At 42.8% G+C, this 71,064-nt stretch overlaps 3 protein-coding genes across 7 annotated transcripts; 1 reads left to right on the top strand and 2 right to left on the bottom strand.

Annotated features, from left to right (window-relative positions):
* Window positions 1-9,408: 9,408 nt before the first annotated feature.
* On the bottom strand, window positions 9,409-14,334 carry CD24 (CD24 molecule). Its single transcript, XM_074581015.1, has 2 exons — window positions 14,111-14,334; window positions 9,409-11,454 (listed from the first exon to the last, which is right to left on the bottom strand). The coding sequence occupies exons 1-2, from the start codon at window positions 14,177-14,179 to the stop codon at window positions 11,269-11,271; spliced, it is 255 nt and encodes an 84-aa protein (XP_074437116.1). The 5' UTR covers window positions 14,180-14,334; the 3' UTR covers window positions 9,409-11,268.
* An 11,973-nt stretch (window positions 14,335-26,307) lies between these two features.
* MTRES1 (mitochondrial transcription rescue factor 1) lies at window positions 26,308-30,970 on the top strand. Of its 2 annotated transcripts, XM_074581012.1 has the most exons (5): window positions 26,331-26,428; window positions 26,980-27,017; window positions 28,073-28,511; window positions 29,321-29,393; window positions 30,512-30,970. In XM_074581012.1, the coding sequence occupies exons 3-5, from the start codon at window positions 28,081-28,083 to the stop codon at window positions 30,686-30,688; spliced, it is 681 nt and encodes a 226-aa protein (XP_074437113.1). In that variant the 5' UTR covers window positions 26,331-26,428; window positions 26,980-27,017; window positions 28,073-28,080; the 3' UTR covers window positions 30,689-30,970. The 2 variants fall into 2 exon arrangements, with proteins under 2 accessions (XP_074437115.1, XP_074437113.1); XM_074581014.1 differs by lacking the exon at window positions 26,980-27,017 and having other exon boundaries at window positions 26,308-26,428.
* A 3,300-nt stretch (window positions 30,971-34,270) lies between these two features.
* On the bottom strand, window positions 34,271-58,869 carry BEND3 (BEN domain containing 3). 4 transcript variants are annotated; one of them, XR_012586268.1, is made up of 7 exons: window positions 58,638-58,869; window positions 52,677-52,786; window positions 47,828-47,872; window positions 47,136-47,359; window positions 40,115-42,055; window positions 36,904-37,028; window positions 34,271-35,639 (listed from the first exon to the last, which is right to left on the bottom strand). XR_012586268.1 is itself a non-coding variant. In XM_074581009.1 (5 exons), the coding sequence occupies exons 3-5, from the start codon at window positions 47,859-47,861 to the stop codon at window positions 39,800-39,802; spliced, it is 2,514 nt and encodes an 837-aa protein (XP_074437110.1). In that variant the 5' UTR covers window positions 47,862-47,872; window positions 52,677-52,786; window positions 58,638-58,869; the 3' UTR covers window positions 37,205-39,799. The 4 variants fall into 4 exon arrangements, 3 of the variants coding, with proteins under 3 accessions (XP_074437110.1, XP_074437111.1, XP_074437112.1); XM_074581009.1 differs by lacking the exons at window positions 34,271-35,639; window positions 36,904-37,028 and having other exon boundaries at window positions 37,205-42,055; XM_074581010.1 differs by lacking the exons at window positions 34,271-35,639; window positions 36,904-37,028; window positions 52,677-52,786 and having other exon boundaries at window positions 37,205-42,055; window positions 58,638-58,863.
* Window positions 58,870-71,064: the final 12,195 nt, after the last annotated feature.

The raw sequence follows: 71,064 nt of genomic DNA, 5'->3' as shown, positions 1-71,064 counted from the left end.
TTTACAAAAAGTCGTGATCTGTTGCTTGCATTCGACACAAGTATTCACTAGAGAAACATAAGTTGATATGCTCGCTTGATGTTCACAACGCATTTTGAAGATTAAAAGTATCATGTGCTAAACATTAAGCTAGTCTGACCATCTTCTCATTACACTGCAGATAGACAATCTGTCAGGACAAGAAAAACGAGACACAAAGCTGGTCTGGTGAGGATCCTGTTTTGCCTTTGAGAAAATGTTAAAATAATTGATAGTTTCAATAATAGATAGTTTCAAAGTATTAAGCATTCCTTTGCTCACTGCTTCAAAGGGGTCCCCAAATACCTAGAAACATAACTATTTTCCTTTTCATGTTTGATAGGAAAAAAGTACTAAAAAGATTCTTAAAAATACAAATAAAGAGACCTATCCACTTTTTGACCCTTTATCTAAAATTAAAAACAAATTTGAGTGCTTTACATCTCCCCCTGTAATGAAAAGCCTCACAAAAAGACTCTGATGTAGAACTAATTTGCATTCTGAATATGCTGAATGGACTACAGAGACTATAGTAACCTTTAGAGAATCTTCGCTGTGTTAAAAAAGTAATTCATACTCTATCTCCTTCTACAGAAAATGAAAGGTTGAAAGATGTAAATTAGCCAAAACAAACAAAGCTTTCATAGTATATTATGAGCTCCAGGTCTCCTGTGCATTTACTAAAATTTCAGTAATTCCTCTTCCAATTTCAAGCACAGTAAGCTTGGACCATTTGACAAACTCCTTATCACCATTTTATTTAAGCGTTGCCACATACAGAAGCATATTTCAAGGAGAGATGCCTTGAGAAACAACTTCTTTGAACTTGTTTTTCTCTTCCTTACGCTTTCCCCCATGCCATCAAATGGATGACAGTTTTTTTGTTATTTAAATCTACCATGATTTCCAGCCTGGCTAACTGACTTTTGGGTTACATGACCTTGCGGTGCATGTACCTCTTCACATTTCTTTAATTCGTGTGTTGAAACCCACTGGCCCACCTCAACAGATTTTAGCAGCATGGTCAAAGTCCCAAACAGAATTTAGTTCCTGATCACCCCATGAAAACAGAGATCTGGGGAAAAGAGAAACACCCTCTAAAAAGCCCAATTAAGAACTTGGCAACATCATACACTTGTCTCATGTGAGAGACAGTGAGCCTTTCTAAAGGCTCAGCTCACACAGAAGGTGTCTGTTAGGTACCAGAATTCCCCCAGCTTCAGTGTTGATGGGGTTGTTCATTAGAGGGCAATAAAGTTAACATCAAAAGCAGTAAAATAATAATTTGCTAACAATTTCTTATCCCCACCCAAAAGTTATTTGGCTTTTATCCATGCAAGCTCTCTATATTTCTTTATTTCCCCTTGTCCTTGTAACGACTCTGCAAGTCCTACATAACCATGCCATATTGCTTCTCCATATCCCCCCAATCCTTGGCTGCTCTGTCCTTTTGTCTCTCGCTACACAAGTTTCTCTGCAGACCTGAGGTTAAGACAGCATCCATTATATTCAGCTATGGAGACACTAGCCTCTTTGACATATGCTTCGCAGATCTCAAGCTACAAGGAATGCTGTGCAAGGTGAAGTTCGTCCTCCTGCCTTGGAAGACAGACATCTGCTTGCACAAGAGACACATGGCTTCACATCTTCCACCTCCCCTGGTTAGAGCTGCGGTGGAGTTATGTTAGCTCTTTTTCAAATATGCGCAGTATAACACTACCCAAGCACCGGAATGGACAACCTTGTTATTAGGATTTGCTAACTGGAGCTGGAGCTGGAGATATCCACAAGTCTTGTTATCAGCAGCTGAGGAGAGATATTTCCAAACCTCCCTTGCCTGCTCACAACTGACACCAAAGGGGGCAACATGACATAATAAAATGACAAGCCTGCAGAAATCTGTGGCTGTAACTATTATGTTAACACAATGGAAGCAAAGAGCCTATCCCTACACTGGGCACACAGAAAGGTAAAGTCTCACTCAGGCACCACATTTAAGCTGGTTTGTGTTGTCCACCTGACAAGACCTTTATTAAACCTCAGAGGATCCATCTGAACTTTCCATACCCAAGCAACTGATTCAGGGGTGCAGCACTCACAAAAGTGGGAAACTAGAGCGACTCAGCATTATTCAACCAGATTATTTGGTTTAAAGGGACATTTTACACAGAAGAAAATTTTTGTGGAGAGGAAAGGGGAGACTCCTAATGTGTGCTCTTTGTGCTCTAGGATTGCATCAACTCTATTATCCTAGAATCAGAGGGAAAAAAGGGCTGTGAGAGGCCATCCAGCCCTCCCCTTGCCCAAAGGCATGATCAGCTTGATCTAAACTATTCCCAAATGATGTTTATCTAATCTGCTTTCAGAAACATCCACAAGCTCCCCCAGCCATTTAGCTTAATGCTTCAGTATGTGACTTGCTCTCTTCACAGCGCGCAGGAAGAACAGGCTATTCTTTATGTCTTAGTTCTTTATGTCTTAGTAACTATCTTTTATGTGCAGGTTTCATTACGCTTCACACTTCCCTTTTAGCAACGGAATATGCTCCACTCTTTCTACTTTTATCCGTCTACACTACTCATGATTTTCATTGCTCTACTCGGAATTTTACCAGTTCATATCTGATAATCCAAATTATCAGATATGCTCTATATCTGCAGCATCCAAAACTGGACACAGGACTTCGGCTTTGGGGCTTGTAAGACTTCTGTTGAAGGGTTTACTCTAAGGATTTTTTGGACATTTCTGTCTTTTCTAAATCCCTCCACGATGCCACCTTTTTCCCCACCAGATGACACTACCTGCCATCCCAGCCCTGCCCTCTCCTCAGCCTCCCTAACCACCGACCCTGCTGTTTAGGCTGTGCAAGACAGCAATTAAATCCCAATTTTTCCTTCCTTTCCCAGGTGGAACAAACACAGCTCCCCAAGCCTCTCCTCCTATTTTACATGCTCCAGAGCCAAGACCACCGCTGTGGCTTTCCTCTGGCCTCTCTCAGTCTACTCTTGTACTGGGGGTCCCCAAACTGCACACCATATTGCAAATGTGGTTGCATGAGAGATGAATAAAGACAGACATTGAGGTGCTGGAGCGGGTCCAGAGAAGGGCAACGAAGCTGGTGAGGGGTCTGGAGAACAAGTCTTATGAGGAGAGGCTGAGGAAGCTAGAGTTGTTTAGCCTGGAGAAAAGGAGGCTGAGGGGAGACCTTATCACTCCCTAATACAACTTGAAAGGAGGTTGTAGAGAGGTGGGGGTCAGTCTCTTCTCCCAAGTAACAAGTGATAGGACAAGGGGAAGTGGCCTCAAGTTGTGCCAGGAGGGGTTTAGGATGGATATTAGGAAAAACTTCTTCACCGAAAGGGTTATCAAGCACTGGAACCGGCTGCCCAGGGAAGTGGTTGAGTCACCACCCCTGGAGGTATTCAAAAAACCGGTAGATGTGATGCTGAGGGACATGGTTTAGTGGTGGACTTGGCAGTGTTAGGTTAACAGCTGGACTCAATGATCTTAAAGGTCCCTTCCAACCTAGACAATTCTATGATTCTATGATAGCGATCATTTACCTCAACCTGCTCTCGACCCGCTGGCTCTGGCCAGGGAGTTCAGAAGTGCGTGCCATGGCCGTGTGTCCCCACTTCCCTGCGGGCACACAGCCGGGGCGCTCCCTGCCCTCAGCTTCAGCTTCCACCCCGGGGTCACACCTGCCGCTGGGATCCCACCCTGCGTGTTTGCCCTGCTCCTTATCTGCAGCCCACAGCTCCCTCTCCCCCCAGGGTGTCTTGCATGGCAGGGCAGCCTCACCTGCTCCAGAGAGGAGGTGAGGAGGGGAGAAGGCACCCCTTGTCCCCATGTCCCCAAGGCTGGGGTCATGAGAAATCACATTTTTCCTTGCCTACACATCCGCTGTGCCTTTTTTTGAAGTAAGACTGCAGGGTTGAGGCCGTCTCAAAGCACTTAGCTATAGTGTTACAATAACGTAAGTGATAAGTAGGAGTAAATACAGTATTTCAGTGTTACTGGAAATTGAATGTGAAGGGTCCAGCTGGAAGAGAATGCCATTTTCCAGATTCCCAGTTCATTAGCCTCTCACTCGGCCCCTCCTTCTGTCTTCTCAGAAATCAGTATAAACCCATCACTCAGGTCTTCAGCGCAACGACTGTCTCAAGCCCAAACGTGGGGCTTGACTGAAGCCCCCAGACGACCCTGGGCTGAACCACCAAAGGACTGTGGGACCACTCTGGGACGGCCCTGACCCCAGCGTGTGAGAGCCTGGGCCAGGCGTTTCCCCATGGAAGGAGTGCAGGCAGGCTGCGGAGACCAGGCAGCACCAGGAAACCTTCCATCCTGCTGTGGCAGGGGTGAATGTCACCACCCTGATTGAAAGATATTTCCTTGATGGAAAGATATTTCCAAACACTCCTTCTGCCATAGCAATCATGGGTTCTATAATACAGAAAACAAGCAAGCTGGCAAGCAAAACAGAAAGAGAGGGGCTTAGTTGCTGTTCCCCTGAAAAATAAGCAGAGCTCCCAAGAGGTCTGTAAGAACTTTCAGTATTAGATACTAACTTTACACAGAAGGCAGTCAGACTGCAACCTGCAAGGACACTGATTTCAATAGGAATTAGAAGTCAGGCACCAAATTACCTTTGAAGACCTGGGCTTTAATTACTGCTGCCACAGAAAGCAGTGTAAAACCTGCTGACGACCAGCTAATGCCTTGTGGGAGCTTTGCAGACACTCAGCAATGACTGCCTCTGCTCTGAGGAACACATGACATCAGACTGGAGGGGAAAAAAAAAAGGAGTTAAGTAGAAGTTGAACAGTGTCAGCCTGCATCGCTGAGTAAGAACAGACCTGCTAAATGGAAACACATTGAAATACTAATTAAAGTCACAGAGCCCTATCAGCCATCTAGCGAGATCCACAAATCCCTGGTGTATTAGATCACACATTTGGGGATCGAATCTGACATCTTGGAATCTTGGACAGGTGACAGGAGGTTGTGTAGATGCTTTACCTGTCATCCAGGTCCTCCACCATGTTAGCAATGTGCTTTTGCTTTCCGTGAAACTGCGGCAGAGGGTTTAGATCAGTGTCAGATTAAGAGGGCTAAATTAGTGTGGGGTTCACATTGTGTCCCGAAAATGACTGAGTGTTCTTTTGGTATTTTAATTTTAGTAAAAACACAGACTGGCAGGAAAAACCCCAGTCTGTCATCCCAGTAATGCTTCACATTGGCTCATTTACTGGTAGTACTTTGCAAGAGGGAACACCTTACGGAAGCCTGGGAATTTTGGAATGGAGGCAATGACTAATTCCAAGTTGAAAAAAATCTGCTGCGTTGCATGTAGTTTTCTGTTATTTTCCTGAAACAGGAAAGATAACAAAATCAGAGTAGTGAGAACAGCGTTAAAAAGGAATTTGAAGATACTGTTGGAAACTTATAAAAAGACAGTAAAAGCCAGCAAGTTTTAGAAAACATATTAAAAAAAAAATTGTAGATAGTAGATACATGACAGCAAATGTCATCATGTCTCAGGATAATAATGCTATCACATCTTTGTATTACTCTCACAGTCCTGTCAAAGGACTTTTCTGGTTCATTATTCAAAAACTTCTTTGTAATTAAGCATTAAAACGCTGAAACTGCCATGTTCAAGCAAAGACTACACCAAGTCCATTCTCATGCTATCATCATTTCCCAGATTGGCTTCTTAAAGGAAAAATGCACTAAACAACTACCAGGTAATCTGCTTGCAGAGGAAATTCTCCCTCTCTCCTAAAACAATGAGGGTCTTAAAAACATGGTTTCTATCCATTTAAAATTGTTTTTTAATCCTTGCTATTATGGCTCCGACTGCCGTAATTAGCTGTAAGCACTCAATCAGCTTTGAATCCCAGCCGTCTAATCAATCAGACGACATGCATATGTCTGATATGTATATCCTTATGGTCTCAAACTTCACTCTTACCCTCAAAAAATATTTGCATTTTCTACAAATGAGTAGAAAAAACATACAGCTTTTGTCATGTGAAGTTTTACATATTTCAGTACAATGAACACAGACTTTAAGTCCTAATTATGCACACCACGCAATCTGAAAAAAAGTCCACGCTGTGTTTTCAGTGAGAGTTGTTGAAAAGAGGGAAACGGAACAAATGCTTTACAGAGGCGCTGCTTCCTTTAATAATTTGTGCCACATAAAGAATACTTTTCACACTAGGTCATTCAAGAGAGATTTTGGTGGAATGTGATCATTCAGTTTATGCAGCAGAACCAAGCTACCACGATTTAATTCTGCTGCGTCCTCAATTTTTATATTGTGCACCCATCAGTTGTTAAAGCATAGCTCCTGCTAAGCTGGAAGCACGAAAGAAAGAGTCTCAGGTCACTTCTGAAAAGCTTGAAAATGTTTTACTGACATATTTGTAGCAGATACATTGCAGGAAGTATCGCTGGATTCAAGAGAGAACTGAATGACCCTTCAGAGATAAGATTTTGTTAGTTCAGGATTTCGGTTGGGCCGTATAAAATTGATCATGGTTTGTTTTCTCCAGCTCCAGGTCATTCATTCCAGGCATTTTGACGAAGAATAAACCAGAGCAATTACGCATTCATGAGCGGGATGCTGAGGGCTTCACTTGGAAAACTGAAGGCTGATAACCAAAGCAAGCATCAAGTGTCTTTCCCAAGGCCACTGCATAGCGATGAAAACTCTGCATCTTAGAGCACGTACTGCAGACAGCCTAGTGCTGCTCTTTAAACCGCTGCAGGTAAAATGATGGATTTAAAATAACCAGCCTCTTCATCTGTTGGGGTGCGGTAGACCTGTACAGTGCACAAAACCTAACGTGTACTCTATAATGAAGAGCTTTGTGCTGCGAAGAGGCAGAGCTTGGCAGATCCTATTTCAAAGTTATCTTTAATGCGAAAACCAAGAAACGTTCTCCAATTGTATCCATTACAATAAAGTCGCTGGATGATAAAGCCTGCTACCTAAATCATTTCAGTCAGGTATGGGAAATCAGATCCCTATGAGGCTTGAACGCACACAAAATGCAAATCGCTCCCAACTGCCTCTAATATATGCATGTTTATATACGTCCTGGCTTTCGGATAGAAGGTGTCATTGTGAGCTCTGCTGCGGAGCCTGATGTAACCCGAGTGCAGGGAAACACTGACTCGGAAAGATGCACCACAAAGAGCCCGGCTCTGCAAGTGCTCCTTCTCATGGGTCCTTCCACAGGCCACCCGGCTGCCTAAGGACTACTCTCTGGAGAAACGACTCCATACGAAACACTGTACTAATGACATCAGGGAGAATGCTGCCGTCTCCAGCTAGCTGGAGAGTATTTGCATTGTGGAGGCAAATCCTAAGTGTTTGAGGGATTAGGCTAAAAGCTGGGAATGGCTTGTCAAAATAGTCCTGAGCTCATTTGAAAAGTCACTTATTGAGACCTTAATAAGGTCACACCTCCATGCAGAGAAAGTGCTCCTTAGCACAGCACAGCGGCAGCAGGCACGCCGCCTTTCACGTGCGGAGAAAGGCTCGGGGTACATGATTTCATCTTGCTGAAAACAAGGAAGCCACTAGCAGAAGCTCTAATAGCATTGGATCTGGCCCAAAATACTTCACCTTGTGGAGATTTGCGTTGAATGGAAGTTGTTCATTCCAAGTCCCTGCAGATTTCTAAGCCAGCTGAAAACTGCAGTTTGAAAAAAACTGAAGGGCTGTTCACAACACGAGGTTGTGAAGGAAGGAACAGTAGGCTGCACACAAACCGTAAGTGCTCATTTTAGGCTATTTCATTCAAATAATAACACTATACTTTATTCAGGACATATGTGGCTAGCGCATGTTTACGACGAAAGCAGTGCCGTGCATCAAACAGAAGCAGAATTGTTTCAGAGGCATTGCAACATACGTTATCCAGACATGCTCCAGCTGGACAGATTCGTGAGAGGAATAGGTAAGAGCTGGTTCCAGTTATTATAGATGTCATTCTAAAAAATTAAATAGCTGTTAAGTGCGTAGGCTCCCTTCTCCTCCCTCCCCTCCCGCCTGCCCCTTTCGTTAAATAAGTCCATCAAGTCCTCTTTCCCTGGGTGGATTTCTTCATCACCGATTCCATTGTTCTGGGATGGAACGGAACAGAACAAAGGTTACCAGATTGTATTTCTAAATCACTCATCTGCTCTGCAGAAAACTCAAAAACTCAAGAGAGTTTAAATATGCTTAGACGCTATTAAAAAGCAATCTGGCCATATTTTTTTTTTAAAAAAAAAAGGAGGGAGAAAAAAAAAGCATGCCACCAGCTAAGCCAATCATCCCAATTCATTTGGATATTTAACAAAAACTTAACTTCAAGCATATTCCTATACTTCATTTATTTCACTGGTACATCATTAAAGACCACTGTTGCAGGCGTCTCGTTCTCTGTCTCTCCTTGGAGAGAGCCTCTCTATTTTCAATTTTATGTTTGTAGAGAAGACACCCAGCCAGGAAATGGCTGGTGTAACATTTTATCTTCACGCTTTCTTCTGGAGCCCGCAGAGGAGCTAAACGAGGGAACAATGTGCTCTGACGCTCCCTGCGGATTCCAAGATACATTCAAATGGTGAGCTCTGACAAACCCATCCCGTTCCTCGGGTTTGTTCAGCCTACTGGAAAAGTAAAGGAACACAATCAAAGGCTCTGCCGCGCTGCATTCCCTCCAGAGCCTCAGGAGGCCTCTCCGGGGGCCTCTTTCCCAATGAAAAATGCCAACCATCATGCAGCATGACTAAGTAGCCAGGCGTTTTTAAATGTGTTTCTCCACATCTAGGGAGTAAAGATAATCAGTCAGAACATCATTGGGCCTTTTAAGGGTTATCAGGAAGGAGCATACCTGAAAAAACAAAGACACCACTTCGGAATGTCATGAACTATGTGTTTTTCAATTCTCATCCAGGTTTTTTTTTTTTTTTGCTTTTCAGCAAAATATTGCACAAATTTCTGCCTCTTCCAGTCTCTCTCCTTCACCAAGCATGGTGAAACTTGAATTATTAGAATATTCTTACTATATTAACAGAGTTCGCGGGAGTCAGAAACCTCAAGCAGTTAATTCACATATTTTATAACCAGAAGCTGAAACACAGCTTTAGCCATTGTGAGGCAAATAACTCACTGCCCACAGTAAGAAACAGAGGAAAACTCAGTTTAAGCACTGTTTGTTTAAAATGAAATCATAGTAATACTTTGAAAGGGAAGAGGCTATAATAAGAATGGAAAACCTACTACAGTTACTAGAGAAGTGAATCAAACCTCACCAACTGATTTCAGAGTGGAATCCAGACTCCCAGAGTCACTAAACCTTACAGAGAAATAAAACTAATTACACTTCAGCATTTCTAGACCTTGAGATTTTTAATCACATATACAGTCTTGCTTAACAGTTCATTCACTTTATGCAGGCAAGTTACAAGTTTTTGTGGAAGTGTCTGGAAGTGCATCTAGAATGCATTGCCTGTCCACCATTTTATTTACAGGGTTTTTTTCCCTCAAATGAAAATCAGTAGCTAATAAATCAAAGCATAGTTACACAAACACAAAAATACAATCATTAACATTTTACTGGATACAAATGATAAGCATGAGGAAATGTCCATGTACACTCACTGACATGAACTTGCGTTAGTTTGCTATTAATATATGATACTCTGGAATGATGGTCATGTAACTGAAAGACAGATGTGGATTAAAAAAAAAATAGAGAGCCACTCATGTTTGACATGATCTTATACTGAGATAAATATCTATACACAGTGATATGATCATGTATACTCACATGTGGTCATATCGGCTTTTTTTTTTTTCTGACAAGGTATTATCATCAAGGTAGTTGAACCTCCTCAACAAAGCTTGCTTGGATCAAGTACCAGATACTATTACCTAAAGCACTGGATGATACAGAAACAATCTGTGCAAGTATAGCAATTTTGAGTCAGAAAATTTTTAAAAAGTAGTATTTACAAAGGTAACTTTTAAATTCAGTGATTAAATTAAGACTCCAGTCTTCATATTCCAAACATCTGATCATTTAATTTCTTATTTTTGGCATTTTGCTCTCCTCTCTCCACTCCTTCTCCCCACCGCAAATATCAGCCGATGTTTAGAGTAAACTATCACAATTAAAACTCTTCAAAAAAAACCAAAACAGTAAGTTATTCACCTTGTGCCAAAAAAAAAAAAAAAAGCAGCACTAGAACATTACTCAAAAGATTCCATAAATCCTTCATAATTAAGGAAAGTTCCAGGAGCAAAAAGAACTTATACAACTTGTAGAACATGGGAGGAGAAATAGGGGAAAGAGGAGACGTTTATCCCTTGACTTTTTTTTTTTTTGTCTGAACTTCATTTGCAAAAAGCTCCTGGTACTTTTCCCAATGTTTCCACACCTCTGTCCTCTGGCACATATGGTTTAATATACAAACAATTTAAATAAAATGTCATATTCAAATTCCCACCATAAATAATTCCACTCTTATGAAAAGTGGTGGTTTTTAGCTATTTCAAAACTAGTCCTGCCAGGCTAGCCATTTGGTTAGGACTCAGAAGTAAGAGGATTCTTACAAAAATTTGGTATTCTATTTTTATCCTTGTAACAATTTCATACAAATGATATCTAGACAAAACCCTTTTCACTGATACTTTCTTTCTTTTGTATACACTACCCATAGGTTATAACCATATAGGCTGTGGGAGAAACAGACCCCTGGAGCTTTTCTGTGTTTTCTAGTGGTTCTACGAGCCTGTTGACTTTAATGAATTTAAACGGAAAATAAAATCTCTTCAAGTCCTTACTCTAAATGGTAGATAAACCCTCTAGCCTTTTTCTTGGTGGAGTGTTATCATCCATCCATATTATAAGATACTGCATTTCTTCTCAGCTTTAAATCAGAGGTTGCCAATACTGTCTCATTTTCCTTCCATCTTGTTTTTTCAAATTCCAGCTCATTTGGTGAAGAGAGCTCATTGTTTTACCTCCTTGCTGAAGTTGGTCTTTTCACACTGGTCAGGTTTGGAAAGTCAGAATACTGAGTGCTTCTCTAGGTCAGACTGGTACTAATTAGAGTATGGAGTGGAACCAAGCTGGTTTGATGTAGAGTTTGGACTGATTGATTTTCATGCTGGGTTGGAGATCTGGTCATCTCGGATGGTTCAGGAAACTGGGTGGGGAGTGGTAGCCATTTCCATGCCAGAGTCTCTTAACAGCAAAAATACAGAAGAGAAACTGAGAGAATGAAAAGAAGACTTGTGGTTGAATGAAGGGAACTTCCATGTCCCTGAGCGGTGGCATTGTTCACTGAATTTGTGACAGTTGACAGAGAAACGGAACTTGCTGAAAAATTGTTTGAAGGTGTTGTATTTGTTCCATTGGAATCACAGTAGATCTAGAATGCAAGGGGGAGGAAAAATAACAAAAAGGAGGTTTTGTGGATTATTTTTTCTTTTTTTTTTTTTTTAAAAAAAACAAACAACAGAAGACAAGTTAGTTGTAATGAAGAATGTGTAGCACCACTCACAGTACTCAGATACCATACACACAATTGCTCATGCCTCTCATTGTGCAGCTCAGGACAAAGACATTTTGAATTGCACGCATGGGATTTGTTAAACAAATAAATCTAACACTTTTCTAAATGTTTCTCTGTTGTTACCTAGCTATCACTTTATCAAAGCTCTCCACTAAAACAAAAGTTAGAATAGAGAAGTAGGTTTCAAAAACTTCACACAAAAAGAAAAAAATGCAGATGTAAAGCTATGCAAAAATCTTGGATAAACAAGACTTTCAGACAACTGCATGAATTCATCATCTTCGCAGACTAAGCCACAAACAAAAATATGAACAAACAGTGAAGAACCTACTGATACTGTTTCTGGGGCTGGTTTGGAAATTCCTTTCAAGCAACGGTGGGGCTTATGTGAGCGGACTAAATATTTCAGCCTCTCACATCTCCTATCTTGCCGTGGTAGTGCTGAGCTGCAGAACTTAACACAATGGAACTATACTGATTAAATCATAACCTATCTGCTTGCAAGAGTATACAAATAGGAAATGCTGTGGAAAGACCACATAATATTAGCAAATTAAAAAAACGCTAACAGAAAGGAAAAATCAAAAAACTCATTTTTTTCCCCTCCCTAACTCTGTATTATATGCATAGAACATAAAAATTTGCACCCCGTATAGCTTCAGTATCAAGCTACTTCCTACCCATCCACAGGAAAACTTTCAAAGCCAAGCTAACATGTTCTTTTTTTCCAGTGAAAAAAAGCATGTCATATACGAAGATGAAAAGCAATAGCAAGAACCGCATATTTGCTCCCCTGAAACAAGCATAGTTTAGCAAGCTTGGCTTCAGCTCTATGGCAGCAAACTTGTATTACAGCAGAGCCTTCTGGTAAGCTCTGATAGAGGTAGCTGAAGTAACAGAAAATGTCTTTTTTTTAAACCAGAGCAGTTAGTTTAATAAATAATGCTCTCCATAAAAGGCGCCCTTATTGTTTCATATCTCTAGTGCTGCTGAGAAGATTAATTTTCTTTAACAGAAAAAATAATTACAGTCCTTTAATGCTGAAGCCATGTGGTCAGTGTTAATTTTATTAAAAAATTGCATGAGCATTTTCTTTAAGTGTTTTCTACGAAAAAAAGCATATCCTAGAAAAGTATCAGGATGCCGTAAAGCTTCTGGTAGTCAGGGTTCTTGGCAGCCAGCAACATGCTAGAAGCCATTTAGGACTGCAGGATAAAAATCGCTGTGTGGAAGTTTCTGTTGAAACCAGTCCGAAAGTGATCAATAATGAATTGCCCAGTTAACAACCCACAAGCTGAATAAGAGGCAAGCCCCAACCCGCCCTGGAATTTTTTCAGTCTTCATTCAAAGTCTCCGCTGCTGTTTCACACATGGTTCTATATTTTTAGAGTTTTCTTCGCTTTAAGCTGAAAGCCTGGTTTCTGGATAGGGTTTGGGGTTTTTTTTTTTTGTTTGTTTGTTTTTTGGGTTTTGTTTTTCTTGGTGGAAGGTAAAGGGCTTAGAGCCCAGTTCCACAATATCACGATAGATGGGACCCCGGACAGATCTTTTTAACGAGCATGTGACAAATACCGGTAACCCAAAGGGTCTGATCCTGCTCTCATCACCGCCAAGGGCAAGACTCCCCTGAGCACAGCGGAGAAGGTATAATGCCCTTACTTATAAAGAACGGGGGGGGGGGGGGGGAAGAATATTTAAAACAATCTCCAGCAATCCTTTCGCCGTTTGTTTTTATGATATTGCGTTATTGACCCTTTTCAAAAGGTGGTCCCTAGGAAAAAGGCATCGATGCGATATCCGGGAGCCCCTCTCGGTTTGACCGAAAAGCAAATCACCACCGCCCTCATTTATTATCGCCTTTGCACCAAGACCAAGACTTGTCCAGCCCAGGCCCCCAAACCTCCCGCTCCTGCCGTGGGGCCGGACCCACGGCCCCGGTGAGGGGGAAGGATTCAGACCAGGATCTCGCCGCCCTCCGACTGTAACGCTGGAAGCTACGTCGGGTTTGGAGCCATGGTTCCCCTTCTTTGCAGCGGGGGGAACGAACGCCCCTTCGCCGCTCACGCCCTCCAGGAGCCCCCGAGAAGAAACGCGGCGAACTCCCAACTTCGTTATTTTTTTTTTTTTTTTGTTAATTTGAGCGGGGTAACCCGCGCCACCGCCATGCCGGGGCGCTGGCCTCGGGCGGGCGGCGGGGACGAGCCCACCCGCGGGCGGCGGGGCGCCTCCCCAGCCGGGGCTGCCTGGGCTCGTTCCCCTCGCCCCGCCGCCGCCCCGGGGCGGGGGAGCCGCCCACCACCCACGGCGGGCTCCGGGCGGCGAGATGGCGCCGGCCACCCCTCACGACCTCCCGCCCAACGGCTCCCCAGGAGAAGCCCACCCCCCATCCCCGCGCCTGAGGCTGAGCGCGCGTGGTGGTGGCGGCGGCGATGGTGGGGGCTGTGTCTCGGCGTGGCCGCTTTCCAGCCCCTCACACACGGGTGGGGAAGCGCCGAGCCACTGCGGGGCTCACCTGCGTGGGTAGGAGGAGAGCCAGGAGCAGGAGCCCCAGGCCCAGCCGCGCCGCCAGCGCCGTCCCCATGCCCGTCCGCTGCTGTCCCACCGCCGGCCCCGCTGCTGCTCCTGCCGCTGCTCCGGCCGCTGTGACTGCGGACGAGAGGGATGCGCCGGCCCCGCCGCGCCCGGCCTTTTTATGGCAGCGCCCGCTGCCGCCGCCTTCCCCCTCCTCCGCCCCGCAACTCTGCTCCCGCCCCTCCGTGTCCACCGCCGCGCAAGTGGCTGCCACCCCCTGGGCCCCTGTCGCCCCCCGCCCCTGGGCCGGGCTGGGCCAGCTCCCACAGCTCCTGCTCGGGTCCCTCTGGCCCCTCTTGGACCGGCCCCAGAGGTTTGTTTCCCACTCCCGTTCAGGTCTTACAGGGGGTGGTGGCTTTGTCGTGTTCTGGCGTGGGCCAGAACCGGCACAGGGCTGCAGAGCTTGAGTTGCAGTTACTCCAGGACAACGCTTATGTTTATAACGACATCAGTCTTTTTTACTAAAAAAACACCGCCCCACAACCAAGTCATGGGGGAGAAGAAAATGTAAGGGCAGCTGTAAGTAATTCCGAATGATGGGAACAGTGGGTGAAAGGCTGAGTTAACATCCCATCTTGTTAAGGGCTGCTGCACCACCAGCGCTCGGGCTTCAGACCACAGGTTGCAATTTCAAGCGCTCTTTGGATGTAAATATTTTATTATTACCATTATTTCTTAAAGAGCAGGAAACCGGTGTAACAAGTGGAACAGAAGGTTCTTCCAGCCTCTGCATGTGTGAGGTTCCAGCTTCTGGAACAGTAAATATTGTAGTTATATTGTATTTCCTCTCTTAATAGACTCCTCTCATCTTAATAGACTGTAGATAGATTGTGCCAGTGCCTCACCAAATGAGACAGGTATCTCAGTGTACAGACAAATTAACAAAGCCAGTCTGTGTCCACTTCATAAGCTATAAAAAGAGACACTGATGCGCTGATTTTATAGTGACAAAGCGGTTATTTCCATTTCAAAGAAGAGGAAGGTGTCCCGTTAGCTCAGACTAATCAATGGATTTTAAGATCGGATGCGTTCATGTTTATCTCAGAACAAAGCGTGAGGAGGAGATATCCACGTTTAGCACTACAAAACTCTGCCATCTCCAGGGGCAGGACTGCTTTTCAGGAGTTTCCATGGGTGTTGCTAGAATTCGGTCCCAAAGCACAGGAAACATGGAGATGCAGCGCAGAACAGGATGCTGGGACTTGTGTCAGGCAAAATATAAAATTCTAAACCAAGTTGCGCACGAATTGCTTCAGAATGCACTGTCACAAAGCCATAGTTATTTTGTTTTTCGAGGAATAAAGGCATTTTGCAGGCTGTACCACCCAAAATACCAATCTTTATTCTACACCAAGATGAAAGATCTTCTGAGAGCTACACAAAGCCTGAAGCGCTCCTGAAGTATCATTTCCCTGGTTTTTATAAATACCTGATCGTAGTCAGAGTCCAGTTCCTAACTATTAGAGGCATAGTCTATGTGTAGGGTAACTATGGGAATAGTCATCAAATTAAGGGTCTTAGGTCTCTGCATATTCACTCGTCGTCTGCTGAAAGCCGGTTACCAGACGATGAGTTTTCATGGTTACAGAGATATGAGAATAGAAAAAAGGAAACCATGATTGACCTAAAATAAAAAAGGGGTGATGAAGCTGAGAACTTTCCTATTACTATTTTTCCTCACATAACATTTTGCTTTAGTTGTCACAGTCGAAGTGAGATCACAAATGGGAAGGAAGGTCACCTTTCCACTCAGGAAACATGCCTAACTCTACAAAAAGGTGAAGTTCCCTGTGAGAGGTCACATGAATCATAGCGATAAAGTGAGGGCTCAGGTGGTTTCACCACCAGATCCCCTGGAGGAGAAGCACAAGGAAGGGAATCCAGTTAGGGCTCTATGACAGCCAAAGCGAAGAACATGCTAGTGTAGAGCTGCCAGAGATGGTTTCCATTATAAATCTCTCCCGCCTTGTTTGGGAGAAAAGGAAGTGATACAGCTGTTCCATGATCCCATAGGGACGATAACCGGCTGTTGCAAGTTAAAGCAGCAGCTGAGACACATTAAAGTAAAAGCTGGGACAGATGAGAACGAGGGAATAACTATCAGATGGCCTTTCCTATTCTGTCGACCCTGTGCACCTTACCTGAGGTCTGGAGCCATGTCTGCAAAGAATGAAGATGACGCACAGGTCTTGTAAGGTGACCTGAACCAACACAGCATTATACAGCTGCTAATTATTATTATATAGGGTGTTGCACTTTTGGCGTTTCAACAAGTTTCAGTGAAAATGGGGATATCTTTCTTTTTGCTAAGAAATATTATTAAGTCTGTTCCTTTAATAGCATTTTAAATAAAGAAAAATACAGAGGTTTTAAAACATTTGGCAAAAATGATGAATTACTGAAATAAAACTGTTATGTTTATGTTCTGAGGACAAAAAACATGGTTTTCTGAAATATTCCTGAAATACTAATGTAAATAAGGAAATGTACTGGCAGCAAGGAAGAAGCACTAAAAATATCTTAAGCCAAATATTTTCTTTGAAACTTTTGTCATTGGAAATTATAATTGTAATGCCTGTGTTACCCTATATTTCTACAACCAGCTCTCCCCATTCAGGAAAGCTGCAATATTATTGATTCCTCCTGAACACATAAATCATCTGCACAGCTAATTCTGAAATTTTTACTTTTTTTCAGCTGAAGTCTATAATGAAGTCTGCAAAAGATGTATCTGAGCAAGAGACCAGGACCCAATATATGGATTTTTCTACGAGATGAGAAACACTGTAATTGAGTTGAGAGCTGTACAAAGCGAAGCACTGCTATCTGGTGGCCAAAAGGCACTTCTGATTTTTTTCTTTCAGAAAAGACAATATACTGTCTCAATTAAACATCCTTTGATAGCAGTTTGCTCTAACAGCTTTCACGATGCTGAGATACGTTGTTAAATATTATTGTTAAATCCTCATTGTTCTGCTTCATTTATTTTTTCTAGGTCAGAACAGTACTCAGCACCTCTCCCAGTTAAATACATAATATTTGATGAAAAAGCTTAACCAAGGGAGAAAACTACTTTGATCTTTTGGGTTAAATGTAAGTTCATCTGTATATTCCACCAGTGACTTTTAAGTTGACTGAACTTTGCGATAGTCAAAACTTTCATTCTAGCAATCAGAAGCAAAACTTGTGCTGCTTTGTATAATGCATTAATTAACAAGATCAGCTAAAATGACTGGCAGAAAAAAAAAATAAAAATCAGTCATCTCTAAAAGGAAGCAGAGAAGTAGTCTCCACGATGTATAAGTAATGTATTTAAATTTGGACAAGTTTTAGCAAAATTAGTGTAGCCAGAGAATTGAGTGGAATTCATGAGGACTAAATTTAACTTAACCATTAATTTACTCTTGCCTTTTAGCTGCTAGTCTTGATCCATCTAAGCTTAAATATTTTAGGAGCATCAATTGCCAACAAGAATCACTGGATCCTGTGCTCCCAAACAGCTCTTCACTCTCCTTGGCTGTACATGGACTGGAACTTATCCCATCCCAGGGTCTTCACCCATTTTAAGCTCACGCTAGAGTGCACTGCAGCTCTCAATACTCACCTGGGTAATACCTAATTATGAGTTATTTTTGTTAACCCCCATCTGTGACCAATTTATGCGTTTGTATCTTAGCACCTGATCTTTTTTCAGAGGACAACTTTGAAGAGAGAAATCCAGCTTTCCCGTGTGTATCGACTAGCCCGTATACGCTGATCTATGCTGACATCACCTGGTGATAAGTTTCTTTGATGTCCTTTTTTGCCATGTGGATTTTGCCTTGAGAAACTCACAGTTCAATGTTTTCTAATACATAGGAACGCTAGTTTTTCATAAGCTGGGCTGGTCCTTCTCTTGCTACTTCTTTAGCAGAAAGGACCTATCTTGCAGCAGCAAGAGAGCTCCAGCCATATAACCAAACTTGCCAGCTTTTTTGAAGCACCCTTCCTGACAGTTGCACATTCACTATCGTTGCAGAACAAGACGGAAATGCTGTTGGGAGCTGCCTGGTTGAAACTGGTTTTAGACAACTGGACAAAGCTGTTTGTTATGTGTCTTGGGTAAGAACTCAGAATATATATTGAGGAGTACATTCCCTCTTTCACTGGAGGGTTTATATTTAATTCATGTTAGTAGAACTTTTAATGGAAGGTATGACTGGTGGTACTGTAAATCTCCACTTGGTAATAAATGTTGATCGCGTTCAACTATACATGTCTCCAGACATGGGCCTTGCTGCCATGATCCAGACCCTCATTACACCAGGATTCCATCAGTGCTGTGGTTTCCTTTCTGTGTCTATCCGAGGCAAAAAGCATCAGGCTACCGAATTAGAGGTGTATATAGTCATGGAAGTAAACAAAGCCATGATTTCCAACCCTGGAATCATAAGCCTGGAAGTCTGAGCCGAAGTGAAATTGTGATTCCAGAAAAAGTCTCAGGAAGAAAAGCTTAAGAGTTGCTGCTCATGGATCTTTTGACTTCTGGGTAGACTTCAAGGGATGGTGTCAGCTTACACAATTAGGTGTGGCTTCAGATCTGCTTAAAAGCACACCTTTCTCCCTAAGTCAAACAAACTCTTGGGTGACATCAATATAAACAAATTTAATGGTAGCAGAGCCTGTTCTTTGGCCTTGAGGCCAACTGACATGTCTAGCCACGTCTATTAAACTCTCGTAGCCTCCAGAAAAGGGTGGCTGATTCTAACCTGCCTATTGGTAGGTAGTTGTCCCTGGCCTGGGCCAACCCCTGAATCGTGCTCAGGAAACGCCTGGGATCATGCTACTTGGTATGGGACAAAACCAAGACAGGGCTTTGCCTCAACTCATGAGGCATCATGTCAGACAACAGGCCCATAGACACGAAGAAGTAAAAACAAAGGTAATTTTCTCCATCTTGATTTGAGGCAGATTTAAACACGATTGCCAGAAAAAAAAACAGTGAAGGGTACTCCACAGCCCGCAGGCCTCCTGTTTCTTTGACAAACTATCTTTGCAGAATATTTCTCTTAATACAAAGTCTTCTTTGCTGCAAATTTAAAGTAATGAATTATTACATTGCCATAGTGAAGGGCACAGATAATAATGATGGCCGGATTTGTAACAAAGTGTTTACCAGTTGAAAACATATCAAACACTTCACACTGAGAGGAGGAAGGACAGCAGCCGTCTATATCTAAGTGAGTCTCCCTGGAAACCCTTGATAGATGATGAAGGTAAACAAGTGCTTCTATGACGTAATTCATCTCATTTCAACATAGATATCTGAAACAGATTAATCACATCCTGGACATGCCTACATCACTGGCTATCAAAAGAGTGTAGACTATTAGCTCAGACATTTGCCACTATATTTTCCCTTATTTTGGGGAACAGGTTCAGTTCCTTCAACCTTTCTTCATAGGATTTCTACGCATTTTTGTCTCTTTCCTTTGTACTCTCTCGAATCTGTCTTCATTAGATCACATTGTCCAAAGTAGCAGGCTCTACTCAAGCTGAGAGTTCAGCATTCAACAACTCCGTTGATGCAGCTTAGAAAGAATTTTGTCTTTTTTTTGCAACTTCATAATGTTTGTGGTCTGATGCAATTCTGAGATTATCTCACTTCATTTCTTGAACAATAGTGCAATATTATCACTTTTACCATCTCCTTGAATTTTCCTTCTATGATAAGACTTATTACTAATTGCAATTAGTGCAACCAAGTTCTCACCATTAGCTTGAGCACTAGCTCTGTACGTCTGTGATTTCTCCCATTGGATATGATATTCTATATTACCTCCCTTATCAGTGGATGAAAATTTAGTTAGCTATCCTGATATTATACTAATACTTCATTCTGCTTCTTTCCAAACAAATGAAAAAATGATCATCCTTATTAGTAATTTTAACACCATAATTAGTTTATGACTGCTGGGATTTCTTCTATCCCTGAAACCTTTCAAGTCCTATGTTTTTAGCCCTGCCTACCAAGCATTTTTTCTGATAACAGTGGAAGTCTTTATCTTCTCTTGAGAAGTGTTGAAAATCTGTATCTTGCAATTTGAATATAGTATTCTTCCATTTCCCTTTTTTGTTTGTTATTGTTTTCTTATTTTTGTACTTACTTACTGCCTTCTCTTTGCCACTAGATGGGGCAGATTTTTACCCACAGTTATCAAAAAGATAGTCTATATAAAAAGAGAGCTGCCTTACGGAGTACACAGTTTCAGAATTCATTCCTAGTCATGACTGCTGCATGGCATCCTGAAAGGCTTTTTCTTTTGTAACCTTTTCTGGGTAATTTCTAGTTTGACTACAGGACAGGCAGAGAGAACAACAAAATAAGAATGAACCGTAGAGAAACATGACGAACAGGAACAGAGAAAGTTGGAGCTGTTTATTTTAGAAGATAAAATAAAAACAAATATGATTAAAAGGTGTACAAATGGACAAGTTCTAGAAGGTAGATCATCTCTTCTTCCCATTTCATCATAGGAAAAGGGACCAGTCTAGGATTTGAAAAGATCAACTGCTGAAAGGAAGCATGTATCGGGTATCACTAAGAGTGTTAAGACTTCATGTATCTTTTAGATGGTGAACTCTTTGTCACAGGGTATCATTAGGCAAGGCACACAGGAGGAGTGGTCACATAGTGATGAGAACATCCAGGGTTTAAATAGCAAGTGTTGCAAGGGCACGCTTACCTGGGGGACAGATCATCCCAGATCTTCCTACTGTGTGATTTACACATCTTTTATACCTCTGGAGCTGCACACTGTGGAAAGGACGAGCCTTTACACCAAACAATGATTATTCTGATATTCCATCCTTCCCTATTGCACCTTTATTTATATTATTTCTTTTTTTATATCAAAGGTATATTGAAACCTATGGATACATTTTTATTTCCTAATGCAGTAATGTTTATAAATGCTAATCAAGGCAACTTGTTCCCTTAGCCACAATGGAAGCTGAAGTACTTTGAACAGCCTTTTTCCTGCATTTAAGACCAAACCTGAAACAAACCATAATTTTTTAAAAAAAAGAAAACTTGAATTGTACATAGATGAAGGAACAATCTAACTTTCCTCATTGGAAATTAATTATGTTTAAGATATATGCATGCAAAGACTTGCATGCATATATCTTGAATTCATTACTACCAATTACAGAAGAGAACATTGTATCCTAAATAGTAAAGCCATTAATCTGAAGAGAATATAGAGGAAACACAGAAGTAAACAAATAATTCAAACTAATTAACATTTGCTCATGGAATGTGTAATTTTATGGCTAATAAGTAAGGTTCAAATAACAAACACTTAATTGATTGCTTTTCCTTTCTATTGCATTTGCCACCCACTGTTAGTGGTAGCTAGATAAATCCTAGAGCAGCAACCAAAACCAGCAGGACCTGAGCGTGTTCGCTACAGAATGAATGAAAGCCTGGCTTAGGAAACAGTGCATTAACTTTTCCTACAAAAAAAATATCGTGTTTTAGATAATTGGCAAACAATAAAGTGAGGGAAAAACAAACAAACAAATCTCATTGCAAACCTTTCACCAGACTGGGAAGTTGAAGAATTAGCAGTGGAACTGTGGAGCCTTTAATGTCTGAGCAGCTGGATTGAATACCAGGCTGACTGAGGGAAGTTACTCACCAATTTCCTCACATTTGCTTAACCGCTGATGTAATATCGATTTTCACTGGCAAGGAAGCTATGTATTTCTGGTTTAGGTGGGTCACCATGCTCTGACTTATTAGGGTGGCCTCTATCAGCTTCTTTAGCGCTGGTCAGAGCAGCCTGCACTGCCCACCTGCATTTTCTTGCTCATTACAGCACAATGTGGCCTCCTACTGTAAAAGAGGATAGGCAAATTAGTCACGTAGTGAAAAGGATGGGGTGAAAAAAGAAAGTTACTTTAGCAAGTGCCTATTTTTCCATCACTTAAGGAAATATAAAACAATACCTGAAACTCATCCACCTTACCTTGCTCATTTAATTATCCATCCATAACGTCAAAGATGAGTTTTCAAGGAATAAGTGGGCTGGAAGCGAAGGTGCTTTATGAGACCTCACTCACTTTTGGAAAGGCATTCTCTGTGCAGGACGCCAAGGTGGTTGCAGGAAAAAGTGGGCAGAAGTTCATAATGCAGTCGTTATTGCAAGAAATGAAATAGCAACACAAGGAGTTGGTAAGTGGAGAGAGATAAAGCCAAGTTTCAGTGTACGTGGGGACTGGAGACATTAAAGGTATTCTAAAGAGAATAAACCCAATATTTTATAGTAAAAATGGCACAGCAGATGATATAGGTAAATGTGTAAGAAAGAGAAACCAGTTTAGAGCAGCGTGCCAGAAGAAAAAGCAGCAGTGGAAGGGCCAGGAAAAGAGTTTCTGCTGCCTGAGAGATTAGGTTTCAGAGATGTGCTTTAGAGAAAGAAGTGGTAGGATTATTTGGTCACAAACTGGATGCAAGCGACAAGCTGGAGGAATTGTCTCCAGGCTACGGTCTAAGAAAAAAGAACATCTAAGCATTTGCAATAGGTGTGTAACACTGGAAGAGGTGAATTAGCAGTCAGGGAGATTTAGGTCATTATTCAAATGAATATGGGCAAACGTAAAGGTGGTGCTCACACGGGGACACTCTGTTTTCTCAGGCTGCATAAATATGCATAGAACACTGCCCAGCCACCTCCTCAGTGCACCTTGAAATAAGCAGTGTAATTTAAAAGGCGTGTGGTTCTAACAAGGTAATGGTGAAGCTAAATCTGCAGTGGCAAGTAATCTGGTGAGATGTGCATTGCAGAATGTTAGTCAGAGCTACTCACAGGGCTAGAACGGCGACATGGTGCTACTGACTTTATTTTAAGATGCAATGAGTGTCAGCAGATCTGCTGCTGTCACTTGACTGACCTTGCAGGAAAATAAAGGTAACAAAAAACCCTAGGGAGTGGGGAGGGAATTCCCAATTAGAGATTCCAACATACAGGTCAAAAGCTGTTAAGAATTTTCTCTCTGAGCTATCAAAACTAAAAGACTAATCTCCTTGGGAGTGAATGTCACAGGGAGTGTATTGAAATACACAAAATGAAAACTGTAAACAAGAGAGGAATTACCCTTCCTAGACAGGAGACGATTCCACTGAAAAAAAATGAAGGAATTCTATGAGAATAACCATGGGAAGGAGAATACGTCTTAGTCAGACTAATTTCTCATTCAGACTTCAAAAGGATACACAGACCACTACTAATCTGCCAGAGAGAAATGATCACTGTTTCTTACCAAAGCTGAAACTTTTGACTGTGTCTTGCTGAGGTGTCATATGATTTAAAAAATTTTAAAAAAAAAAGCACCAAATCACCTGAAAACAGCTTTTAAAGAACATCTTCGTCAGATATATGTGTGACCAGCCTGTATTTAAGCAAAGGCGCTTGAGAGCCGCAGCCTGAGCTTGTGGCAGCTTTGAGAGGGGGATATTCACTGCCATCTAATGGTAAACTGGAAGAAGAGAAAAATTAGACTCATCTTCACCCCGTCTGCATGTTTTGGTTATAATTACAGTTTGATATAATTAAAATGAGACTAATGAATAGTCTCACTTTAATGAAAAGTCTCACTTTAATGAAAAGTCTCACTTTTGCCTTTTTGCTCATTAAAAAAATGCACTTAATGACGTAGGTTGGGAGTTGCCAAAACCTCACGCAACTGCAGTACAAATCTTAAAGACGAGTGCTTTCATGGCCCTTCTTACCCTGTGGCATGGAGGGAATCTGGTGACAAGGAGACCCGTGTGACACTGAAGTTCCTTTACAGTCCAGGGCTGAATGAATCCTAACAAAAACCGTGGTAAGGGTCTGCTTTTGTGACCAGGACATAATAGTAACATGACGTACCTTCTAACTAGTACAACTAGAACAGTCGCCCACGTAGCGGGCCTAGGAAACGAAGCAAGCGTGGCAGAGGTGATGTCGCTGTTTGGAGTTGCACAATGATGAGATAAATCGGTTGCACGATGCCTGTTCATGACATCTGAGTTACATTTCCTCTACGGCTGGAGACGGACCTGTTTGAGTGCCACACTATTAACCTTCTGCAAACTCTAAGACCTGCAGGAAAGGTTACCGAATGATGAATTGATTACTTTCTGGTTTTGTGAGATGCCACTATAGCATCATATTTGAAGAATATAAAAGACAAAGTGACTTGCGGCACATTCTTTACCTTGCCTTTCAATAGGAAGGTGCAATGAAGATGTATAATGCCAGACTAACGTAGAAAGGCACTAATACTTATAAATTTGTTTACCAAGAGTAAGTTATCTTCACTCTCATCAAAGTTAGAGCCTTACTTTAATCCTACGTGAGGCAAATCAAGGTCTAAGAGCTCTGAAAAAAATGGGGTGTACAGCAAGCTAGGTTTGGGGGTTTTTTTTGGTTGGGTTTGGGGTTTCCCCCCCACCCCGTAAGAGTAGCATTTTTGCGCAGGGAATCCCCACTGTTCAGACATTCATTTCTGTTCTGACTCACCACGTGCCACTATGAATACAAAAAAGTTACTCTTACCAAATTTAATTGTTTTTTCCTCAAAAAGGACGTATGTATATTTTAAGATACATGGGGGGAAAGTGCTAAAAAGCCAACAGCTATGTTTCCAAATGAAATTGGTCAGAATCTCACAGAACTGGGGGCTGGGGCATTCAAAATACTTAAAGACATTAAGGAGTTTGCAGCTTCCTTCCCGGTAAGGTTTCTAGGGAGGGGAAATAGCTCTGCCAAGGAATTGCTTCATTACAAAATATCCCTGACATAAACCCCTGTAATTCAAACGTATTATGAAAAAGTTTATACAGGTGTAAAATTAAGCAATCACTTATAATGCCTGCGCTAATTGCACGGCTGCTGTGCAGCAGTAGCTCCACAGTTATATTACTTGCCGTACTTGCTGATAATTTTCCAAGGGAGGATTGGTCTGCCAGGCAAGGTGATGGCCATTCTCAAGCAAAACTTCAAAGCTGAAGAGCTCTTCCATCTGCCAAAATTACCCTGAACCTCGTACAGCCATTTACATCAGAGCAAGGGGCTGCCGGTCTGACGGAGCTGTGTTTTGTACCTGTTTTGTATGGATATAGAGAATTTCCCAAATGCTGAGCAGAGCGTTCAGAAGCACTGAGAGAGGAGTGGTTGGTGCATAACGGAGAGAAAGCCGGGAGAAGATGGCAGGAGGGATGGACCTCTCCCGGTTTCTGAGCTCCGAAGAGAAGGGATTATGGATTACCACCAATAGTGGAGATGTGGAGTGGAAGAGGGAGATGTTACGCAAAGGAATGTAACAAAGATAAAGTAAGGGGAAACCCAGGCCACAAAGGGATTTGGAGCAGATCGTCATTGTGGCCAAGCCTTTCAAATTAATCTGCGGTCAGCAAACTTCTGCGTCTGCTGGAGGCGCTTCCCCAGTGAGGGATTTCCACTGATTTCTGGTTTGGGCACGTGGGCAGAGCCTGAGGGGGCTGAAAAGGCAGGTTGGCCCTTGGCGCCGCGGTCCAGTCTCATTGAAACACTTCAACGCATTTTGCAAAGGGGACATTTGGGTCTCTTCAGTCTGGAAGAAAGATGACTGAGGGGGGATCTTATCAACGCTTATAAATACTTAAAGGGTGGGTGTCAGGAGGATGGGGTCAGGCTCTTTTCAGTGGTGCCCAGCAACAGGACAAGAGGTAACAGGCACAGACTTGAGCATAGGAAGTTCCACCTAAACATGGGGAGGAACTTCTTTCCTTTGAGGGTGGCAGAGCACTGGAACAGGCTGCCCAGAGAGGTGGTGGAGTCTCCATCTCTGGAGACATTCCAAACCCGCCTGGACGCGTTCCTGTGCAACGTGCTCTGGGTGACCCTGCTCTGGCAGGGGGGTTGGACTAGCTGATCTCCAGAGGTCCCTTCCAACCCCTACCATTCTGTGATTCTGTGACATGGGAGGTGTGTAAAATAATAACAACAAAAAAAACCAATGTGAAAACCGTTTAACGTGATTCCAAAATCAGACTTGGAGAGCGGCATCGGCGGTGGGGGAGGCAGACCCCTGCCCGGCGGGGCTTGCCCGGCTCCGCTCCACCAGGCCCCGGCCCCGGCCCCGCCAGAGGGCGCCGAGCCCGGGCCGAGGCGGCTCCGCCTCCGGCCTGCGAGCGGCGGCGCGGGGACGGCAGCGGCAGGCCCGGGCCCCAGGCGCCGGCAGGACCCAGGTAACCGCGCTCCGGCTGGCTGCCCGCTGCGCCCCGAGAGCCGGGCCGGGCCGAGCCGAGCCGAGCCTCCGGCGGGGGCGGGCGCGGGGCAGCGGCCGGCCCTGCCGCGGCCCCGAAGCGGCGGGGCCAGGGGAGCTGGCGGGGATCGGCGGGGGTGGGCCTGAGCGCCGCCGCCGCCGGGGCTCCCTGGGCCGCCGACACCGAGGGCCCTCACGGCGGGTCAGGGACCGGCCCCGGGGTGGGAAGGTGTGTGTGTGGGACACTCCGCCACCACAGGCCGCGGAAGCTGGCGTGGACATGGCCGCCTGCTTTTGAACGGGCCTCCAGCCGTGTGTCCCCTCCCGAGGGGGCGGGCTGGGGGGTGAATGCCTGTCGCCGTTCGGGTTTCGTGAGGGGATGAGGCCGCCGTCCCTGTTGGCCGCCCTGGAAGCGCGGGTGGGGGAACGGGACGGAACACACGCTGCCTTCGCGGCCGGTTGTACGGGGAACGAAGTAAAATAGAGCCTTAATAAGCAATAATAATTGTTTGCGCGTTCAAATGACTCTTCTAGGAATTTGCCCCCAAACGGAGGAGAGGCGCAAGTCTTAGGTGAGGACTGCACCATCCTATATTTTAAACTATGTGTCATATATTTTAAGTTCACTTATTTAAATAAAAAATGTAAAAAAAAAAAAAAAAAAAGCCAAGGGCAGTTGTGGTTATTTTTATATGGCCAATAATTGCCCTCTTTGATCAGGGCTTTTTCCCAACCACAAAAACCGCCTCCTTCAAATTTCGGCAGAGTTCACTTGGGTGTGGGGAAAACAAGCGTCAGTCTCATGAAGAAACGCGTGTTTCCACACATATAAGGCCATAATAAAAGCCAGCGCTCCACCTAGCTAGGAGGGACTGTAAATCAGTTTCTAAGAGCGCTGGAAGACATTCCAGGGGTTTTGAGGGTGTTTCCACCTACTCGTCCCAGGTTAAAGACAGCTCCAGAGAGACTGGGGACTGGGGGACTTCTAGTACATGAGACTGGTGTTGCTGGCGTCAGTCCTGTTGCAGTACATAGTCCAGGGTTATTTCTCCTAAATTCTATCGTAATGCTGTATGCTATTTGGAGAAACGGGGGAACGTTGTGCGGCATCCTGCCACGCAGGAGTGTTGTGGTCCGAGCAGGGACTGAAGTTAAGCAGCTCTTGACGCTTCTGGGCTTACTTGCTTGTGGTATCGAGCAAGTTGCTTTTATTGAGAATAAGTCACGATAAATGTAGGTCTCCCTATGCTTTTCACGACATAGTTAACTTCGTTTCTCTGTCTTTTGTGAATTGTATTTCAGACGTAGGGAGGAAAACACCACAAATATGTTTGGACAGTTAATATGAAAGACCAGGAAAGGAATTATGAATGGGGTATTCCGCTGCGTTTTTTTATTGTTTGCTTTTCATCTGGTGTTTTCGTTCTTTGTAATGGTAGACAGCGTATGAGAAAGGCAGATCATAAAGCCAGTATAGTCTTGTGCTTATAGATGATTAATTGCTCTATAGGGAACTAGATAATCATCTTTTTATAGTAACTATTATGACGTACCCGGTAAAATGCTTCCAATAGTCAAAGCAGTTGCTCATTTTTACTTTTACTTATGCATGTTTGTTTTATTTTAGGGTATGCTATGACTGGCTTCAGACTCCCCATCGCTACTTTTAGGAAACTAAATGTCTGGTTTGGACTGTGGGAGAAATTCCCCTCTAATAAACTGTATCTCTCTTGGAGGAGAAGCGTATTCTGTACCTGTCAAGCAAGCACAGTAAACTACAGAAGATGTTTCAGCTTTTCCCCAGTAAAACTCAGTGCACTAAGACTTTCTCCAGAATATATCTCAGTACTTTCCCTGCGTAGCAAAAGTAACAAATGCTCTAAAAGGAACAGACAAACTGTACCAGAGGAAGAGGAAGAAGAGGATGAAGACGAAGAGGAAAACGATTTGGAAGATGAATTTGAAAATGACCCCAACGTAGTAAAAGATTACAAGGATCTTGAAAAAGTAGTGCAGTCTCTTCGGTATGATGTGATTGTGAAAGCTGGTCTAGACATTGCAAGAAAGTAAGTATGGAAGAAACAACCTACTGATGAGAAAGATGTCGTGCATCTAAAATTTGAGTTTTGATACCCTTTTATTGCTGGAATAACTCAGTATTTGAGGGGTTTTTTTGGTGTAGCTGTTTTGACTGCCTAAAAATATGTTTTGGATGTATGGGTGTTCTTCTTTGTTTCACCTTACCTCCCTTAAAACAGCCTGTTTTCTGCTTTTTGCTGTGTGTGGTATTTCTAAGATTGCTGAGGATGCATTTTCTGTTGGTTACTATTTATTTAAAATGAAGAAAATGCAAAATACTGCGCTAAATGATACAAAAAGTCATTATTTGAGATGGAGGGAGAAAAATAATATGCTACTTAATGGCTGCAGAAATAGGTGATGGCAAGTATCAACCTAACATACTAGATCAGCCAGGTAAATGTGCAGTCTATATCACAACCTACAGACGCCTTACATTGCAATGTTGTTAGCGCAGAATATTAATATAACTTGATCAATTAAAAATTATTAAGCTGGATGGTGCAGGAAAGGGGACATTATTCATTGGATATTCAGGAGATGGGTCTTTAGAAACAGCTTTTTATTGCTTGCACCTGTGGCACAGAGCAACTATATTATTTAATTTAATATCTATGAAAGACTTTATTTCCAGTTCTAGTCTGTCCTAACCTTAAATAGAGGTATCCTTTTTGATCAAAATTGTTGTGGTTGTGGAAATGTGCCTTGCACGTGAGTGGTGTTCTTGTGTATCTGCAAAGAATTGCATTTGGTCTGCTGCACACTGTAAATGCAATAAAACCTTGTTTTTCTTCAGTAAAGTAGAAGATGCATTCTACAATAATGAACTCAGGCTGAATGGAGAAAAACTATGGAAGAAAAGTAGAACTGTAAGACTTTTTAAAATTTAAATCTTTTTATACAGTACAAGAAAATAACTAAGGCATGACCTCTTCTTCTCCCTCCTTTTACTTGGGTCAGAAGAGCTAACCACTAAATAGCTCTGCAAAGGTGAATGAATAGCATTGCTAACTCCACTTCCAGCTTTGTGCGTGTGACTATGATTCCCCGGGTAAGACATTATTCCCTAAGGCAGGCAGGAGACTCGTGGTATTAGAGAGTAAAATCTAAGGCTGAAAGTCAGGAGAAGGCAGAGGGGAGCAAGGACAGAGCTTTCGAAGTTGCTGAAGGAAGTGGTGATGGATGTGAGATTGATGGAGTAGGAATGATTAAATCTGAGATATTGGTGGAGCCGGCACATGATTAAAGAAGAAGAGAAAGTTTGATGATAGAAAAGGATTGAGACTGGGGTAGCTCAGGAAATGTTTATGGTATCCGTAATAGAGCACACAGGAACACGGTTAGGGGAAGAGCCAGAAGGGCTGCAGGCCGTACTCTTCCACAAGAGAGCTCACCAGAATGGTGACAAACATACTTCTACCCACCCTTTATGTGAGGGTGATTCTAGGTGGCGGTTACTGTCATCAAAGGACAGTAAGAGAAGTTTTAATTCCCGATCTCCTGAAGTTAAGGCTAGTTTTGGGAGGCCTACTGCTTTTGTGACTTTCAAAAGGAACACAAACAGTCGACCAGCACTCTGTTTTTTAAAGCGCTTTAAACTGCTTTAAAGGAAGGAGGGAGAACTTTGCATTTTGCTGTTTTGTGTCTGTGTTGATACAAAAGGATTGGCAGGAAACACCCTTCAGGAAAAAAATACACTGCATTACACCTTTTTCACAGAGTTAAGTGTCGGTTGTAGAACAGGAAGGGTAAAGCTCTCGGCAGAGAAGGTCACGAGACATTTAATTGCTTTTTGCCAGGGCTTTCCTAGAAGCTTATAGCTGGAGGATTTATAATGGGTCTAGTATTGCCTGCCTTCCTCCTCTCCTGTGAGATAAGAATATTAAATGGAAAGAAAGGAACAAAATTAAAATTGGACATAGGCTGCGGGGATTTGTTTTCCCCAGGGAATGTTTATAATTGCTCATCTTCTCTTTTCTGTTTCTAGGTGAAAACTGGTGATACGCTGGATCTCATAGTAGGTGAAGATAAAGAAACAGGAACTGCTGTAGTGATGCGGGTAGTCTTAAAAAAAGTATCTAACAAAACTGAAAGTGAAAAATACAAAGTAATTCTGAGGCGTTGGAAAAACCTAAAAGTGCCCAAACAGGATGTACTTAAGTAACAGGGGGTTGCATGTGGCAGCATAAGATTTTTGCAGAAAACTATATTTGTTGTCAAATATGAATTTTGGTTAAACAAAATTACAGTACCCTTTTTTAAGGGCTTGTGTTAGAATGTTACCTCCCTCTGCCGTGTACATCAATATTCATGCAATAAGCCTGTCACTTTTTGCTGTTAGTTTTGTTTCTGTGGGATAAAAGATCCAGCCCTTACATTTCCAGGCAGTTTCCTTACAGATGTTATATATAATGAACCAATAAAGGCTAATTTGATCACTGTTTAATTGCTGTGTAGTTTGGCTAATCAGAAAGATTACATTAAAGCTGACATCACAACAAGCAGAACTGCTTTCTTGATTTCATCTCTAGATTCATGAAAAAGGGATAATAGGGATTAAAAACCCAATTACGTAAAATTGCTTCCTTTTTCATTATTGGTTTCATCTTGGTTAACAATACCAACTCCGTGCTTGTATACGCTGCCGCTATACCAAGAATACAAAAGGATACTGATTGCAGCTGCGTATTTCTAAGCAGGAAACTTGCCGGTGACAGAGAATGAATCGTGGCAGAGAGAACTCTGCTCTCATGGAGGAGGCAGATCAGTGAGGAGCTATTTGGAGTACTGCTGATTTTTACTGTTCAAGCAGCCATGCAGAGGAAAATGAAATCTCAGTTTTCCACATACTCATTTCCGGGTGGCACTTAAGAGAATATTGAATACTTAGGTGATCTGAGCAAAGGTCAGACCATACTGTGAAGAAAAGCTCGTGACTGTATTGCTACAGGAAAATACTGTCACTTAGGACAGGCGTCTCAGGAGTCGGCAGTCCCACTTGCAATGTTGAACACACGCTTCTCCCAACACAGGCAACTTGTTGGATGAACTGTGGTGCAGGCAGAATTTTTATTCTGTTTATATACATTTAGACAGGCGCATGGAGGTGTGTGGCTACAGGAAAGCTGGACAGTAGGAGCAGGTAGGTACGGTTCATTCAGTTCATGGTCTGCAGAGGGAAGAAGATAGCCCAGAATAGATGTCCAGAGCGTACTCCAGGACCCTTTCTCTCGGGTGTTCCTGAAATCTAAATGGGCAGGCACGAATTTGCTGCTCACAAAGCAAACCTAGTGCTCTGGTGAAGCGTCAGAGTGTCAGGTACACAGATAAAAGCTCTGGTAAAGTAACGCCTGGATGTTGACTGCATACAATGTCTGTCTCGGAGGTGAGAGGAAGCAGTGGCGCTCACCTGGTTAGGGGCACGCGGGAACTGTTGGGCTCAACCACCAACAGCTACTCGATGGCTGTGTTTAAGCAGGCTGGACCTGCTGCTGTCCGTAGCCTTGGAAGTGGTGGCTGCTGAGTGCGGGATTTAAAATAATTTCTAGCTTTCTTCAGGCATAGCTACAAATCTGTGTTGTTTGGGGCTTTTTCTTTTTTTTAATGATTATGTAGATGTTTAAAGATGCAGATAAATATCTAGTTAATGTTTTAGAGGCATAGTGACCTTTTAAAAAAAACAATTCTTAAAAGGACATGATTCCAGGCTTTCCTGGGGGATTTTGGTGATCCTTACACTGCAGAAGTGAAGCAAGCGCCCGGAGGAACACGGCAGGCTGTATGTTCATTGTCCTCACTCTATTTGTTGGAACTTGCAGCAAGTGCTATGGAAATAAATAGCTGAGATGCATCTTCTGTTCCCCAATTCCACTTACCATTGCTATGCGAAGTGGCTCCCATAATCTCCAGGGATGCTGAGAGAAACAAGTAGAAAGATGCGTTATGAGTGATGTCAGTGAGCGCCAGTTGCTGGTCAGCAAACATCCATTACCTGTCAAGTGCTTGTCAGTATATACCATCACGCTGCCTGTGACCTCCAGCAGCAGCAGCTTACACACCAGAGCTTATACAGCCGGAATCGGACCCCACTCATAAACCCATGGAATGCTTTGGGGCTTGGGAGATAGCCGAGGAACAGAAGTGAAGAAATTAACATTCTGAAAGGGTCTGTTCCGCGTAGGATAGAAACGGTAACACCAAAAGAAGCCAACACCTGCCTGGCATCCAAGATGGGCAGGAAAGTTGCATCCCTGAAAGTCATTGACATAAGAAAGAGCACTGGCAGGGTTATTGTGTGAGTTGGACGAATACGCTGTTAGGCCAAAACCTTAGATTTTAACTTCTGGAAAAGCCTATTGGGAAGTACAGCAGACAAGAGCTTGGAATCAAGACCTAACCCTTTCCTAATGATGACAGAGAGAGACTTTTTACCAGAGCATGTAGTGACAGAACAAGGCACTGGTTTTAAACTGAAAAAGGGTAGATTTAGATTGCATATAAGGAAGAGATTTCTTATCGTGAAGGTGGCGAGACACTGGCACAGGTTGCCCAGGGAAGTTGTGGATGCCCCATCCCTGGAAATGTTCAAGGCCAGGCTGGATGGGGCTTTGAGCAGCCTGGTCTAGTGGGAGGTGTCCCTGCCCATGGCAGGGTCTGTGTGCATGTGTGTGTGTACCACATGATTTTTAAAGGTCCCTTCCAACCCAAACCATTCTGTGATTCTGTGACTGCCACCAAAACCAGGTCTCCACTGACAGATGAAGGTAGAAACAGGCTTTCATAGGTTTTAAGTGTTGATCCACTAGTGGTATCAGCAAAAGAAAAGAAAAGCAGACTTCCTAAGGAGACTTGTGGTGGGTGAGAGGACCCTCTGTGGCTTCAGGATTGAAATGGCTGCAGAGAGAACTGTACCCGTTGGCTTCAGAAAGGAAAGCTTCAGTCACAGGCAGCGTGATCTCAGAGGACAACTGTGACAGCAGGAAGGTGAGTAGCTGTTGGCTTGGCTGCATTGATCTGTCCTGGATAAGCTTCTCTATTGATCAGACCCTTTTAGTGGGGTCTGGCATTCTTGGGCAGGTTGTGCTCATTTCTGCAGCCTTTAAACATTTGGATGGTGAGCTAAAGAAAGGCAAGGCTTGGTTAATGACTGACACGAGTGCCAGGTGAGGAGAGCCAGCATGCGTTCCAGGAGGTGTAGGAACAGGCATGTTGCAGCCACAGTTTTTGCCGGGCCTCCAGGGGACTTCTAGACAAGGTAGGTTCACATAGACTGTGTGTATGTAAAGCGTACATTATAAATGTATCCTTTATCTAGGAATCAGCCGTGCATCTTCCCTTCATCAGCCATGAATTTAAGATGATGGAATCCATCTGGTAACATGGGCAAGTCTCCAGTCAGATGACATGGCAAAGCAGTGAGAAGTGGTCGAACAAAAGTTCTAACAAGGCGCGGGAGGATCCTGTGGAGGAATGGCAGGGAATTGCGCACACAGGAGCAGGACGCGGGTCTGGCAGAAGTGTCAGCTTGGTCAACTAAAGCAGGCACATACCCACGCTCCAAAATAGGTTCCGAGTTCTGGTGCCTACAGATCAACCGGGGTGGGGTAGGGCTGTACTCTGACCCTTCTGGACCCCCAAAATAATAGGAAATTCTTTTTTCCATGGAACAGAAAAGCACCGAAGTGTTTCTGGTTTTTATTTTGGGTTTTTTTTTTTAGTTGTTTCTTGGGGTTGTTGTTTTTTTTTTCCTGTAACGGCATATTAGAAGAGGACAGTCAACCTTCAGCACCTACCAAATCACAGTGCTCAACAGCCTGTGCAGGCTAAGCACAGTGGTCATTCTACGATGGCATGCGTAGGGAAAGGAATGCAAAAAGGGGTGTGTGGGAGCCATGCAAACCGGAGTACTACTGAAACTAAAAAATTCTCCATTTTCCAGCACTTCACTATTCAATGCACACACAGTCAAGCACTTCAAGGAGACCCTGGGTTTTTTTAATTCTTGGCACATGGAGCAGGAGAGAGAAGGGACAGCATTACATGACATAAAACCAAACTCTTAGGTTTTGTACAAGAGATCAAATCTCAAACGCAGGATGTGATCCTATTGAGTGACTCATTCCTACTGCTGACAGGTACCTCGGGATTTTCTTTTCACAGGAAAACATGTATAGAACTTGCTAACACACTACCTTACAAGCTAACCAAAGTGGTACCTTCCTCAAAGTGTAACGATTAAAGGAGCATTTTGCCTCCCAAGGAAGTGAGCACTAACACACACCACTACAAAATGCCTCTGGAAACAATGACAAACAGTTGTTTTGCCATAATGAAATTTGTGAAGGAAATAGGGAATGATTACTTGGACATTTGTGCGTGTGGGGAGATATTAATTAGCTGATCTTCCTCCAGCCTTCGGCAATCACGATTTATTTTGTTTCCATCTATTAACACAAATTTTAGTGTGATTCTATACATGGTGATTTTGCCCATTTTTTGACTGGGAAGTCATGCTAAATCTTTAAAAAGAAAATAAGGAGGAGAATGTAGTAAAACCAAAACAAAACAGGTTTGTTCTATTCATGTTTGCCTTTTGGGATGAGGCGGGGGGAAGGGAGAAAAGGGAGAAGTAGGAAAAGAATGTGTCATATTCTCCAGAAGAGCTTTATTTCCCTTCTATTGCAGCTCTTCCCTTCCTGTGAGCATCAAAGTTCTTCTTTCCAAATTGTTAATGAAAGAAAAATGCTCAGTGGGGACCACAGCCCCACCATGGGACATGTGAGGAAATGGAGTAAGCAGGCAGTTTGCCCCCGTCACAGGCTTTTCTGGCCACTCACTAGGAAAGATGGCATCTAGAAAATGACAAAAATGAAAAGGAATATGCTGGATAAAAATAACACAGTGGAGGGGCTAACCTCCTGCCAGCCAGATGAGGTACAAGGAAAATGTTGTGAACATGATGGAGTTCTGATTTTGTTAGGAGTCGCCTGCTTCCAGCACAGGGACTGGCCAACGCAGGGCAGGTCCTTCAGCCGGCGCTCTGCTGCAGGAGAGGTGACCTCTCAGAACAGGATTGGTATCAGCCGTGACAAAGACAATGATGAGTATTAAGTATTCTGTAAGAAATTTGTGTAAGAGTTTTGTGTAAGAAATTATCACTACCGGTCAGAAGTTTAGATGAACGGCTTCTATAATGGAGGGGGAGAGATGAGGATTTCGAAAGCACTGTTACTACTAGAAATTTACCTATCTTAATATTTACTAGGGCAAAAAAAAGTAGGTAGGAAAGAATGAAGACAAACAAATGGGGATTTCTTTCTTTTTCTGTCCTTAGCAAAGAGAATCATAACAGAGAATTAAGAGACGAAACTAAACCATCACTTTTCATTTTAAACAACATCAAGCACATTTAAAAATATGTTTTCAGCATATTCCTGGGAAAGAAAAACCAACTTGTAACTCTGTTGGTGCCAACTGGGTTGCAGGAAAAATGGAAAAAATAACAAAGTCAAACCAAGGAAGTGAAAAAATTTTGGCAAAGGCAGTGATGGAGTTTGATTTACTCAGACAAACCATAGGCATGAACCTACCACGCTCGTTCTCCCATAGATTTTCAGAGTCATCAACTAAAATGTGCACGGTAAGTAAGAACACCTGTCAATTTCTGCCCCATCCTCTGTACAGGCAAGACATTGAATTTTCCAGCTGTTTCACATCCCTTTAATCAGCGAAACAAAATCTGAATAAAAATAAATTATGCATAAAACCTGCATATTATTTTGTGTGCTTCTCGGGGCCGTAGAATTCATGTTAGCCTCTCCCAGCACGAATTTAGACCTGGTGTGCCTTTGCAGAGCATCGGGCACACAATTCCCTGTTTCTCACTGCTATAACACAATATAAATATCAAACAATAAGTGAAAAGAAACAAATAACAGATTAAAAAAAATGTATCTAGAAATAGATTATGTGCATTTGGAAGACAAGAAAAAAGTCACAAACATTTCCTAGAACATGAAACAGTTTGGTGGCTGTAATGCATTAGCATAACAAAGTGGCTGACTTGAAGTAAAGATTTTTCTCATTTGCAAACTTGTTGTCTGCGGAATAGAATACAGTTAATGGGCAATAAACTGATGCATACTTGATCTCCCTTTTGATGCGCCGTTCTACATCTTTTACAGAGCTTCTAAGTAAGTTTTTAATTTGTAGAAAATGGGTAAGACAAAAAAAAAAATAAAGAGCTATGATGTATTACAGTGTTTCTTTTAGACAGCTGTTGGAAGTGGGCTATTCAATGCTTATCCAAAGCTGATATATTTAAACTATAAGAAGTAGATAGAGACACTTGATATTCACCTTAACACAGGGTTTACTGACCTGGTAGGTAGAAAGTAATGTTCATCCCCAGGAAGCCAGCGTGTGCACGGCTACGCACGCTCCAAACACTTCAATATCTAGCAATCTTCCCATCATAGCCTCACTTTCAAAACAACAGGTTTATTCTTTTAAACAAAAAAAAAAAAGGGAAAAACAGAGAAGTCTTTTAAAATGGCTGCAGCAGGTATTTTCATTCATGTATTATCTGACCAGCTAAGGTTATCTCAGATCTTAGTAACAGCCTTTATAGGAAAAAAAACTCCTGCTCGTACTCAAGCAATCACCAGACAACATTCCTCTTGTATGAAAATAATATACCTTTAATTTATTTACAGGACTGACCGACTGGATGAAGTGGCTGTACTTCAGATGCACTGCAAGAGCTTTCATTAGTGAACTATGTCACTATTCATACGTCTGTATTTTCTTGATATCAGTTATAAAACATACAATCAAACGAATCATGAAAGGGTTGTGAAGAGTGAGATACAAGGAATGTACACAGCAATTAGACAGAAGAGAAAAAAAGATTAAAATCTTCCTATACCCACTTTCAAAAATGTAATTTTCAAAGGTGAAAATTGTTTTTTCATTACTTAGTAGATAATATGAATGGACTGTTTTTTTGACTTAATGTCAACATCTGCAGTAAAAGCCAGTATGCCTGAAATTTGCATGCTAGCTAGTAACATCTGTCAGTTCTACAAAAGTTTAACATATATCGAATTCTTCTGGGAGCTTTGACATCACTACGTGGTGAAACATGTATGACATTAAGATAAGAAAATATAATTATATTTCTTACCTTCTGGCCAGCCATTCGCAACAACAAATTAAGCAGCTGTTAATAATTTCTGTTGTTTTATATCTCCCATAAAAGTGCATGTGAAAAATTTCACAGAGGTGCTAGGTAGCATACAATTACAAGAGAAAGCCTTGGTTTCCAATACATTCAGTTTGCTAAATTTATGCACTAAAATGAAAGATAAGATGCAGACATTGTGGTATCAGTTCTTTATCTTTGGTAAAATGTTCTCATTTTATTATAGCCATATTTGCTCTGATATCCATTTTGTGCATGGCCTGCTATTATTTAAACCAACAGGAAACATTTAAATGGATATAAACAGTATCAGTGTATTATTTAGTACATTCATGACTTTCTTCATACATTCTTTGAGAATGTTGCTAGCGTATGGGGAAAATGAGCATATGCTACGATCTATTATGATTTACTCCCAGTTTAATATTACTAGTTCTTGCCATTAGGAAAAAACATTTTGTTTTGCTTTTAAAAGAAAGGGATCAATATGACTCTAAACTCTAAAAATCTGAAGTAAAAATATCAAGTATTTTGTACTTTCTTACAAATGCTAAAGTAGAAAATTACACTGGAGCCGACTTAAAATTTGATACTATGACCCATCTAAGTAAACAACAAAAAAGGACCACAGAAAACATCAACAATTGCTCCAAGGTTTTCCGGCAATGGTCAGTAGGTGACCACTGTCTTTACTGTCTCAAAAATCCATGGATGACTCTCTCTCACCATTTCTGTCAGTATTTAAAGGAAAAAAAGGAAAAAAAAAAGGAGGAAAACTAGTTTTAAAGCAGCACTCTCCAGTGACAAATCATACAGCAAATTCACATTGGGTTCTGGGTGGTCTTTGTTACACTTGAACATATTAATGATGCAAACTTGACCGTATGAACCAAAGTTATACATACACAGTTATGTCTCCAAATAGCTACTAATTACACTAAATCAATTTGGCAAAGTGAGAGAGTTCAATATGCCCACACCTGAAATATCCAGATGGTGCTGCATTCACACAAAGAATAAGTTACATTACCACAGCTCATACATGGGGACCCTGAAACACTTAATTCCATCACAAAACCAATCTTTGCACGTACTTTTTACATATGTAATTCAATATGAATACTGGAAACCTTTGGAATCATGATTTTGATAGACAGTAAGGTCTAAAATTTTTCTAAGTTCTTGTTTCGTGTCTTTTTGTTGTTGTTGTTTTTGTTATTTGACAAATTGAGTGGCAAGCAGGTGATGGCAAGATATTCCAGGGGTATAGGCTTGGGTCTGTTCTACTGGCTTTATTCAGACAAGCCATCCTCACTCGCGCCAGCAGTGACACTGGACAAAACAAAAAAAAGAACTCCCAGGGGCAGGATTGAGCTTGTGGCGACAATATTAAAAAAACCCATTCACATTGTGTCTACGCTCACATCTCAATTCCTCAACAATTAATTCTTGCTTTCAGAAATAAAACCTGGGTAACACTCAAAAATGCAAATAACACCATTCTGACCCATTATTTGACACAGTCTTATTATTTTCAGTATCTCAGTATCATCAAAAACAAAACACATGTGAAGCTGCAATGACTGTAGAAGCGAAGTCTAACATTCCAACGATTTCCAATGAACGTGGCACTTCCAAATTTAAATTAAGTTTAAATTTCAAACTCCAAATTAACTACCAAGACTGTTCAGAAGGGTTTAATGAAAAACTGCCCCTGAAGAGCACAATGATTTAAAAAAAAAAATCCTTTATTATTAGAAAGTGATAAAAAAGGAAGATGCAGAAATGGGGAGTGGAGTAATACAGTTTCAATACATGTATTTGCACCAGTGAAACTCATGCTCTTAGCTAGTCATTGATAGCTCTGTCACCGATGACTTAACGGTCTTTACCCATGTACAAATGTAGTAAGCCACTTCCCACTGCTGCGGTGCCCACGTAGATGCAACACACACATTAAAACGCGACAAACTCAGTGCCTGACTGTCCTAGACGCTGAGCACCCTCGGCTCCCGACAGGCCCTTCAGTCTAAACCAAAGCATAATCCTGACAATAATTTAGTGGTCAAAGTCTTAGGAATTTTTTGCTTTCTTTGCTTTTTTCAGTATATCACACTTTTTTCTGTTAGGACGCCGGCATCTTTCATCAATGCTCGGTATACATTCATAATGCCATACTTCTTCCATTTTCTCCACGGGGTAAACTGCCTCCACGTAATGACGGATCAGTCTCAGCCTGATAGGATCGAGCTGTTTTTTGTTACAAGCACCTGAATGGTTGTATTGCAGTCTGAGATTCTCTGGAGTAAAGAGTTCGGGGAAGAGTCTTACGAGAAGCCTGGCAGCAAAGTTGCCGACCGACAGGCTCTGCTGCACTATCTCTCTTACCTCCTTATCAGACAGCAAATACAGAGAAGGCACGGGGAAGTCTGGATTAGGAACAACGAGTTCATCAAGTGGTATCTTGCAAAAATCCTTGCTGCTTCTTTCTGGTGGCAGCGGCGGCCCTTCGAATTCTTCTCGAAACCTCTCAGGGTTTATTGCATAGCTGAGAAATTCCCTCCTGTCGGGCCCCGGCACGTGGATTTTCCGTTGCTGTTGGTACGTCCGCCTTTGCTCCGTGTCTCTTCGTCGACACCTCTCGTCAAGCTTCCCAACAAACTCCAACGTCCACACTCTGTCATTTTTTGCTCTGGGGTACAGTATCTGCACATAATGTCGAATTAATTTAATTCTAGTGGGGTCGAGCTGTTTCTTGCCTAAAGATCCACTACAGTTGTATTGCTTCCGTAAGTTTTCATGAGTAAACAGTTCAGGAAATAAGAGAACAAGCAATCGAGAGGCAAAGTTGCCTATGGAAAGACTGCTTTCATATATGCTTTTAATCTGTTCTTTGTTCAACAGGTAATCTGGGACAGGGACATCGAAATCGGGAGGGGGAAAGTCAAGTTTGTCAAAGTCTATGGGTACAAGCCAAATTTTTTTTGAGCGTCTGCCAGGTTTTTCATATTCAAAACTGTCTTCCACTTTTATGATTGATACATCGTCTGGTAAACTAGAAGAATCGTAACAGTCATCTCTCATCTGATCACATTCACTTCCATCCATATATGTATTTTCGAGCTCATCGTTTATTCGCTGCACACACTGCTGCAACCAGGCTTCTTCTTCTTGCACATCTGGGAAGTAAATTTCAGTGTACCTACGGATTATTTGAAGCCGATGAGGATCCAGCAGTTGTTTTCCAGAGTCTCCAAAGCAGCTGTACCTTTCCGCTAATTTTCTGTGGTCGAAGAGTTCTGGAAACAACCTGTGTAACAAAAAAACAGAAAATTCCCCTGGAGAAGAAGCTTCATCTAAAAATTCATTGAGATCCTGAGCATCCAGCATATAATCTGAGGCAATGGCACTACTCCTGTCCAAGGACAAAGCTTCCTCCTGCTCTTTATCCTCCATAAAATGAGAGGACTCGACCTGCTCAGTCTCATAAAAACTGGATGATTGCACATTCTGCTGACTGTTTTCCATTTCCCTTTGAGCCCAAAATCTATTGAAAAAATCGTTGACTTGAGGCAAACACTCCACCTGCCACACAGCTGTATTCTTCACGGAAGGATAACAAACTTCCACATAGTTGCGGATAAGCTGCAGATGAAGAGATTCAAGTTTCCTTTTGTTGAGAAAGCCGCATGCGCTGCAGCTTCTGCTGAACTCATCGTCGCTGAACAGCTCTGGGAAGAGCTGCACGAGCAACCGGCAAGCGAGGTCTCCGCCTGATGTGCTTTGATCCATGATTTGTTTGAGCTCCGCAGAAGTCAGCTGGTACTCCGGGGGAGGCCTGAAGTCTGCAACGGACTCTGCTGGACTGACTTGCTTTTTAATTCTGCTAACCTCCAGAGACAACAGGTCAACCTTACTGTGAAGCTGAGTCATATTGGTATTGAGGGTGTTAAGCGTGTAAAACATTTTCTGTATCAAAGAATAAATATTTGGGTCAGAATCTGCGGTGGCGGCTGTTACGGCAATGGCTGCAGCCGAGTCCCTTTTGCGTTGATCGTTCAAAGTCCGAAGATGCGAGGGACTGCTGGGGTTGATTTTTTCAAACAACTCGTAAGAAGCAAACTGCTCGGCTCCCGGCGGGTTCTTCTTCTCCGTGATTTTGTGTGAGATGCCATAGAGAGGTTTTTTGTAAGATGGAGTGGTTATGTCACTGAAGGATTCTTCTTCACAGAGCCACGTTACATTAGGATTCTTGTTCTTGTTTGGCTGCTCTGCATTTACCTGAGTGGGTGAGGCAGTATCTCTGTTCTTCATGTTTGAAAGGGGGCCCTTTGAATGAATAAATATTGTATTAGTAAGACTGCCTCAAAAACATTCGCTATAAATATATGCCCCTTAAGCAGGCAGTTATATAAATATGCAAAGTCAAATTTTCTCCAGAGGACTTAGTTGTGTTAAATACATCAAAATTAATAAATTCACCAGGAAAAATAAAATTACAGTAAAGTATTATTTAGGTTTTTTGTTTTGTTTTGGCTCATGGCTTTCTCCATGGAAGAGAAATGCAATAATAATCCTTAGTACTCTTTACCGACAGAGCTCTAAATACTCTCCCAAATTAAGTATCAATATGCTTCACCTTGCATATGAGGATCTCGGGCTGTAGGGAATTTGGGTGGCAACAAGTCAGCAACAGAGCCGAGAATAGAATCTAGATTTTCTGACTCCTAGTCCTGTGACCTTGCCACTGCCTCCAACAACTGCATTTGACATTCCAGCACTCTCTTTAGGTTAGCTTCTGAACATACCACAAAGGCTGTAAGACACCAAAATTATGCTTATTCTCTTCTTTCTGGCGTGAAAGGTTTTTTAAAATCTTTATAATGGTATACAACTCCTAAACAAATTCTAAGAATGACAGTAGTTTTTTAAAAAAGTATACTATTTAAATAATAAAAACTTAAAACCAAAGTGGAAAGTACATTTCAAAAGGGAAGACTAAGATTTCTCTATTTCTGAAAGGCAGGGAAGTTTAAACTCATGGGTTTCTAATTTTCTAAATTATTTATATGAAAAACAATAATGAGCTCTTAAGGAATTAATGTGCTCAGTAATGCCTAACCCTTCCTCACTGCTTGAAATTGGAAGGAAGCATTTTCATCAACTCACAGCAAATATGCAGGGCTTGGGTGGGTTGGGTTTTTTTGCAAACACATATATATTGCAAATAATTCTTAGGAAGTTAAGTAGATACAACAGACTCAAAACCCAACATACAGAATTCAAGCATGAGAAAACACTTACAGATTTTAGAGAAGACTGTGCTGAAACATTTTGCTTGGCTTGTTCCACAGAACATAATTAGATAAAAAACACAGAATTTGCATTCAATTATTAAAACAAATGGAACACAGACTTGAGGTCCAAGCTGAGAGCCACAAGCAATTTGAAATTCTAGTGAAGACCCCACTACTTCCTGCAGTGAGGAACTTGAAATAAGATTCCTTTCTGAAAAAACAGAACTGTAACACTCATGAAATTAATCTGGCCCCTATGTGTACTCACACTTGGCATCTGCTTACTGCAGTGACAAATTGAGTCTAATTACTTTTTAATTTCTTAACGCAATATATACTCAAAAAAGGCTCAGAACGAACAAGCTGGTTTCCACTCCCAGTTTAGAAACCAGCAGACTCAATTAAATTGAAGCTGTGTTTCCAAGTTCTGCTCTCGTTCACATCACACAACCCTACATATGAAACCTCGTGTTTTCACATCCAAAGCTGTGTGGATGGACAGATGATAAAAGCATAACGCAAAGGCAATATCTTTCACAGCGCGCAGAATTCCTAGCCATGGTGGTGCCTAGGACACCTGACTTCCAGGTCCCATTTAGAAGCCTGTCCCTCCAGTCCCGCTCATATTAAAGCACATTTGCTATGAGGACAGCAAGGAACCAGAACCCTGGAACAGCACCAGCTATTAAAGCGTGACTTTACCCCAGCAAATGATATGATATACCCTAACTAAATTAGCTCTTTGTGACTTGTAAAATACCAGAGCACAAGACACCGAATTGTGAGCAGACTGCAACGCACATTGCTCCCACCTAACTGTAGGCTCCCGCACTGGGACCAAAGTCATCACACACCACCTCTACCTGCCAGTGGAGAAACAGAGGTATTTCCAGATGGTTACAGAGCTCACCCAAACAGGCATCACCTGAAAGCAGGTCATTAAAATTTCCACTGACAATAAACACAGTTCTGCTCCCCAGTCAGGCACCCACACTGAATTACAAATTTCTTTTACCATTTTAGATCAAAAGAACAAAACAAAACTGCAATTCTGGAGAATACATTTCTCACATGTAAAGTGAAACCTGCTACCTAAGTAGCTAGCTCTTCCTTAACACTCCTGTTTTCAGAGAATATTCCAAATAGTCCTTCACATAGAAGGTACGATTCATCCAATTTCTTCTACACTAAATAGCTTGCCACGGGCCACCAGTTGCCTGTCAGTTCTCATCAGAACTCCTGCCGTACCTTTTCCCTAATTAATTATATAATAAAACTTGGCAATGTGCGGATAACTTCATTAATGAACACCTCGCACACAGAGCCAGGGCAAAGCAATATTAGAATGTGTATTAAGCAGCACAAATTCATTGCCTTAAGTGACAGTGAGTATTGAGAAAGTTTGTATTCTTAGTTTTGGACGCAGTGCTCTGGAGGAGGGGAAGAGCTCGCGCTAAGAACTGCGGCAGATCTCTGCGATGGCAGCAGAACTGCTGCCCTTTCACTAATGCAGCTCACAGTGTTTGGATCTGGTTGCGGGACGGATTTGGTTATCTGCATTTCAGAAACACATAGTCAGTGCACGACTAACAGATGACAACGCATTTGGGCCTATATTTAAGGATTTTCTATTTCAGATGCATTTTCATTTTCTTTCCTTTTGCTTGTAATTTTCTTGTCTTTACACAGTTTTAATTCAGGAATAGCACTATCCACAGCATAAAAACATGGCTTTTCATAAATTCTCCCATTAAACTGGTATTTCTAGTATTTAAAATTTGTAATTGGTTTTCTGTAACACTGATCTTTAAACATTGATGTATATATCAATAATACTACACCTATTTAAGCTGACCAGTTTTAATATACCATCAAAAAATAATCAAAGATATTGTTCTATGAGACTCAATGCACATAAGATAGTGCTGCTTTTTATATTACACATGCACAGCATGTTTTCTTATTATATACATTCTTTGAATCTTTGCAAAATGCAGTATTTTGGTAAACATCGACCAACATAATTGTGAAATAGTCTCTCACATTATCTCTTGGAGTTCTAAGCCAAGTTTTAAAAGTTGTTTAGTTACCGCTCTGCTCAGTGCTAAAGTCCAGCCAATTTATGACCTTTATTATGCTTAATAAATGAAGTCTAAATATCTGTAAGAATACAGAACATAATATCCTAGCATATGAGTAAAGAGGAATAAATATATGAGCGAGAAACATATAAAATGATTCTCGAGAAACATATAAAATGATTCTATCAAACACATGAGAACTTGGAAATGTCTTGCGCTTTTTTTAAAGAAAAGAAAATTAGGGAAAATTGATTTCTGGTTATGAAGTGACAATTAGAATTTAAAAAAAAAAAAAACACAACAGAAATGTCTTCTGATAGAAAGTCATTTGTAATATAATCACCAGCCCAATAGTACAGTTATATAACATAAAAAGTACAGCTCTACTTCTATCATACATAGATGCCCATGTGATGTGTAGTAAATACACTAGATGCATGATATTCTCAAAAATAATTAACATTTTGTCCTCTGTTTAAACAGAAATAGTTAATGAAGTCATCAACTAAAACAAAATATTGGTACTAGAAAAGTAATTAACTTTTAAAAGTGTTGTTAGGATTGAGGACTATTTCTGGTTGGTTATTTAACTAAATATGCTGATTCACTGGGGTCGGTCCAGAATGAATTTTCATCATGGTTACTGGGTCACTTTCTGATATTATAAGTCCAAAGTTATAATTAAGTTCAAATAATTTTAAAAATTTATTACAGGCAAACAGCAAACAGTAAAATCCAAAGCAAGCACAGTTCAGAGACCATTATGAAGCTTTTTCAGGATTCTGAATGTAAGTAAAACAATTGTAAAAAGAAAAAGAGAAAGGAAAAGAAAAGAAAAGAAAGAAACCGTGTAATAAGATTAAAACCTACCTACCACAGGCATTCAGGGAAAAAAACAGCCCCGAGAAGTCAGAGAGATGACAGTCAAGAAAAAGAAATATGAAGAGCTATGGCTAGAAAGGAGACACGAAATGCACAAATACAACACGGAATAACTGGCTAGGTAGCAGAACAGCAGAAAAGGATATGTGCATTAGAGTAGGTCATAAACTAAATATAACCCAGGGCCTGAAGTTATTCAAAAGAGGATGAATTTGAATCTAGGTTATTTTAATAAAGTGCTGAGTGTGAAAAACTGGAGGTCGTTATCCTGCTCTAGAGGGTGTTTGAAGAGATGTGACTCCAACACTGGACATTACCCTTTCAGTAATCTCAAAGAGAACAACAAAAATATAAGGTGACTCCTAAAAAAAGAGCTGAAGAAACAGAATTTTAGTCTTGGAAAGGAAGGGCTGAAGGTGGACAACATCACACCAATTTTCTCGTGTGCAGAAGACTTTTCTAGGAACAGATGATCACCGCTCTCCCTACTGAAAAGAACAAGGACAAAAAGAAACTGGCTCAGTTTCAGCAAAGATTAATGAAAATCTCCAATTGTTAGAGAGGTGAAACACTAGAACAGGATAATGGAAGAGACTGGGCATCTCCTTCACCAGCTGGACAGACATCTGGGTTGTCACAAGTGGGTTGGTGCACCAGAAGTTGTAATACATTCTGCTCTTGATATGCTGACGTCTTCTGCATCCCTGCATTTTTATCTTTCAAGTAATGCACAAATTTATACTTGTCTCACTGACATCAAAATCCGTGTCACAGAAGGAAGAATTACAGCCCTGATTCTACCACTGAGGATCCAGCGGAAGGATTGTGTGACATGAGAGGGACTGTAATCAGAGTCACGCTCAGTTAATCCAAATCACTACCTGCTCCTACGTTCTCTGACAAGCAACAAAAATATACTTCACATGAATGAATTAACCTATATGTGTATTTCATAGATACGATCACATTATTTAAAGAAATACCCAGACAAGTAACGTGCGCAAACTGGGTTAAGATTAGCCATATTTGATTCAAACTCGTTACTAATGCAAATCTAGTTAACTGACTTGCATTTTGCCTATCGCAGCAATGAATTTAGCCTATGAAATATGAACAGTAAAATCGCGCAGTCATGTATAGAGAAGTCACCTCTTGTGTAAAGCGTCTTTTCTTCACACTGGGTAAGACATCTTGCTGGCTCCCTGAACCATCACACCCAAGTGAGGTCTGTTTCCGTTTGTTGGAATCCTGTAGGCAAGTAACTGCGCCATCCAGTGTGTGTTTCTCAGCAGATCTGGATGTTACTGAGCAGTCTAGAGCTTCATCTTCGTTTTCTGTTTCTACTTTCACAATAGTTTTTTTAGGAATTTTTACTGGAAAAAGAGAAAGTTCAGAAAGATAAAGCACTCTCTCCAGAAAACCATGACACCCTTAATACAATCTTTTGTGGTTTGATTCTTTTTTATGAAAATGTGGTTTGAAGAACATCATTATTTTTTATGACTTGTACGATAACTGTATGGTGAAGTCACCCCAAAATCAAGTTTTTTATTATGCTAGGAACAATTCTGTCATCCAGTAAATGACAGTTTCTTCCCCAAAGAAGAGTCTAAAGTATAAACAAATAAAGTTACAGTAGGAAGATTTTTTTTGAGGGGGAGGAAGGACGTAGAGCAGAAAATAAAATGAGTAACAAAGGTAACGGTGTGCTTTAGATAGCTTTTTAAAAACCATTAATGTAATTTGTCTTGATCCAAGTGCATTCTTTATCAGGTTACAAAGGCTTTCATTCAACAAGTATTTTTGTCTGATCATAAATTACACAAAATATAATATTTTACCTTCATCATCAGCAGTGATTTCAGCTGAATTCATCTTCTATTTCACTAAAGAACAAAAAAAATATACAAAAATAAATACCAGCATCTTCTGGAATCAGGAAATACCTGCATCTGTTCTTATAATTACTTTTAATCTAGAACCATTGGGCATTAACAGCCCATGAATAATTTCCAATCTGTACATTTGTAGAACGTAGCTATTTTCAATAAATTTCATGGCCATCTATAGACCTGCAAACTATATGGCAAACTGCATACAGCAGCTAGGAATGTACTTAAAACTATATGTCTTTTTCTGGCATGGAGAAAATTTAAATTCCTTTTAACCTTCTCTATAAATTACCGTGTCAGTATATAAATGGAAGTTAACTGTATTAAACTCTCCATCCTGTACCAAGTCACTACTTCTTATTACAGTCTTTTTATATTGTCATTGTGGGTGATCCAAAGTCATCACACAAGGAAAACTCATCATAAACTGGAATATACATGCTGGAGTAAGTTTTCATTTAGAAGTCTTTGATCTTTTGATATGGACTGCATTAATTCAAGGAGAGCAATCTGTAAAACTACAGTAACCACTTTTTTTTTCTAACTGTCAGCCTCTAAATAATGTAAGAATGCTTTTTGAAAGGAAAACCAAGTATTTCTATTATTCTAGCATGATTTTAGCATTATTTCTCATATGAAAGACTCAGTTGTGTTTCTGTTTCCTTGAAAACTAATTTTGCAAGTTGCTTGGGGGCAAACATAAATCTGTGGACATATTCCTAAAAGATATTCTAAATCTTTTGGAGATCTACAAAGCAAACAACCTAATCAGATCTCATGGACCGTTACAGGGCACACAGCTGCAAACTGACACTCTCAACTGGTAAACTGGTGACTGGTAAACTGTCACACACCGCTCATGTTCATTTACACGCAGCATTATGTTTACTTGGCCCCAGAATATTACTGCTTTACATTTTCCACAGCTACATTCTTCTTTCGAATAATTTTCTTTCAACTGTTCCTGCCTGTCCTTTAGCCAAGGTCTGAAACCAAGTCAGGCTTCTCTCTGCTGGAGCAAGTGAATAAAGCAACCCATCAATCAAAAGTGTACGTACAGTCCAGCAGTGGGAATTATAATGAAATTTAAAAGAGAAATGAGGAGAGAAAGAGAGGGAATCTGTTTTGGAAGGAGAAAAAAGTCTCTATCTTACTTTCGAATACCGTTCAATGGAATTATTTTTTTTAATCTCAAAATAGTGTTAAAAAACTCTGCAATCACTCGAATACTGAGTAGTTATGAATTTTTCTTCGACAGTAACTGATGGCTGTTAATGGTAAGTATGAGATCCCATTGAGGGTAAGATTTTGTACGAATACACTACAATGGGTAGCACACACACCCAAACAAAAGATGCATGAGGTTATAAAAATCAGCTCATACTACTCTAGAAGCCAAAACATCCTCTGATGTGCTGATCTTCAACACGGTCCCCATATATAGCCTTATAAAGGGCATCCTCAAGAGGATAACATGAGATTGCCTTCATCATCACATCACCAGAAAAAGTCTCTCTCAGTTAGAAGTAGGGCCCTTAGATATCTCTTCCTTTTACCCACCAAAATCCCCTATTTCAAGAGTTGCGTTTATTAACTGATCCACATATAAATTATGCCAGCTTATAATCACTTCACTTAAACTTGTGCAAACTCTGTAGAGACATAACAGGACAAAGAGGTTGCCCGGAGAGGTGGTAGATGCCCCATCCCTGGAAGTACTCAAGGTCAGGTTGAACTGGGCTCTGAGCAACCTGATCGAGTTGAAGATGTCCCTGCTCATTGCAGAGGGGTTGGACTACATGACCTTTAAAGTCCCTTCCAACCCAAATTATTCTATGACAACAGCATGAAACGTAAGTTGGCCACACCAACTCCAAAACTACCTGATAAGCACTGGTGAGGGTTAATACCCAGTCTTATTAACCCAACATTATTTATGAATTTAGAAACAGCCACTACAGCTCTTTATGAAAAATCCTAAGACAGTGTACTTCGCACAGCACCATCTAAAAGCTGCACTGAACCTTAAGAAAAGCACATAGTACTACATGTTCTTATTTTGCCCTGATATCCCAGATACATTGACATTCAGTTTCCAGATCTTTCTTACACTTTTCCACACTGCACTAGGCTTAGCTCTGAGAGATGTGGTACAAGATCAACTTGTGCCAGTGTTCAAGCAGTGTGACACAGAATCTTTTTGTGAGGGCCGGAGGTGACAGTAAGCAAATCTGTCGACACCACTACAGAATATTCTGTAATGGAAATCAAAACGGTTTTCCAGATAATGCTAGACTTATCTATTAGAGCAAAATGCTGAAAAGATGGCAAACACACAGAGTCAGAAGGGAAGAATATAAAGGTGGCAGTGGGGGGGAATGACAGGAAATATTTAGGAGGGGATATAGGGAATGTGTTTTCCTTCTAACTCCTGCTACTACTGCTATTCAAACAGGAAGAATGCTTTAGGAGAATTCCTCTGAGAGAATGCAAGGAAAGTGGAAGGAAAAGATAAATGAAGATCTGAATAGCCACTGAATAGCCATCCAGTTTTAAAAACTGGAAAAAGCAAAAATTTAAGCAAAGTGCATACCTTGGTTAACTTTCTAAAGGACGCAAGAGCAGAAAGACCAAAGCTATCCTAAACTCAGGTCAAATGATATTAAGTCAAAACATTTTCACATATTCGAAGCAAAGTGTTAATACTTATGTTGATTTTACTTTTTTTTCCGAACTGCCAGAATACAATTAAAAGTGAATAGTCAAAAGAACATCAGAATCAATGAGTCCTGGAAATACTCGGTTTTGTATTTGAACTCTTTGGTGCCAAACAAAGCATGAGCTCCAACCCAGTTTTGGGAAGCCCTTGTAATCTCTCTCTCATTATCTGGTTTCCTACCTTCTTGTGAGATTTGCAAGAACTTTGGTATTATGAGAAAATGAAGCACGTATAACAGCTCCTGTCAAGACACAGGAGTCAGCTGCCCCTCTGATTTCCTGCCTCATAGTCCCACCTGCTCTCTCGGTCAAGCATGGCTGCCCACCTTAAGTGAGCTCTTCCAGCTTGATAAAGCTGCCAGAAAACAATTCACAATTCACTTCTTTCTTTGCCAGGTTACTTTTCTTCTAACTCAGAGAGGCAAAGAGTACGGCAAGTAATCGGTCCCAGCTCAGGAGCATGCACGAAGTTTGGAACAGAAAGGAAAGATTAAAAATCTCTCCGACACCAGCAAGCCACTGGCTCGGTTCAACCATTTCATGAAACTCCACTTACCATCTATTTACACAACCATCTCTCTTCAAATTTGGGTAGCAATGGACTCACAAGTAAGTAGTGAGCAGACACAGAGATATCAACAGAGCAACTGCATCATTGCTTCCATAGGAAATCAGGGCCTATGGGAAGGGGGAAAGTCTGTGTGTGTGCGTGTACATGTCCATGCATGCACGCCCATGTAAGGTTAACAACAATAATTTTGTTGGTTGTTTAAAGTTCGCTAAAGATAAAACATGTCAGATTCTTTAAAATGCTGTTTGCAGTGAATCAGTACTTATGAATAGTAATTATTGCCTCCGTAGAAGAGGCAGCAGTGTCAAAATCTGTTTTAAGGCAGCATTCTGGCTCAGATTATGAGAATAAACAAAGCTGGAGAAAAAAAGACCTAAAAGAACTTGGGACAAAACAGTACACAAAGCAATTGAGTAAGAAAACCATCCAGTAAAACAAACACCTGTCAGTCGTTCTTTGTCATGTTGAGTATACAAACATATTTCATTCTTACCTTATAAGTCTTTTTTTTTCAAAACAGAAGATAAATAGACGTATCATCCTTAGGCTAATTCTGACTCAATGCTATCCACAGGACAGGAGTTAGCTAGTTCTAGGAAGGGCTGAGCACCCTGTGCTGAAACTGGGAGCCCGGGTCTGCAGTGGTGACTGGCAGAGCAAACAGCTTTGGCAGCTTTATCTTGCTGGGATATAGATGGATGCTGCAGCACATCCTACTTTCTGGTGAAAAGAGGATCTGGAAGGAGGATTCCAAAATACACCAAACACCTACAACAGCAGCTACGTCAATAGCCAGATCCTGATCCTAATGAAGTGAATTGGCGTTGTAGCCTAAGCACTGTTTCTCTAAATTTTAGCTGAAACTTCAGGTATTTCCACCTGAAGTGGCCAAAAAATCATGCTTTACAAAATATGAACATAAACCTTAAGCTTCAAGTTTTAGGATTTTGCTTGTAAATATTTTAACTTGTGAACCAAGCTATTTTAGAAGCATTTTCTCTGGCTATCTTGTGTGTAAAGTAAAATTCCAAACAATGTGAAGAGTTCAGAAACGCCTAATGAAACAGGCATACAATAGGTAAACATACTGTTTCTCTATGCTTATGCTGAAACATGGATAAAACGCTCAGGAAGAGTAACTCTTATAACCCTGATTATGGATCCTACACCTCTGAGCACTAAAAATGAAGTGAATAGCTAATACTCTCACTTTTTCCTCAAAGGAGACTCTTCTTTTGATTAATGGCAGTCTGCTTCTAGTAGTCATTACTTAAACTTATCTCATGTAGGATAGACAGGAAGATGTGTAGCACTTGGACAAATTCAACAATCAAGGAAGAAGAAGTAAACGGACCCCATCCTCCCAATGCAAACAATAAATCATTAGATTTTACTGCCTACGTTTCATCTATTGAGAACGGCCTCCTTGAAAACAGTTTGCAGTTTAAAATTTCTATGTAATCAATGTCTCAAAATAAACACCTTGCTGATGAATCAGCATGTACTCACCTTCCCATCTAAACTGCCTTGATAGCTACTAGTGCTGGTACTGTACAGACACTTGTGCTGAGCCACTGCTAGGTGTCACGCAACGAAGCCTGTGGGATGCCAGCACTCACCTGGGAAGACACAAACATTCCTTTTGGCTCAGTCCTCCAGACTCACCCACACATCCTGACACTTCCAAAACAGTTAAAAAAGATCAACCGAAAAAGACAGTTTTCTTAAGGTTAGTAAAGCTTCATTCTTCTAAGAAAAGTGAATACAAATACCTAGATTTGCAATCATGCAAACGACGATACTATTCTTTTTAAACTAATGTACAATGAGCCTATTTGCAGAGAATGAACGTGATATACAGCACTGTGTCCTGTTTCAAGTTAAGCTACTTCAAATAAATTCAGTATGCATTACAGTCTAACTCTAGACACGAATCTAAGCGCGTTTGATTTCTGATCTTGTGATTTGCAGCAAGATCCAGAAATCCCACTAAGCAACCAGCTAAACTTGTAGGTGGCTATAAATTCTAGATACCAAGTTTCCGGTGGACCACATACACAAAACCTTTTGAGCTCTGCTGGGACTGCTGCACTAGGAACTCCTCTGCATCTGGCACACATTCAACACCCATTTTCAGAATACACTCAGTACTTTGGGACTCTCGTAGAGAACAGTCATAAATAAGTGCAGGATATTTCACTTACGAATGGCACAATGGTTAAATAGGTATTTGGGAGCCAGAAAATCTGTTTTATTTATTTATTACCTTGGCTGTCACTATTGCCCAAATCCCCTTCCCACAGATCCAGCTCTCCCTTCTTCTCATCAGGTTAGATGAGGAACGAGACAAGTCAATGAAGGGACTCAACGCTCCCTACTTCCATTGGTATCACTTAGACACATGCCTCTACTCAAAAGACTCACCAGGTTATGATACTTCATTGTATCATTGTAACATTTTGCTAATAACATTCAACATTGAAACGGTATTCATGGTGGCTAACAGGGAACCTCAGTGCACAGCCCAAAGCTGTGAGTCCCGAAGCATGTATTACCAAAAATGTGCCTACCCGAAATGTGCACTGAAACCTTAAGGATTTAAAGAGCTTAGGTACAAAAGATTTCATGTGTAAGGGAGCAAATTGCAAATCATACTCTAAAGGTATTTTAGTCTCATATCATCTAGTATAATGCAGAATGCTACTAAAGAGTAGCATAAAAGTGTACCTGCTTAGTTGTTGATATATAAACCAGAACTGAATCATAAGCCTAAGTTAAACCATGCCACCACGTGCATTCTCCTCCTCTGATCTACCACTTAACAATTACTCATGTGTTGGCCTTGGAGGATGCTTTCCCTACCTGTCTGATGCTTGTGACTGTTGTAAAAGTGCAAGGCAAAGAGAAAAGATCTGGCTGATAATGTAAGATCAAGGCAGTTCTCTGCCTTTGCAAACATTCCTAAAGACAGCCTGATTGATGACTTGCAAGTTCTGACTTAAAAAAACAAACATAAAAAGTCCACCAGAAAAAATACTGTTGTTCTGCTGTTCATAACTAAACAATGTAACTCTTTACTCTTCAAACTCACACATCTAAGTTCCGACAACTGAAAAAAAAAGGCACAAAACCCATGTAGAAAGGAATAAAAGTGCACACATGCTGTATGTGGTGGAAAGCAATTCTGATTTCATAACATTTGTTAATTATAATTACAAATGTAAATGAATCATTATCTTAACTAATATACCCTAAAATAACAAGAATGCCCGTTATCACTTTTATAGAAGTTTGCCATTATTAATCTAAATGTTTGCATAACACACTACTGTTCAGTTCGTTAACGCATGGTAAATGTGTAGATGCTGCTTCTTGAATGCACACCATCCCACTAAATATTTTTGCATCTTCATGTAGGTTGGCAGGAATTCTTCACTATTTCTTCTCTAATTCTTCACTATTGATTATAAGAATGTTATTAGAAATACAAAGGTTGAGATATTGTGTATTATAAGATGTTCATTCCTTTTAAAACCTCATGGTGGTACATTGCTTCATATATAAAACTCAGAGGCTTCAATGAAAAGTATTCTACTTGAGTGATGTTTGCTTCTGAAGAGAGGATTTGTCCTTTACATTTTGGTCAAAAGTTAAGTTATGTGTGTTTGCTAGCAACATTAAAATGTGTTTAATAACATATGTGGAATAAGCTGCCCAATTTCCTTGCTTTCAACACGCAGTGAGAGATACAACGCCCCTCTTAAAGCACAGGTAACCTAGCAAAGCTAAATAAATGATGGGAATATCAAAAAAGCCAAAAAACCAGTACCTCCTCCTAAGGAGCTAACATTGTCTAAATTTAGGAAGATCTGTACATTGACCTGGTGTTTAACAGCCAAAAGCAGCACCTCCTCTTACATATGCCTCTGGTAATAGGACTTTATCACTAAATGACAATGGTATTTATTATGCTACATAACTAGAGTGTGGTTTACCCAGAGACAACCAAAACTATTGTATATATACTGAGCCTCAGCAAGTAGTTAAGGCACTCACTGGACAGTCAAGTGTCTGAGGTCCTGCTCCCTGTCTCTGGGTCTCTCTCTGTATTTCACGTGAAACATGCACTGGATAAAACACAGAAAGCAATGGATGCTTCCCACGGGAAGCCCACAGTTTCGAAAGCAGGTGTGGGTTAGGTGGAAATAGTCCTGTCCCGTGCAGCAGGTGAGCCGAGGGCTGCTCCAACCACCCACTGACAGTGCGACATACTGTCCCTCATGAAATTTTAGAAGAACAATTCCTGCATAACACTTTGAAATAACGAGAGCAAGCACCCGTTCTTGACACGCAGCCCTGCAGCCCCAGCAGGAGACAGGAGCGAAGGCAGGCGCCTCTGCGCAGGCTGCCCAGGAGCTGCCTCCTGCTTGGGGCGCGTGTGGCTTTCCAGGCTGCCTCTTGAAAAGCTCTCCTGCTGGGCTGCAGCAGCAAACCTAGAGAGAGAACTAAGAGTTCTGGGTTCTGCTTTGGGAGCCAAGTAATCTGCATCTTTTACTTCCTGGCTGTAGCACTGGGTTCAATAATTTCAGTATTGCAATTATCCTCGGGGTACATTTGATTCCTCCAATTTGTAAAAAACAATGCTGCTCAAATTCAATTCAACAGAATTACACATAAATACCACTCCAAAATTGAGCCGTAAAATGTATTTCTTAGAGGCAATGTTTGCTTTCTGTTGAGTTCCATGAACCAGTAATTTGCAGAATTTTGACAAGGACTTCTCAAAAAATCAACACAATGGATTTTTTTTTCCTGGACTTTTTTGCATTTTCATAAATATTTTTATTTTTTATTTAATTATCCTTCTATTGCTGAAAACCTCATCACCACACTTATTGGTATGATGCTCAGAACAAGCAAATAACCAGAAAGGGTCACTGTGAGTATACTGCCTGAAACAAGGTAACTTCCTAATGTTACAAATTACACCTAAAACTATTATAACAGACAGAAACTGGGGAGGGAGGAGGAAATCTGTACTGTTTGATTTGTCCACCTGACTGTACTTTGTACATATTTAGGTAGGTTTCCTTATAACTTGTGACTTTTCTGAGGAAAAATTTTGAAAAGGCTTGGGAAGTTACTTAAAAAGGCAGCAGGTTGAAGAAGTCTGATACCTGAAACCCCTTTAATTAAAAAAAAAAAATAATCTATTTCAACTTGACTACCCATCTTGAAAAAACTATGAAACAAGAATGTTGCCTCAGTTAACTGAATGAGCAAAACACAAGTAGACAATATAAAGAATACTAAAAGCAGATGTTTTCTATCCTATCAATTTTGAGGTAGTAGGGGGCTGCTAGTGACCCAAGAGTGGAGTTCTTGAGTAAAATTTATTATTGATATCCAGTACTGATACTTGAAATATTAAATACCTTAGAAAACAGTATTCCACCATTACAATCATGTTCCGACTATAAATACATGTATAACAAGTCTAAAATTATGAAAAAATATTTTGAAAAGAACCAGCAGATGTTGTTGGAAGCATTACACTTACGGACACTAAAATCCCTATACTTAACATAGTTTGAAAACCTCCTCTGCTGCCCTGAGGAAGAGGACAGGAAGCCTCAAGTCTCCACTGAAGCCAGCCTTGCAACAAGGGCATTTTGCCAGTAGAACTTACAGGGCATGTTCTCAATTTGGGTCTCTTTTAATTTCATTTTACTTACATCTGCAGATGCAGTTTAAATTTAAAAAAAAAAAAAATTAAATAACCCTTCTCATTTTTCCCACAAGTTGCCTAAAGCTGAAGTTTTCTCAACCTGTCCCCTGTATTTTATCAAACACCAATTTAATCTTGCACTGGCCAGCAAAATACTAACCTAGTTTATTTCCAGAGTTAATACGTCAATTTTGGTTTGCTTCAATTAGGTTTCCCCCCCCCCCCATCTATTAGGAACATTTTGTTTTCCTCAATGCTTTATTCTCTTTCCCCTCATTCTTTGCTTGTATTTTAAAATACTGTTCCAGATGAACTTTGTACAGGCAATGTAAAATCTCATCCAAACTGCAATCAACTTTCCCTTTTTTTTTTTTTTTTTTTTACAAGCTGGACTTACCTAAGCTATGAAAGTACTTAGCAAAGATAAAAAGCGCAGTTGGTCCAATGCTGAGTTTGATTTAGCAGGAGAGAAGAGGAAAATCTACCAACATATCTTGGCAAACATTTGTTTTATTAGATGTAATCATTCATGTAAATTCATAATCCGGTGACTAGGTATCAAGCAGAAGCAGGGAAAAGGGTTTTTTCTCCCCCTGTTCAAACGTCTCTGCCCCAGGGGTCGGGCATAGGCTGTTTTTTTACGGGTGGCAGCGACAGGCTCTACCCCGCACTTCAGCCCCAAGAGCTCTGGGGCTGCGTCAAGGCTGTGTGGCGGCCGTCACATGGCCGCTGGCCGGCCGCCGGATCGCCTGCCGCCGCTACAGAGTTTGTTCCCTTCTGTTGACAAAGGGCTGCGCGGACGCACCGCAGGGGAAAGTAGGGTAGAGGCACCCGGCCATATGGGCAGGGGGGAACGGTTCCCCGCCGACTCCTCCGCTCCCGGCGGCGCACGAGTGACCAAAGAACCACCGGCTCGACGCCCCGGACACCGTCCACAGCAGGCAGCGGCCTGACCCCGGCCCCTTCTCGCTTTTACAGGGCTCCCGCGAAGCCACCGCGGGAGTGGCGGGGGGGGGGGGGGCGGTGGCGCAACCGCCGGGACTCCCCCGGTGGCGGCGGCCACGTGGGCGCGGCGCGGGCGGCGCGGCCCCGCCCCGGGGGCGGGGGCTGCGGTGAGGGAGACGCCCCCCGCGCACCCCGCACGCGGCGGCCGGGGACGCTTCCGCGGTCAGACCCACGAGCCCGAGGCGGCGGCGGCGGCGGTTGGTGCTTCCGGTCCGGACCCTGCCCGGGCGGATCTATGTGGCCGGCGCGCGGGGGGGGGGCGGGGGGAAAGGGACGGGGGAGAGGGGGGGCAAGGTGAGGCTGGAGGTGAGGGCGGCGTGACCGTTCCACTCTACCCCGTCTAGCACACACCGCCCCCCCCCCCTCCCCCCGCAGATGGAGGCACCCGGGCCGGGCGCGCGCGCCCCGCGCCGCAGCGCTATAGCAACGTTCCAAGCGACGAACAAAGAGCACACCACCACCCCCCCACACTCCGCCACCGGCAGCTCGCGCCCCGCCGCCGCGGGGGGGATGTGGGGAAGAGAGTGGGGGCGAGTCGCCGCCGGGGGGAGGGGCCGGCCCCGCGCCTCCCGCCGCCCCGCTCCCTCCCTCCCTCACCGGCGCGGCTCCCACCCCCCCCCTCCTCCTCCGTTCCTCCCCTACCCGCCGGGGCGGCGCTCCCCGCCGAGGGCTGCGCGGAGCGGCGTGTCCCCGTGTGTGTCCCCCCCCACCCGGCGAGCGGCGGCAGCGGGACTTACCTCGGCTGGTCGCGGGGGCCGCGGGAGCCCCGGGACGGCAGGGGGGCGGCTGGAGCGGCCGCCGCTGGTGCCCGCCTTTCCACCCCCCCCACACCCCCCCCCGCTCTTTGTGTGCGAGGGTCCGCGCGCTGCGCTCTCGCGTGACGTGACGGGACCGTGTGTCATTTCCGCACAAGGACACTGAGCCCCGAGCCGCCGCGGCCAGCGCCACCCGCCGCCCCGGGGCAGGGGCAGAGGCGGGAGGGGAGGGGAGGAGGGGGGGGGGCGGGGAGGAGCAGGCCGCTCTCCCCCCTCCCTCCCCTCCTCCCCACCCCCCGCCCTCCCCGGCGCTGCCACAGGGAACGCACGGTTCCCACTGGAGACCCCGCGCGCCCCCGCCCCCGCCGCGCGCGCCCCCGCCGCCCACTCGCCGCCGCGCGGCCAGCCCGCTCGCCCGCCCTCCCCCCGCCGCTCTCCTCCTTCCCCACCCCCACCCGCGACGCGCCCTCCCCGTCCCACGGCGCCCGCGGGGCACGGCCGCACGTGGGCCAGGGCTCAGGGACGCGGCCGGGCGTGACGGGGACCGGGACGGGGCGCGCGCCGGCCCGGCAAGGCGGCCGGCGCCGCGTGGAAGCGCGGCCCCGCCGCGGTCTCGCCTGGCCGCGGCGCCGGCACCCGCGCGACGTGCACGCGGGGTCGGGGAGCTGGGGGGGAGCGTGGGGGCGCATGCGTGTACGCCGCCCGCCGCGTCCACGGAGGACGGCGGGGGAAAGGAGGGGGGGGCCGTGCCCGCGCGCGCCCGGCGGCCCCCGCCGCGTGGCCACGGCCGGTGACGGGGAGGCGGGGAGCACGTGGCCGCGCGGCCCCGCACACCCGGCGCGCGCCGGCCGTTAACCACCCCACCACGCCGCGCGCTCCTCCCTGCGGCCTGAGGGAAACGGGCGCTGCCCACAGACCCACTCGCGCCTCGCCGCCGCTCGGGCCGCCCCACCGCCGGACTCGGGGGCAGCCGGGGCTCGCCGGGTCAGCGGCGGGCTCCAGGCGGGCGAGGGGCTGCCCGGCGGCTCCCAAGCCCCCGTCCGCGGCTGGCCTGGTGCCGGGCGCGGGCGGTGGAGCCGGTGAATAAATCCCCACGCCGTTAATGGCCGTGGGTCAGCCCGGGCGGTGCGCGGGGGAAGGCGAGGAGAAGCCTCCCGCAGCGACCGGCTGTGACGCGGGCACGCAGCCCCTGCGTGGCCACCAGCCCGGCCGGTCGGGCTGGCGGCGGGAGCTGCCGGCGCTGGCCGCACCGCCGCGGCGGGCTGGCGGCACCCGTGGAAGCGCTGCCTGCCTTCGTCTCGCAATCCTCAACGTGTATTTCTGCGCTTACTGCCAAGTAGGAAAGGTTTGGTGCCATTTTAGGCTTAAGCCTATACTTAAATTTAATTCAGTTATGTTGGTTTAGTTCGCATCCAAGCTTAAGGAGTTTATGCTCTTTTCCTGCACCATTTTAACAAGAGGCCGTTTCCATGCTTCGCGTTTTGGGGGGTGGATGGCAGCAATGATTTATAAAGCAGAGATGGCATTCTTTTTTTAATTAAGTATCCGTGTAGATTTTATCTTCCCCGAATTTGACAGGAGCACATAAGACATTACATTAGTCTGGCAAGTTGTACACGCACGCCCTTTCCACTAACAGCTTGTAGAAAAACAAATTTCCCAAAGATTAAACACACCCAATATAAACGTGGGAGAGGGAAGTCCAGTTTTGTAACCTATGGACAGTTATGGCCATTATATTTTTTTGGCTATATGTAATGACTCTGAAATTAGCAATATATCCAACTTGACAGCTTTTCATGAAATGTTTTACGTACACAATAAACTCAGCTGGTGCTGCCATTCCGATTGAATAGATTCGTTTTGCCTTTTAATAAAAGCACACAGCCAAGATCTCAAATTACATTGTAATTGTTTCACGTTTTCCAGAGTGAAAGGAGTTAAAAGTCCAAAGGTGTTTATAAAAGGTGTTTATTATAAAATAAATAGGTGAGGATGGATCCTGCCATAAGGGTGATGGATTCCAGCGCGAAGGACGTTATCAGATAGAAGTAGCAAGGCAAGTACACTCCAGGCAAGTGGCAAGGAAATATGCAGGTAGAACACATGAGCTCTGAGCACTGCTGGGAATTTAGCAGATAAATCTTTTGTTATCTCTGAAATTTCATTTCACTATAAAACCTACCTTTTTTTTTTTTTTTTAGTAAAAGCAAACGGAGTAAAAATTTTTTAGTAAAAGTCAATTGAGAAATAACGGGCAGGAAAAAAATCTCAGATAAATCTTCTGCCCCGTAAATAACTCAGCACTTTCCTAGATGCTTCCTATTTCCTTAGAACGGAACAATATGAAGAGTGGCTCTTAAAATAAAAAAATCCTCACCGTTTCAGATTTTCGGTTCTTCCTTTAGAAGCAGTTCTCTAAAATTTTGTTCTTCCACTTATGTCGCTCTTCTAAATTTAGAATTTAGGGCTTTTGGCATGTTTACAGTGTCATATTCCATGAATAATCCTAACAGATAATAGTTTGTTGATTTTAACTTTGACTGCTCTTTTTGTTATTGTTATTAATAGACAGCTGTTTAAACGAGCCCTTAAAAGCAGGAACTCCCAGCATTATAACTCCTCTGATGAATCACTTGAATGAAGGATACATTTTATTCACAAGACAAGTGTTCTGCAGTTAGCAATTCATTCACTCTTGTTAGAGAGAAGGAGCACTTCCCGATAACTTTTTTGAGTCTGTTAGCACGATGAAGACTGAAGTTTACAGTATGATTTGCCCTCTCTCTTCGTTGTAAGGCTAACTGAAGGTTTACTTAAAGGGTACTGTGTTTTAACACCTGGCCCAGCTGCTAAGTAGTGCCAGACCTCAGCAGTGGATTTTACTTGAATGCTCTACTTAGCCGGATTAAGGAAAGGCAACCATAAGGCAACAGCAAGCCGGTGGAATCCCAAACTCAATTTCAGAGCCCTTGAGAAAATACTTGCCGGTTTGAACTCCACCTCATTTCTGCTCTATAGTGCTGGCCCCAGGCATTGTAGCTACTAGGGACCCAAGCCCAGGAGGAGACCCGAAGGGCCTCAGCTAAGCATAAAGAAGCATGAGCATATTGTTGCAATAACAGCGTTCATTGAAAAGGGAGTGAGCCAAGTTGTCTGCAGGCAATGCAGGTAGCAAGCTTAGATTGGCTTCCCAGCCAGACAAGTCCCAGTTTTTTCACCATTTGAACTCGTGCTACACAAGTCATTTATTCAGATGTTCATTTTTTCCCCCACTTCATGCCTTTGGCTCAAAAGCCACTCAGTGACACTGCGGCAATCTCTGGAAAATTCCAGGTCACCGGGGAGGGGAGTTGTGGTGCTCCAGCAAGAGAACTCTTTAGGAAAAAATCACCATTGATTGCTCTTGAGCACAACGGGCCATTTCTCACTTGACCAAACTGAAACTAGACTTCAGCCGTCGCTACCGACAAAATATGTGCTCAGAGCACTGTTTGCAGCTGTATGGAGTTTTATAAGGATGGACTATGGAGCCTCCTTAGATGTTTACCCTTAGAAACTGTAAGGTGCCAGACTCGCCCTCTGGAGAGGACCCTGGCTGTGTCAGTTCAGAGTCAGCAAGGGATTCCCCTGGACATTTTTGGCTGGCAGGGAGGTGTCAGCGCTGGCAGTGCTGTTGCTGTGGCAGGCCCTGAGCTGACATGCTGGAGGTGGGTACAGAGACATGGAGCAGAAGAATGATCCTGAATTTAGAGGCCTTTTTGCTTCCTGTGAGCCACATACATTTGGCATAAGCAAGAATCCAACCCAAAAACCTTTAGCAAAGCTTCTTGTCGATTCTTGGAATAGCCTACAGCACTCAGTAGGCAGATACACGGCATGCGATGTCAAAAGCACTTTGGGCACCAACTAATTTTGGCAGTTTGATTCTGTAAAAAGTATTGCTGTGGTACCAGTACGTCGTCTATCACTTTTCTCTGCCACACGTCTTGAAACTAGGCCACCTTGCAGCCAGACGCAAGAGTCATGGAGTCCAGAAAGAAAGCAGATGAGAAACAGCCTTAGTGGTGAGTATGCTCCTGTGTGCAGAGCTAGTTCCTTGCAACTTAATATGCATTTTACATTAAGACCCTAACAGGAAAACAAGCCCCTTGCCTAAAAAGACAAGCCCCCCAAGACAGGCTTCCTTCTGCCTGCTCTCGCAATGACTTTTAGTGATTCCTGTGTTGCCGGCCGCACTGTGTATTTTAGATATTTTGCAAGAGGTGGGTGCTCCCTCTTGCAAGGCAGCCCGGAGCCCAGCAGCTGTCTTCTGGAATAAGGGCACAATTTCTTCATCTGAGTGCAGTTTGAAAGCTGCTGCTGGGTGGGCGCTTCGTCCTGGGGATTGTCGAGTGGATGGAGGCTGATTGCCGGGGTTCAAACAGGTTGGATCAAATAGGCTGGATTGCCCTCAGGAGGGAAGTCAGGTAGGCTGGTCCCCTGTCCCCGCAGCGGGTGTCCAGCTGAACTTCTTACACTAACTGTGTGTGCGATGTCAGGAGTCAGGCACTGACTCACCGAAATTGGGCAGGTACTTAAATTAGGCAGCTCGGAATTCACCTTGAATTATTTAGGTGTGTATTTGATATAAATAAACTTCAAAGAGACTGAATAGGTTTGCCAAAAAAAAAAAAAAAAAAAGCAAGCACACAGGTTTTGAAATCCTGCATCGTGGATTAAAATGAAAAACCAAAGCGATTTTTAGGACTTTCAGAGAATCTAAAAGGCACTATTTAAAAAATCAGTCCAAATAACTCCCCTGATCTGCAGTAAAATGTGGTCTGCAATCCAAAGTTTATAAAAAATGAAATATTTAATGGCAAATAAGGCAACATAATAACAACTTCGCATACCTTAATGCTTTTCACTGCCAGTCAGACTGAAAGGACATGTATGGACACATTGCACAGTAATATTTAGAACCTCTGTTGGCCCACAGGCAATACTGAACAAGTAACATGCTGCGGGCAATATCCATACGTTGCTACAACCCAGGAAGAAAAGAACAGTGGCAGCCACCTGAACTTCATTTGTATTTTTAAACTTCCTATGGCTGCAAGCAGTGTTGGAGGGTTCTGCCAGCAACATGCTACACTGGTTGGGAAACACTGGTTTAGGGTGCCAGGTAATACAATTGCAGGGTTTTTTTCTCAGAAACAAAATTGTTACATGATACTCTGTTTAATTTCATAACAGCACTGCATCTTGATAGCTGCTCTTGGAAACTTCTCAAAATTGCTATATAGCTAGACTTCATGAAGAATTGTAATACAATAAATTGTAATTGTATTGCTTGCTGAATCAAGGATATCAAAACAGAGAATCCACACAGCATCTTTGGATTTGAAAAACAATCATCTGGTTCATCTCCAAGTGCATGTGGGTTGGAAATCTTACACTTGGAGTTTAGCTCACAGAAAAAAAGTTTCGATGAAATGAACATTGATTATAAAAAAAGCCTTTTCTAGCCTGAAGTAGCACCAGAGTGTACTGGCAAGACAGCAGATATGTAACAGTTGAGCACCAAAGGAAGGAGAATTTGATATAAAAGCTAAAAATAAAAATCAGATCAAAGCTGCAGTGAAAGATGGAGTAGAACAAATGTGAAGGAGCTTCAAGAATAAAGTAACTAACCCAGTGAGCAACCTCAAATCTCTTTCTGTGCTGCAGCAGTTTACTTATACATCAGTTGCATCCATAACTGCTTAAAAAAATGACAAATCTGAGCAATTTCACTCTTGGAAACATAAGCCTCTTTTAATCTTTTGGCAATGAAATCGCAGTTCTCTTTAGTCTATGTTAGTTCAGCCAAGAACTGCACCATTGTATGCTATCTCACAGCTTTGCATTTAAAAAGAAGCAATGCTCACTTAATGCACAGTCATTGTATTATCTACACCATAACTAACTCCGAATGATCAAACATTTATCCCATAAAGGTCTGCCTGTCAAAATTCTGTGTTAGGGCCAAAAGAGGTAGATGTAGCCTGAAAAGTCCTTTCTCTCAAAGATGTCCACATCTCCCCATCAAGTGCAAACTGCACACTCTTGTTTATGCGCTTAACGCTCAGTTCCATATCTCGCCCATTGGTCCTGTTGCAGAGTCTCATACCTCATTAAGATAGGTAAGTTCAAATATTTGCAACAATATTAAAAAAAAATAATTTGGTAAGCAATGTAGAAAACTAGGTTTCTTTGAGAACGCAGCTGGCTGATTTGGTATATTTTTTTCTATGTAAACACTTCTCTTTTTTTTAAATGGAAGTAGCAGTATTCAGATTGTAGAAATCCTTATGGAAGGAATCCTCTTTGTTTCAGAACCTGAAACAGCCTTTCTAGGTTTTTTGAATCCCAGCTGCTTCTATCATGCCCGTTATCTTCTACAATCCCTTTTACAAATAAGTCACTGTCTTAGAAGCAGCTAGTGATTTTCCCTTTTGAGCCTTTATCCTCACTACTATTGGGAAGCTACTCCCGGACCTTGCTCTTTGGGTAGATGGGAACCTTCCCTTCTGAATTTGCATTAACATGGATCTGGTTTATGGCTACTAGATGCTTTAACCCACCTCGTATAACCCAGCCATACTCTACATTGAGAATGATCACGTATTTAAAAAGTGAATGCCTTTTATCCAACAGAAATTTGCCTTTGAAACTGGGAAAATTTAATCTGGACTGATTTTTTAATAAAAATTGTAGGTGTGGGGACCTGGGTTTACAAGAAGGGCAGAAAAAACCCACCTGCTTAGTGGTTATTACCACAGTAGAATGTGATTGAAAACAATTACTTTTCATAAAAGTTTATATAAGAAATACTTCCAGTCATTAGCAATGTGACCATTTTTAGCAGCAGCAGCCTTTAAGAAATACTAGATGTTTAATTCCTGTTTATTTTCCTGCAAAGATATATTAGCATATGCACATCTAAAAGCCATCTATAGCTTGTGGGCATACAGCATCTGAGCAGAGGGATATTCATAGTTATTGTACATTGATATAAAATGTTAAGATATTAACTTCCCTAGGTCGGCAAAAGCAACAAAACTGTTTGATTAAAAATAAGTCTTACCAATACAGACATTTTTTCTGCAATGTTCTCTTGCTAAACCCATTTTTTAATGTTGGTGCTGAAAATAATGATGCAAGCAACTAAGTGTAATTGTAGAAAATTATTGCTAGTGATTTGCATATGAAATACACACCTTTTACTGCCTCTCGTTAGCATTGTTCAACTAGCTTATAAATAGTACAGCTGAAACGCTGCAAACAGAAAACAGTTTTCGATGGGCGCATGCTATGAATGAAGAAGTGTTCAGACACAATGTGCAAGTTGGAGAGCTTTCATCAGAACTAGCCAAGAGGGAAAAATGCTTCATTTCCTAATCACATGCTGCTTCGGAGAAGCTGGTCACATATAGAAAGCATCACACTCCTCTGCAGAGAGTAAAGCTTTTTCAAATGAGTGTTTATGTGTTTTTCTGGAGGAAAAGAAGAGTAATCTAACCTATCACTACTTGTTTTAGATTTTTCTAATTACTTCTACATAACATTTCATTTTCATAATTTGACATTTAATAACTGCTAAAATTTGAACCTTGCAGTTGATGCAAGTCATTTGCTGTAAACGTTGAAGGCATAAAAATAAGTCTAGTTTTAAGATACAGTTTTTGGTGCAAGCAAAATACTCACTTTTGTGTACAATTTTAAAACCAAAAATGTTGACCATTTTTCTAATAATAAAGCAGAGTATTTTTAGTCTTTGATATCTGGGGGAAGGGGTGAAGGGAGGAAGACAAAGTGGAATAGGGTAAAGAAGGAAATTTTAAAGCAAAATTTTGTATAACATTGCTGCAAAGTTGAAATTCTCCTATACAATCCTACCAAAATATGCCTCAAATTGAATTTTATAAATAAATTTATTATGAAACAGATAAATCTGAGCACTACTGTTTTAGTTATCCGTGGGACACCTGCTTGTCACTATTAGCCAAGAGCAACATTCTTGTATGATACGACCCCTGCTCTCTACTGCAGATAGACTTGCCATTTCATCATGTAAAGTCGGTATAATCCCGCTTTCCAGTTTACTAAGTTGTCTTGTTGCTGTTTCTATTTTGGAGAAAAAGATTCCTTTTCCTCAGGAGACAAAAGCATTTTTGCAAATAGGAAAGAATTAAAAGTCAGCTCCAAGCGCTGCAGAGAAAGAAATCTCCTACACATGGGGGAGCCAGAGCATTCCTCTGCCTGGTGGCGGCGGCTGTGGATTTGGCAGCGACGCCGGGGACTGCGGGCAGAGTCACGGTCACGCACAAGCACAAACGCCTGAAGATGCGGACAAAGGTGGTTGCATGAAGCTTTGGTGCATCGATTGCCAATTTGCTTGTCACCCTCTTCTCCCCCTCACAACTTACAGCAAGCATTTTGCTTTATGTTTTGCATCATTTTAAAGGCATTTGCCAACTTGCTATGAGAATTTTAGCTTAATGGCTACTTTCTCTCAGGTTTAGAAAAACAGGTTTACCCTAAAAGAGAAACACGTGAATGCTCATTTTAGGGATTGGTTTTTGAAAGAAAAAAAAAGATAATTTAATGCAAAGACCGTCAGAAAGATGACTTCCAGAACTGGAAATATTCTTTCCTTTGAACTGCTTTGAGAGACTGAAAAGCTTTAGCTCTTTATTTTTCATAAGACACTGTGCAGGTAAAAGTACTTTGAAGACTACAAAGAATAAAAAAAAAAGTTCGGTGCCTCACTTTTCTGTGCAACTAAAGTAGTTGATGAGAGCAGTGACAGCTACTTATCTGACCCAGAAGCCACTTCCTTGATAAATCAGCAGCGTGACACGGTTGCTTGAGTTAGCCTTTTGCATCTATGAAAATTCAAACCCTATCTGCTCAGAAGAAAAAGCAATGGAGAGATTTCACCGGCAGGTTTACCCCTGAGGAAGCTGGTCTGGCATCTTTAACACTGCTTGGGGCAAGGAGCCCTCCCCAGCCACTCCAGAGAATGCTTCCGTCATGTTTCCATTAAACTGAAAAGAGCTTTTCAGTCTTTTAGCAACTTTTATCGAGTTGGATGCTAAGTCAAATATGGACCACTCGCGCACTGTTTATTGCAAATAAGGCAAGGCATGTGCTGGGTTACATTAGAAGCACAGTCGGCTGATGGGGTGTGCAAGGCCACCAAATCCAGCCAGTCCAATAAACCTGGTTGTCCCTTTCCTCTGCCTGGGCGGAGGCAGGGCCCCTCAATTCCTGCTCAGAGTATTCATTACCTGATTCTTGAAACTGCAAACCAGAAGTTCCTTATTTGGGTCATTCGATCTGCCCTTCTACTCTGCCTGGCAAAGCAACTGGAGCAGTAATTTTCCTGTATGGACCCTTTTTGGGCACTGTTTTTCCTCACAATTCACATACCCCAGCTTCTAGGTTTGAGGTGGGTTCACCATCCCACCTATTCATATCCTCCTCGTGGTTGTATGGACAGAACCACAAGGTGGCACGCAAATGTGCCCACTGTACCCTTCCCCTTGAGCAGAGAACAGTTGACTTGATAGTTGAGATGATGGCTGGCATGGGCGAGGAGGAGGACACGCTGTCTTTGAATAGCGGGAACTGTTGGGACAGTTTCTCCCCAGCTGAGACACAGGCCTGGATGAGAGATTCTCAATCTACCCACAGCTGGGGCCTTGATGTCTGGCCAACTCATTAGCACCAGGGTGCTGGCGCATGATGGCGGTGCACTCCATACAAAATTCCACCGCACAGACCGCATGCACTGGACTTCATCCGTGTCTTTAGATGCCTGGTTGTCGTCCAGGCTGCTGTAGATTACCTCTCCCACTGCTAAGTCCCTCAGATACTGGATACCATTCTCAGTGGTTGTCCACTTGCTTTGACAGTTTATAAGATCTTCCTTGAGGGGATACCCTTCCTTCATGCTTGACAAGACCTGCTGATTGTTGCTCTTTTCCAATCCCTTCACTGATGCCCCAGTCTGTTGTGAGGGATCCTAGCTGCTGGGCTTCCTTGCCCTCTAATCCCTAACTGTTGGTCCCAGTATCCCAACACTGGAGCAACTAGTGGATAATTAGCTCACTCGGTTGATGGCTATAATCTTTGCGCGTATCTCACAGCTCACTTAGATAGGGAGCGGGTGGTTTCTGGCTCGTTCGTGATTTCTGTATCTTTCCCCTCCCGTTATTGTGACTGCTCTGCTGCACAACCGGCTGCCTCTCCAACTCCTCATCTTGCTCCCTCTTAGGAAAAGCTGCTTCTTCCCTGACTGAACAAGTTGACTTCTCCTTCCATTGTTTCTTCTCAACTATAGGACCAACTGATATAGTTGAGAGTTAGGTGTCTGGCTTAGCCACAGTACCTGTTTGCGTCTTCAGATCCAGAGGCCACCCGCTCTCCCCCTTGAGGGTGCAGCACAATGCTCGGTAGGCACAGGACAGGCTGAGCATGGTGTGAGAAGTTGTGTCCCTTTAGCATGGCCAGGGGATCCTTTTCTCAAATGTTCTGTCACTTTATAAGGATCCTGCACTTCTCTGGGGGTCAAGTCCCACACCATTGGAGGTGAAAACTCTTCTAGGTACCTGCCCATATTCTCCCACGCACCTTGCCGCCCATGACCACGCTGCCTCAGGGCACGCCCCTGTGTGACATTCCCAAATAGTTAACCTTAGGAAAAGCTGCATACAGATTCTTGAGACACACCGACGTAAGCATTCCGATTACCCAGGGATGTTCATTGTAACAAGGTGGAAAGCAACTGCCCTGCAGGAGGTGAAGGCGAAGGTGCCGTTCTTTGTTTCCTCCACAAATTGGCTCTCAGAGGAAAAGAAGGAAAAGGTGTAATTGTTAATTGTCTCCACGAGATGGTTCCCGAAGTACTGGGACGGCAGCAATGCAAGGCCCAAATACCAGATTAGGCTCAGGGCCAGTGCTTTCATCATAGTTCTCCCGGGCAAAACAACCGAGGGCTACACGGCACAGCAAACTGCAAAACCAAACCCAGCCTTTAACAAGCTCTCAGATTTGATGTACAGCAAGAGAGGGAGCATGACACGGAGCGTGGGTAACGGAAAAAATGAACCTGCATCGAGAACAAGTAAGTCAACATCACGACCAGCAACACCTAACCAGGTACAACAAGTTCCCTCTATCACATTCTGGTCAAATGTCTCATTCTTTTGAGCCCTACCTGTCCCACACTGGGTGCTAAAAAGGACCGTGGTGGACTCACCGTGGATGGCAGCTAAGCACCTCACAGCTGCTCACTCACTGCCCCCCACAGGGGGATGGGGGAGAGAATCAGAAGGGCAACAGTGAGAAAATTCATGGGTTGAGTTTAATAAGTGAAGGCGGGGGGGAAAGAAAAGGAAAAAAACAAACCAAAGTAAAACACGGAACGCAAAAGCAATCACCACCAGACAACTTATGCCCAGACAGTCCCTGAGCAACAGACCTCCTGGAACACTCCCACACCTATCCCCAGTTTTTATTGCTGAGCGTGACATTCCATGGTGTGGAATTATCTCTGTGGCCAGTCCAGGTCAGCTGTCCCTGTCATGCTCCCCCCCAGCCCCTTGCCCACCCCCAGCCCACTTGCTGGGTGTCAGAGCGAGGAGCAGAGAAAGCCTTGGCGCCGAGCAAGCCCTGTTGGGCGATAGCTAAAACAGTGGTGTGCTAGCAATGCTGTTTTGGTCACAAATCCAAAACACAGCACGATATGGGATGCTATGAAGAAAATTAACAGGAAGACCCAGTTCATCCAGGTAATTTTTTGTTCTCTTCCTCAGCACGCTGCTCCTGAACTGTCCTGTTTTGGGCTTGCAGCCCAACAGGGATGATTTGAAAGTCATGCAGGTCACAGGAGGGCAACCCCGTTAGTCAGGGCCCAGCACACATGGCCACCAGGAGAGACTGACAGAGCTGGGGCTGTTCTGGCCAGCAAGAGGAGGCTAACAGGCAATCAAACTGCAGCACACAGCTGCAGCATGGGGAATCAGCAAGGCAGCGGAGCCAAACAATTCTTGGCAGTGGCAGGTGGTAAATAATGGGCAATGGCCACCAGCTATGGTGAGGGAGGTTCATGCTGGACATCAGAAAATCTCCTTCACAAGGACAGTGGAGCAGCACTGGGACAGACTGCAAGGAGAACCTGTGGAAGCTCCATCCCTGGTGGCTTCCAAGACCAGACTTCATGTCGGCAACAGTCCACTTCAAATGGGAGACTCCACTAGATGTCTTTCAGCAGTCCCTTCCAGCCAACATTTCTATTCTTCCACGTACCTCGACCTTTTCCAAACAACCTTCCTATACAGTGTTATCAAAACTGTGGAGCTGGAAATACTCGTCTGGC

This window comes from Larus michahellis, chromosome 3, assembly GCF_964199755.1.
Source record: "Larus michahellis chromosome 3, bLarMic1.1, whole genome shotgun sequence".
NCBI classification, from domain to species: domain Eukaryota; kingdom Metazoa; phylum Chordata; class Aves; order Charadriiformes; family Laridae; genus Larus; species Larus michahellis.
The sequence above is the reverse complement of the archived record's forward strand: the minus strand, read 5'-3'. Positions and strand labels throughout refer to the sequence as shown.

Bases quoted from the DNA above. Each gene is read 5' to 3' on its own strand.
- CD24 (XM_074581015.1), bottom strand. From the start codon at position 14,179: ATGGGGACGGCGCTGGCGGCGCGGCTGGGCCTGGGGCTCCTGCTCCTG. The intron at 11,455-14,110 runs GTGAGCCCCGCA...CTTGCATTCTAG, and splicing joins CTCTCCTCCTACCCACGCAG to ATCTACTGTGATTCCAATGG.
- MTRES1 (XM_074581014.1), top strand. From the start codon at position 28,081: ATGACTGGCTTCAGACTCCCCATCGCTACTTTTAGGAAACTAAATGTC. The intron at 28,512-29,320 runs GTAAGTATGGAA...GTTTTTCTTCAG, and splicing joins GGTCTAGACATTGCAAGAAA to TAAAGTAGAAGATGCATTCT. The intron at 29,394-30,511 runs GTAAGACTTTTT...TTCTGTTTCTAG, and splicing joins TATGGAAGAAAAGTAGAACT to GTGAAAACTGGTGATACGCT.
- BEND3 (XM_074581009.1), bottom strand. From the start codon at position 47,861: ATGAATTCAGCTGAAATCACTGCTGATGATGAAG. The intron at 47,360-47,827 runs GTAAAATATTAT...CTCTTTTTCCAG, and splicing joins AATCACTGCTGATGATGAAG to TAAAAATTCCTAAAAAAACT. The intron at 42,056-47,135 runs GTGACTTCTCTA...ATTCATTCAAAG, and splicing joins AAAGACGCTTTACACAAGAG to GGCCCCCTTTCAAACATGAA.